At 38.3% G+C, this 72089-nt stretch overlaps 1 long non-coding RNA gene across 1 annotated transcript; it reads right to left on the bottom strand.

Moving 5' to 3' along the window:
- Positions 1–12179: 12179 nt before the first annotated feature.
- LOC143545853 (uncharacterized) lies at positions 12180–71665 on the bottom strand. Its single transcript, XR_013137508.1, has 2 exons — positions 71008–71665; positions 12180–12476 (listed from the first exon to the last, which is right to left on the bottom strand). It is a non-coding gene; the product is annotated as an uncharacterized LOC143545853 (long non-coding RNA).
- Between the last annotated feature and the right edge of the window lie 424 nt (positions 71666–72089).

Genomic DNA, 72089 nt, shown 5'->3' with positions numbered 1-72089 from the left:
TCAACGTTATTACTTTGTTGTGACATTTTTTTTATTTTTGAACGTTTTCTTTTCAACTAAAATTTAAAAAATTTCTTTTCTTAAAACACACACTTTATTTATTTTACAAATATATATATATATATATATATATATATATATATATATATTGTTTTGGACAAAAATCACTCAAGGATAATGTATCCAAATTTTTAAATGTGAGGTATAGTGCTAACACGATAATAGTGAATGTATAATCGAAATATTGTTGAACACAATGATTTGATCACGAGGGAAAAAACCCTTAATTACGATAATCTTACTTCGGTCAAAAACTAGCAAGGTAATCTTTGGTCGAATTGATTCGGTCAAGGATTAACAATGTAATCTTTGGTCGGATGGTACGTGATTATAGTAATCTCCGGCACAAAAAACCCCCGGGTGATGACAAATCGTCAATCACCACTTTATTAATATGAAAAATGAGGATACAAGGTTGGAGATTATGATCAGTGTTTACAATAATTCTAAGTGTGTGTGTGTATTGTCGTCCTCCTTTACGAATGTAGCTGGTGTGTTATATATAGGGTGTGTGCCTTAACTGATCATAACTCAATGGAGTTATTAATAATAAATACAATTAACTAATAATCCCTAAAAATCCGCCATTGCCTTCAGTATAATCATAACAGCCACTTTGACCACGTGCTCCATCACTCAGGCTGCGAAATAGGGGGTAGACCAGGTCTCTTAGCCGTTACATCTGTCAATTATAATGTTATACACATGAAACAACCATTAGTAAATAATAAGTATTGTGGATCCTTGATCCTGACGGGATCTGAAACACACGCTAAGGATAACTGATCCAAAACATATGCCAGGATAACATATCCACAGTGTCAAAAATCTGTGCACTAACATATGTATATATCATAAAATTATATATATTTATTTTTTACAGCATCTATATATATCGTTTATTCGATATGTATATATATACATATATGCACCTATCCTAATTCATAGAACGTGTCAACGTTCTCTAGAACACATATTACACATATTATCAAAGTTACATCAAACACAAACAACTCTCACAACACCACACTCACATCTCTTCATCTCTTCAATCCTTGATAAACTTCTTCACCATTTTTGACATTTTATTACATTTTCTCAGAAGTTTTTCTCCCATTTTCTTCTTCATCTTTCCATCCACTGCTATCTTCTTCCTTAAGTCATCGGTTTCATGCAAGGCTCAGTCCAAATGCTCCTCTTATGATTGAGGTTTCTAGTTTGGGTACCCCAACTTTGGCGGCGGATCGCGATACCCCATCATAACTACATCATAATGGTTCTTCGGGTCTGGGTATGGCGATGAGGTTACATCAGACGGGTAATTGAAGAAAGCTTCGGCCACTTCATGTTGTTCACAGATTCATACACTTTCTCTTTAAGTGATGGGATCATGCCTTGCTATGGTGGGAAACTTGATGATGATTTGTTCTTGAGTTCTTCGAGGTATTGAATATAAGGATCAATAGAGCCATAACTCAAGTTCTTATGGAAAATAGGTTGCACACATCCTTGTACATGCGGGCAATCACAGTCGGATGTTTCCTCCATTGGTGTTGTCACTTCATTAGGGTTTTCTAGGTTTTCTTCCTCAGGGTCCTCTTCAGGTTCTTCTTCTTCAGAATTTTCTTCTGGATCTCCTTCTTCATCGGGGTTCATTTCTTCCATCAATTCGCAGCTTCATGCACCAACGCTGGTATACGAAAGCTTTCATAGGGCATCATTACTCTCATCTTAAGCTGCGGGATGGTCCTTCATAGTTGATGGGGCGAGAGTCTACAGAATCAAAAGCAAAAGTTCCGGTATGCCATCTTCGTTGGTTAGAATGGCATTGCATCCAGTCGGATGAGTAGGACATAGGTTCCTCTTTGACTTGTTTATTGGCGAGGAATTCATATGATGGATGAGGATTTGGCGCTACATATGTTGGGACCTCGGATGGATAGTATGTTCGAACTTCATATGTTTGGTACGTTGGTATATCGGATGGATGGTACATTGGTATGCTCGATGGGTGGTAGCTTGAATGTCTTGGTGCTTGATATTCTCGCCTTGGTTGATCATCGGGTAAGTTGATTGCTCATTGCTCAGTTCCAGGGAAGTGTATCGGTTTGTCTCGGTCGATCTCTACGTCTTGGTTAAAGAATTCCTCATAATAATCTTCACTCATATTATCCTTCGGTAAGGGTTCGGGGATTCCAGCCTTCTTTGCTTCACGGACAAAGCTTTCCATCATTTCTTTGAAAGACATCTAAGTTGGGTTGTTTAGAGTGAGGAGGGAAAGAAAAGGTTACCAGCCTATCTTATCCCTATTCAAATAAAATATATTTCCTATACTTGGATCGAAGCTTAGGTATTATCTTTCAATACCTACTTCGCTAAAATCGATGGCTCTGATACCAACCTGTCACACCCCCATCTTAGGGCTGGGCGTATGACCAACAGTTGGTACCACATTTGTAAATATATCAGAGTTAACGGTTTAAAAGCGGAAGTCTTTAAAACATGTTGATTTAACATATAATATTTACATTAACAAAAGACGGAACAAGTTTCCGTTTAGTGTTTAAGTACGATTACTTGTTATTTACAAAATCACCATTTTATATTTAAAGTTTAACAAAAAGATTCGAGCCATTGGATATTTTGAGCACTTCGGGCTTCCAAGCCCTATTTTTGATTACCTGCAAAATGTTTACAAAATACGTCAGCAACACATGCTGGTGAATATGCTGACGCCAAAATATTTTCTTTTACTTGATTAACAATCGAGACTACGTAGGTCTCGGCCCAACGTGGCGTAGGAATAACCAAACTTTTAAACAACAAAATTATAAACTCAACTCTCTACACTAAATACCCCAGCAAACACCGCAGTGTTCGACTTAGTTAAGTACATTTTCATATACACATGGCCATGCTCCGCGCAGGAAAGCGTAATATGACCAGGTGTGGTGGGATGTGCCCACCGTGTTTACCACATATGTAAGGATCCAGACAAACGTACAAGACAACCTGAGGGCTAGCGCTTATACCTTTGTTTATAATGTTTTATTGACACGTAGTCCCATGTAAACCTTTTCATTTAACACATTTGACTCGTTTTAAAACAAGTTTGTAAAGTTAGGGGCGTATTCACCTTTTTGATTTGGATCAGCTTCAAACACTGTCCGAGTGTCTTTCCCTTGCTATCTCGCACCTATAGTACGAGTATAACTTTTTGTTAGTCGGATATACAATCCGGCTTAAGACCTTTAGTCTTTTATAATATTTACCTCGACTTTAAAACCTTAGTTAAAAAGTATTCTTTATTTCTTTTATAAATTAAAAGTCTTTCTTTAAACCTTACGTTTCTTCTTCTCTAAGAAACGTATTCTTTTCTTTTTTTTATTATCTTAGAATAATTATATTAAACTTAAATAATACTAATAACAAAGAATAATAATCACATTGTATCATATTCGTATTTCTTTCTTTTCTTTGTTATATTTCTTTTATTTTATCGAGGCATCAAGTATTTCCTCAACTTTGGGTTTTAAGCCTTTTCAATATTTTATTATTATTTTATTCGGGCATTACACCTACCTTTGTTGGCTTATAATAACCCTAGACAATCGAGCAGCACTTCGACGTCTTTTACCCTTTCAATGCTTTCTTGATCAACACTCCACCTTGGCACGCAACACGAAACACCACCATTTCTTAAGGCACTCTTTACGAGGCGAGTCGTCGGGACGTCTTGGATGGCTTGATCTTTGATTATAATGTTGTCGGTAGATGGCACGTACTTCAAGGAACGTTGGGTTTTGGGCACGAAAATCGAGGTATATTGGCATGTTTTACGAGGTGATCAAGGGTATGCTTTACTAGGCTTATGAGAGATGTTAGAGAGATGTATATGTGTGAAAATTTGGTGTGCAAATGAAAAATCCCGGAGCTTGCTATTTTTAGACAATTTCAGTGGCCTATCGTGATACGCGATGGCCCTTTGGCTTTCTCGTCACGTATCGCGACGTAGGCCTTCCTCATCATCAATAGGTCTGCCACGTGGTGCCACGTGGCGAACGCAGTGCCACGTGTTGACACATAGCGAAACATCGTGCCACCATTTGACACGTGGCCGTAAGTGTCACAAATGTCAGACCACGTCATCGCGATACGCGATGATGTTGGTTTATCAGCTATCGCGTGTCGCTATGGACCATTTTTCTTGGGTTCATAACCATGCTCATTGCGATACGCAATGGGCTTATCTTCTGCTCCGTCGCGTATCGCGACGAAATAGGGAATCAAAATGTTTCATTTTTTGTCCTTCATCTTTTTGGAACTTTGTATTTTAAACTCAAAATTTTCACGATGTTACAGTTTAAATAAACATATATGTGTATGTGTCACAATCAAATAAATATATATTACATGAATAACTGCATGGTCAATATAAGATGCACAACGCCCCAAGTATGCGTAAAAAACACAAACTCGAAAGAGTAGGAGGAAATAACTGCTGATTTTTTTCTTAAACTGTCAACCTGTAAAAATGTACACATGTCCTAAACGAGATATAATATCCAAAAAGCAATCTCAAAAGGGAACAATCCAAAAAGCAGTCCCAAAATTTATTAGATAAATTTATTAGATAAATTTTGGACGGGTACATACTCTAAAGGGTTATCAAATACAAATGCATACAATATGTATAACTAATACATATATATAAAACGCATGCATATGTATATATATAAGCCTGAATTAAAAAACCAATAATACTAAACCGAACCAAAAAATCCCAAGAAAACCACACTGAATCGCATGACACCGCACACACACCTAATATATATGTATATATACATACACACATATCTAATATATATATATATATAAACACTATAACAACTAAAAAAAATAAATAAAAACACTATTTTTAGATCAAATAAACAATTTATAAATTAAAATAATGAGTAAAAGCTATAAATATTAAGTCAAAATCAAAGTTTTTGGTACCTCATAAATGTGCTTTGGAAGCTTATAAGAGATTTGGATTAGAGTATAATAATGAAAGTTTTTGAAGATGTATTAATTCATATACCTCATAAATGTGAAATGAAGGGTTTTAAGAGATTTAAGAGTATAGTCGTTATTGTACATTGGAGGGGATTTTGAAATTACATGACTGAATGTTTTGAAGGGGTGAATTTAAAAAAAAAACTGCTTCTAACATGTGTCGGCTCTGATTAGAAGCGGTGTAAATAGTAAACCGCTTTTAAACAAATTTTTGAACCACTTCTGAAGAAACACTATTTGACCCCGGCAGATTAAGGATAATCTTAGGGTTAAGTAGATGTTTCCCACGAGGGTTAGGTCCAGCAAAGATGGTTATTCTTCTAATGACCTGCAAAACAGACACCGTGAGCTCGTTACTGAGAAGGGGGGGTACCTCCTTGTGACCACCCTCCGGCGTGAGAATCAAACTAGATTGCTCTGAATATAAGTGTATATTAAGAGAAATAGCTAGATAAGATAATATCAGATGATATGTGATAAGATGTGATGGTATAAGATATAAGATCCTCATACCGTTCCAAGGTGTTGGAGTATTTATAGCCGAAGGTAGGTTTCCAAGCAGGTACAGCCAGCTGTATAATATTCCTTTTCTACAACTGTGGGCTACGCACGTGCCATGCTGGTGGTTGGTGGGTAGGCAGCGGCTGATAGTGACATGGCCGGCTGTGTACTATTCCTTTTCCACCAACTGCAGGCTATGTACGTGCCACGATGAGGGTTGGTGAGTATGCAGCGGCTGATAGTGACATTTTGTACTAGAGCGTGCTCCTCCTCGTACTGTTGTCAGTGAGCTGTCACCCTGTGATTGGTTCATGGGCTGCTTTGGTCAGATCTTGTCTATTTTGTCCATACCTTGGCAGGTATAGTACAAAAGATCCTCCAGAAGCGTACGGACTGGCTCATTTGGGCGGGAGTATTCCCGCCTTGCTCATTCCTTCTTCAGGTGACATTACTGAATTATTGAGAGTTAGTGCCTTGTGCGTGTAGCCTTACTATTAGTGCGGGTAGCCTTCCCTGATGGCTTGTATCCGCAGCTGCGGGAACAGGCGGGGTACTTCACTATTGGGAGGCTTTTCCTGGTGGAACAGCTGGCGTACTGCGCGTAAGGTCTTCATCTCTCTGAGCATGGTGGGTCCTGCGGAACCAGTTGGTCTTTGCGCAGACGTCCCTCTTCAAGGTGAGTCTTGCGGGTCCAACTGGGCTCTGCTGGGACCTACCTCTTCAAGTCCCCCCAGTCCAATGTTCTTCTCATGAATTGTTAATAAGTGAGGTGAACTTTTGGACTTAAGCAAGGGGTTTTGAAAAGGGTTTTTAGTTTTAAGGTTTTCCGTGGGGATTCTTCCCGCGGTTTCCCTAATGTCACGTGCAGAAATTCCCGACTTTTCTGCTTGATCTTTGGGTATGATGCGGGTAGGTGTGTAACCTCCTCGCAAGTCAGGAGCGTTGAGTTTCACTTGTGTAGATTCTCCACGAGGTTTTGGTAGTTTTAGACATAGTGATCAATTATGTTAAACAACCAATTCCATCTTGGAGCTTCAAACAATCTAGTTCTCAACGTTCCCGCTATGCGGGGATGTTATTTCCCTTTCCACAAGCATGGCCTAGAAGATCCTTCTTGGTTTTAATTCCCTGCAAGTGCTAAGTATGTGAAGGGTTTCGCCTTGACACTGTACCCGCACTCGTCTTATAGTTTCTTGACTTCCAAGGTATTCTTGGCTTCAATTCCCTGCAGGTGCTAAGTATGTGAAGGGTTTCGCCTTGACACTGTACCCGCACTTGCCTTACGGTTTCTTGGTTACCAAGGTATTCTTGGCTTCAATTCTCTGCATGTGCTAAGTATGTGAAGGGTTTCGCCTTGACACTGTACCCGCACTTGTCTTACGGTTTCTTGGTTACCAAGGTATTCTTGGCTTCAATTCCCTGCAGGTGCTAAGTATGTGAAGGGTTTCGCCTTGACACTGTACCCGCACTTGTCTTACGGTTTCTTGGTTACCAAGGTAAGGGGGTATATTCCCTATTATTTTTGAATCTTTGTTTCACGCATATTTTAGTTTAACTTAGCAATTTCTTGAGTGTTTTGAATAAGTTAACCTTTCGACGCGTGGTTGTCAATTGGTTAGTGTTCAGCTTCCTCTATCATGATTGTGCGGGTAGGACCGTCACTTTCATTTAGTGGGATGGCCAAACTTCACCTATAACTGACCTGCGTGAAGGTTTTCCTCATCTTTTTAGAAATTTTCTAAGTGTTTTGAATAAGTTAACCTTTCGACGCGTGGTTGTCAATAGGTTAATGTTCAGTTTCCTCTATCATGATTGTGCGGGTAGAACCGTCACTTTCATTTAGTGGGATGACCAAACTTCACCTATAACTGACCTGCGTGAAGGTTTTCCTCATCTTTTCCTTAGAAATTTTTACCGTTTTTTTGTGTTTATGCGGGTTTTGCCGCCTTCCACACGCAACGACTTACTTCTTTCCATATTTATGCGGTGAATACCGGCATATCAGTCTGGAAAGTTCATAGGTATAAATGTAAGACCATCAGCGTCAATGTGATTTGGAGAATCATTTCCATTAGAAGTGGCTCTAGGCCTTTTCTTTACAAGTTGGAATTGATTTACATGCAGCCTGTGTAATTGAGCTCCCTTCCATGTTCTTGGGATGGGGGTGTCATCGAGCCTTTCGAGCCGATATGCACCTGGTTCGGAATCTCGTTGTTTACGCAGTATGTAGTCTCCAACATTGAAGCTGCAGTTTCATCCGTGTTTTCCCCAACTGGGGTTCTACACGCATTAGCCTGCTTAGCGTCCATTACGCCACGATGTGAGTGAGTTTCCCATTTCTGACGAAGGCTTCGACGACGTCCTTCAAGGCTACGCATTCCTCAGTGGTGTGGCCTTTTGTCCTGTGGAAGTCACAGGATTTGCTTTGATCAGCGTTTGGACGCTGTCGGATTATTGGAGCCTCTGGCCATGGGAGCCTCTCGGTGGCAAATATCTCGGTGACGCTTTTGGTGAGTGGTGTCCATCTGGAGTTCCGGTTCGACGACTGCATGTTATCCTTTCCGCCTAACCGAGGGTGCGAGCCGGATGAGGTGCCAAAGTTTACCCTTGACTGCCAAATACCAAGCTTCCTCTTTTTGTTTTGTTGGGCGGTAAGGACGTTGTTTTCTCTTGTTTTTTGAGTGTAGAGGTTTGTACTCTGGGGAAGATCTCTACCCAGTTGCTTTTCCGTTTCCGCGAAGCGTTTAGCTGCTGTCATGATGGCATCCCACGTGGATGGCATGCCATCTTTACCCGTTAAGTTGCGGATGAGCTCTGGGTCTTCCGCGCCCTGGATGAAAGCAGCGCGGACAAGATCTTCGCTAATAGTGCCCAGACTTAGCTTCTTTGAATTGAAGCGCGTGATGAAGTCTAGTAAAGACTCATCTTCCTCTCGGATGCAGTTGAGGATCGTCCATTGCTCTTCGGTACACTTTCTTTGTTGACTGAAGTGTTGGCTGAACTTTTGCTGGAAGTCTGCCCAATCGTAGATGTGGTGGACCGGTAGACGGTCGAACCACGCTCTGGCTGCCCCAACAAGCGTCATTTGGAACATGTAACACCACGTGGATTCCGTCCAATTGCTGACGGTTTCCCCCGCTATGAATCTGTTCAAATGATCGTCTGGGTCAGATATACCATCATATGTGCCTATGTTGGACATTTGTTTGGCACTTTTCGGGGCAATTGCTTCCGCAATATCCCTTGCAAATTTGGACGTTCCCGCATTTGCAACAGTTGGTCTGAAGGTTTTAGAGAAGTCACGTGGGTTTCCACCCGCGTTTTTTGGTTTAAAGGTTTCTCCAAAATTTCTTCTGTGGAAATCTGCTTGTTTACGCTTCCCTTTCGCCGTATGGCGCGGGTTTGCGTCACTGTCAGATTCTTCCCAATCTTTATCATACTCGCACTCATTACTCATGTTGAGCTGTTTTCGAGTGCTTCCGAATTCGTCAGCCTGTTGGAGTGAACGTAAGCGTTCATCCAACTCAGCTTGGAATTCCTTCTGACGTGCTTCCGCCCACGCTTTAACTTGATCAAGTGTTTGGCGGGGGGAGCCTCTTCTGTTGTCTCTCCAACTGGGTATCGGTGAATCCCAGGGGAGGATTATTTACTGCACTTGCCCCGGCTTGGGTAACCAGGGTAGTGTTCGTAAAAATTGTGTACTCGCCGGTGTTCCCCCCAGTAGCTGGGGTTGTGGTTACCGGAGTTTCTTGGTCACTCGTTGGCCTTGGCATCGGAGTAACCTTAACCATCTTTCCAGAGGTTTTGAAAAAACTGAGAAAATTAGTTCTAGATTTTATGCACTTATGGCGCCAATGAAGAAACACTAATTGACCCCGGCAGATTAAGGATAATCTTAGGGTTAAGTAGATGTTTCCCACGAGGGTTAGGTCCGGCAAAGATGGTTATTCTTCTGATGACCTGCAAAACAGACACCGTGAGCTCGTCACTGAGAAGGGGGGGTACCTCCTTGTGACCACCCTCCGGCGTGAGAATCAGACTAGATTGCTCTGAATATAAGTGTATATTAAGAGAAATAGCTAGATAAGATAATATCAGATGATATGTGATAAGATGTGATGGTATAAGATATAAGATCCTCATACCGTTCCAAGGTGTTGGAGTATTTATAGCCGAAGGTAGGTTTCCAAGCAGGTACAGCCAGCTGTATAATATTCATTTTCTACCAACTTTGGGCTACGCACGTGCCATGTTGGTGGTTGGTGGGTAGGCAGCGGCTGATAGTGACATTGGCCGGCTGTGTACTATTCCTTTTCCACCAACTGCAGGCTATGTACGTGCCACGATGAGGGTTGGTGAGTAGGCAGCGGCTGATAGTGACATTTTGTACTAGAGCGTGCTCCTCCTCGTACTGTTGTCAGTGAGCTGTCACCCTGTGATTGGTTCATGGGCTGCTTTGGTCAGATCTTGTCTATTTTGTCCATACCTTGGCAGGTATAGTACAAAAGATCCTCCAGAAGCGTACGGACTGGCTCATTTGGGCGGGAGTATTCCCGCCTTGCTCATTCCTTCTTCAGGTGACATTACTGAATTATTGAGAGTTAGTGCCTTGTGCGTGTAGCCTTACTATTAGTGCGGGTAGCCTTCCCTGATGGCTTGTATCCGCAGCTGCGGGAACAGGCGGGGTACTTCACCATTGGGAGGCTTTTCCTGCGGGAACAGCTGGCGTACTGCGCGTAAGGTCTTCATCTCTCTGAGCATGGTGGGTCCTGCGGAACCAGTTGGTCTTTGCGCAGACGTCCCTCTTCAAGGTGAGTCTTGCGGGTCCAACTGGGCTCTGCTGGGACCTACCTCTTCAACTTCTAATCTACATGTTCTATAGTAGTGTCAAGATCAAAAGGATAGTAGAAACACGAAAGAGTATATAATTGATAGGACCCTAGAAAGCCACGCCCTCACGTGCATGTGGTGTTGATGATGGGAGTGTTGTGACATTTAGGGCATGCGGTATTTAGAGGCGGTTCATAGGCTTCTATTTGGATGATAGGTTCAGAGATCCTGAACTACTTTGCTGATATTCTTCAAGATCATATCCGGTGGTTGGATTAAAATATGTCCAGAGGGTTAGGCCTTAACTAATCACGTGGGATGAAAATAGGTGCATTGTGATTGAATATAAAAGTATAATCGTCCAACCAAAATGTTAAGAAGCAACAAATCAATAAATTAATATAACAAACATAGCAAAAGGACGCCACGGAAGTAATCATGACAAAATCGATTGGTTCTAAAAGCACAACAGATTTATGAATTGTGTATTTAATGGGAGAAGAGGGGAGTCCGAAGAGATGACTAGTGGTGGTGTTACAACAGTGGTCGTGGATCAGCATGCAAGTCAGATATAGAGGCGTACTTGATGTTGGATATGGAAAGGAAGAAAACAAAGGGGGGAACGATTAGAAAGGTCATTATTTTCTTGCATGCATTATATAAAAGTGAGTTTAACGTCTAGATCAAATAACTATTCACAAAAATAACCGTTGCTAAAATGTCCCAAACTGGTATCTCATATATTATAACATAAGATAAAAATTAGATCTTGGCGCCGTAGATTGGATTTCAAATTTTTGTTTCTACAATTCTGGATTTATTTTTGGCATCGAATCACTAAGTTCAGGTTGTTTTTCTCATGCTTCCTACTTTTCATCCGGCTGTTGCCCAGGTTTGAGGCCGGTTCAGTATTCTCTGTCACTGAATGTTTTTTTTTTTGTTTTTTTTTAAATGTTAGATGTGCCAACATACTTTTCCGAATCACATGCATATGCATGACTTTGTTATTTCTTTTAGAAATTATTTTATCCATTATTGGTTTACAAGTTTCTTTTTCTTAAACATAACTTTTATTTAAAAATTTAGTGCCGACATCGTTCATACAGATAGTCGGCGGCTGGAACACGCGATTTGTATTCTGTTTTTTTTGTTTAGATTCGTCACTGATAATTTGATGTATTTGGTCCTAAATTTGCATCGGTTTGTGACCGCGATTCACGGTTTTTTATTGCTTTTATAATGTCGACGCCTAATGTCAGTTTGCGGGCGCAACACGCAAGCTTTGTATTTTTATTATGTTAATTTGTTAGGCGTTGACGAAGTTATTTTTATACCAGCTACACCATCAGCCTGGTGCGTTGCTCTGGGTATATTACCTATAGTATAGTAATAAGACTGAAAATGTAGTATGTGGTGCTTAAGAATTCAAGGGAATTTAGTCGGCAATGTATATTAATGATCCTATCCATTGTTACATAATAAAACAATGCATTTTCAGAATTGTTCAATATATATTAGAAATCTTTTTTTAGTAGGAAAAGGGACTTCATTTTGTTTAATAGCACTGAAAGGTTTTCTGCCACGTCATAGTTGTAATTTTAATTATTTATTTTTTGATGTTTGTTGTTAACTAAAGTTAATTAATGGTGTTACTTAAAAGTTTTATAATCATATTTTCAAGTATGAGCATCAACAACAATCACGTAAATGCAACACTGAATTTTTAGGTCTTTAATTTTCAACTTTTCATGAATAAACAGATTGATGATAGAAGAAAACGTGGATATCTTTGGACACCAGGTGCGCCATATGCCGACTACATTCTAAAATTGTGCCGCGTCTCATGTGACGATTATATATAGTCAAGAAAAACCAATCACACAAGCATCCATAAATTAACTATATGTATAAAACCTAGGACATGATGGTTTTAAACCAGGTAAAGCTTAATTTGTAATTACAGTTAGTTAACTGAACAAACAGCAAAAATCCCTTTTACGGATTGAACGAGAATCTCCCGAGAATACCTTGCTTGTATGGCAAATATGTTTTCTTCTTCATATCATTCGAAACTGCTCGATTCACATTGGCTTCGACATGGATCCGGAGTTTCTAACATCTTGATCGTGCTTTTTGAAATTGGCCGAGTATTTCTTAAGCGGGTCTGCGTCCATTGATCGACCATCCGAAGCACTTCTGAACAGCAGCAGGTCAATAAAGCTCCATTTTCTTGATCCGGTTTCCGATGAAGGTGGCGGCACCACTTGTTTATCGGAGATTCCAAGTGGCGACAACGATCTGGTTCTCCTGCTCCCTGAAGAAGTAGAAAGTAAGTGAGAAAGCAGGTATGGAGGATAGGTAGTTATATGCCTAAACTAATTGGATAGAGGAAGAAGGTGAGATGATTCTTTAAGACAAGTGAAGTTGACTGAAAAATGAAATTTTATTATAGTTATCATCAACGTTTGTTTGTTTGTTGTTGTTTTAATAATATAGTAAGGTCCAGGAAACTGCTTAATCTACAATTGTTTAACTGATTTAGGATTAAATATTATTTGTGATAAAAATAAACATGTTGATGTATTATAATCCATATATAATAATTTTGTGAGCATCTAGAGGAAAAGATTGGCCTTTGAACCCTTCAAACTTAATTCAAGCAAATACAAGTTTAAGTGCTCAACAACTTCATAATTTGTCAGCTTCAATTTTATTATTCACTGGTTATCCATAAAGTATCATTGTATGAAAATATGGCTCAATATATTATTATTCTTTTGTGTTATAGGTAATGTACAGTTTACGAAATTATTCCCTACACTCTATAGCTATGGGTACTCCTTTGCTCTATCGGGGCATTGTTAACTAGTCTTGGACTTTTCTAAGATTGCTTAGAGCATTTTCAGTCCATCCCCTAAATTTACGAGGAGGTTTTATAAATTTTAAGGTGATGTTGTGAGTGGTTGTAAGTAGAATAAAGTTGGTGATTTTTTTGTAAATTTAGAAATAGTTTGTTTACAATCATTTATTTTTTAATATTTGTTGAAATTGGTTGAATAGAAAAGATAAAAACTATGATGATGATGATAATAATAATAATAATAATAAAGTATAAAAATGTTATTTAATTGAAAAAGATAGAGAAATGTAATGTTTTTTTAGTGTAATAATAGAGATGGAGACGAAGGATGGGTTGAGAAAGCTCTTATGTGATTAGTTAACTTTTCGAGTTTCTTTATAAATCTACATACCATTACTGGATCGAAGTTAAGCGTATTCTTCAGTATATCAAAGGTATGGCCTTCTCTGTTTTGATTATTCGCTAGACATCTAGTAGTAATATCTGCACTTTTGCACATGTTTTTCACGCTATTTATCCAAATGAAAGAAAAAAATTTCCACATGTTAGTGTGTTTCTTGGTTCTAGCCTCATTAACTACTTGTTGCTCTAACAAACAACATATGATTTCATGATCTAGTACCAAGTAGTATTTTGCTCTTACTCACACCTACCGATCGAGATTCTTGAATTACTTATCTACCTCATGAGCTACGGATATGTCTTACTTGTCAAACAACATTATATATGATTAACTAAGATATGTTTTTGCAACATAAACCTTCCAGATATCCAAAGTAATGCGAGTCCTAGCTCCGGAGTCGGAATCCATGATGTCGTCAAAGGTCATTTGAGTCACCACCTAAATCCTAAGATTCAAATAACAAAAATAGAGTACCCCATTGTCACATTTGTAATAGCTTTAGACACATGTAACATGATGGTTGGTCTAATTATGAGCCACAAACACAAATAGTAGTTGAACCAAACCATAATAGTGATGGTCATTATACACACTCGTGCTAATGGAACATCTAGTCATGAACCATCATTTAATTCACCATGGTTTGTGTAAAATCCAGAGAATTTTAAGCAAACTTTTAACAATATTAAAAGTTGGAAGGCATAATGGTAATTATGCTAAAGTTAAAGCCCTAAGGTCTAAACTGAATTTATGCAAATTATATATATATATATATATATTACAACTTTGTTAATCAAAACTGTGTTGTTGAGGTTGTACATAATGTTTTAAAGGCTGTGACTATTGCTTTAAAAATTATATGTGCTGCAGTATGTTTTGTACTTATTCTGTTGGCTTACACGTATCTCTCTGCTTTACATGTATATCTATGAAGATAAAAGTTATACGTACTTCTCTGCCACCATTTTCTTCTCTCTTTCCCTCTTGGTTTTCACCTGCTGCAAATCCATCTGCCACCATCGTCATCGTGGGAGCCAAGCCGTCGACGTCACCGCCATCATCACGACCATCTGAAACCCTACATGGTGTGCTGCAGGCTGGGTCCGGCAGTCGGTGTCGTGGCGGTGTTAGGAACCGACCGGAAAAGGGTGTGCGAGGTGGTTGCGCTATTGTTGCCGGGTTTCTGTTTGGAAACCCTAGGTGACGGTGGTTGGTAGCGGTGGTGTTCCGGTGGCCATGAAGCCCCAAATTACAATCAGTGTGTTGTTCCATCTGATTCTAAGTGGCGGATGTGTTTTCATTAACTTACATTATGTTAACAACGAATTATTGTAGCACATGGAATATATTTTAAACAACTTGCGGTGCCTTGCGTATGTGATTTGTGACGTTAGATATGGTGCACATGAGGTGCTCGATGAAATGCGCCTATGTTAGTTTGGGTTTTAGAAAGGCTGTGATGATTTTCTGAGCCTACGTATGGTGCACATAAGATGTTTGACAGAATGCTTTGACGCCTGTGCCACACCTTTTGGGTTTTATGGGCGATGATGATGACCGACTCTTGGCGCGGCGACTGTGGCTCTTGGAAAGAAGAAACTACAATTGCAGCCATGAATATGATTTGTGGCTAGAGTTAGATTGTGGACTTTTGTGAATTTCATGTTTGGCATTATGATAGTGAAAATGGGTATTTAGTTTATCTAATTATGGTGTTCAAGATCATAGAGATTACATTTGATTACCTGTTTCAGTGTGTGGCAGAAAACTGCCATGCTATTTTTTGTACATTCTAAGCGCTTAGTTTTTATTTGTGTCATCAGATTCGTTTATGGTTGTGATAATAATTTTATGGCTGTGATGATGATTCACACTTTGGCGTGGCAACTTATGTTGCAGCCAGTTTGAACCTCAGCCTGTTATGATTACGCCTTATGAGATTCGTTTTATGCCTATGATGATACTTCGGCTTTTGGTGTGGCAACGTACATTTGTTATTGCCTGGATCTGTTTTGTGAACCATAGGTGAAGAGGTAGGTCCCAGCAGAGCCCAGTTGGACCCGCAAGACTCACCTTGAAGAGGGACGTCTGCGCAAAGACCAACTGGTTCCGCAGGACCCACCATGCTCAGAGAGATGAAGACCTTACACGCAGTACGCCAGCTGTTCCCGCAGGAAAAGCCTCCCAATGGTGAAGTACCCCGCCTGTTCCCGAAGCTGCGGATACAAGCCATCAGGGAAGGCTACCCGCACTAATAGCAAGGCTACACGCACAAGGCACTAACTCTCAATAATTCAGTAATGTCACCTGAAGAAGGAATGAGCAAGGCGGGAATACTCCCGCCCAAATGAGCCAGTCCGTACGCTTCTGGAGGATCTTTTGTACTATACCTGCCAAGGTATGGACAAAATAGACAAGATCTGACCAAAGAGCCCATGAACCAATCACAGGGTGACAGCACACTGACAACAGTACGACGAGGAGCACGCTCTAGTACTTAATGTCACTATCAGCCGCTGCCTACTCACCAACCCTTGTCGTGGCACGTACATAGCCTGCAGTTGGTGGAAAAGGAATAGTACACAGCCGGCCATGTCACTATCAGCCGCTGCCTACCCACCAACCACCAGCATGGCACGTGCGTAGCCCACAGTTGGTAGAAAAGGAATATTATACAGCTGGATGTACCTGCTTGGAAACCTACCTTCGGCTATAAATACTCCAACACCTTGGAACGGTAACATATCTTATCTTATACCATCATATATCATCTAGCTATTTCTCTTAATATACACTTATATTCAGAGCAATCTAGTCTGATTCTCACGCCGGAGGGTGGTCACAAGGAGGTACCCCCCCCCCCCCTTCTCAGTGACGAGCTCACGGTGTCTGTTTTGCAGGTCATCAGAAGAATAACCATCTTTGCCGGACCTAACCCTCGTGGAAAACATCTATTTAACCCTAAGATTATCCGTAATCTACCGGGGTCACTTAGTGTTTCTTCATTGGCGCCATCCGTGCATAAAAGCTAGAACTAATTTTCTCAGTTTTTTCAAAACCTATGGAAAGATGGTTAAGGTTACTCCGGTGCCAAGGCCAGCGAGTGACCAAGAAACCCCGGTAACCACAACCCCAGCTACTGGGGGGAACACCGGCGAGTACACAATTTTTACGAACACTACCCCGGTTACCCAAGCCGGGGCAAGTGCAGTAAACAATCCTCCCCTGGGATTCATTAATACCCAGGTGGAAAGACAACAGACGAGGCTCCCCCGCCAAACACTTGATCAAGTTAAAGCGTGGGCGGAAGCACGTCAGAAGGAATTCCAAGCTGAGTTGGATGAACGCTTACGTTCACTCCAACAGGCTGACGAATTCGGAAGCACTCGACAACAGCTCAACATGAGCAAACCCTCGTCATAGGGCGAAAGGGAAGCGCAAGGAAACGGACTTCCAACCGAGAAGGAACTTTGGAGAAACCTTCAAACAAAGGAACGCGGGGGGAAACCCACGTGACTTCTCCAAAACCTTTAGACCAACTGTTGCAAATGCGGGAATGTCCAAGTTTGCAAGGGACATTGCGGAAGCAATCGCCCCGAAGAGTGCCAAGCAGATGTCCAACATCGGCACTTATGATGGTATATCCGACCCAGACGATCACTTGAACAGATTCATAGCGGGGGCAACCTTCAGCAACTGGACGGAACCCACGTGGTGTTATATGTTCCAGATGACGCTGGTTGGAGCGGCCAGGGCGTGGTTTGATCGTTTACCGGTCCACCACATCTATGATTGGGCGGACTTCCAACACAAGTTCAGCCAGCACTTCAGTCAACAGAGGAAATATACTGAAGAGCAGTGGACGATCCTCAACTGCGTTAGAGACGAGGATGAGTCTTTACTAGACTTCATCACTCGCTTCAACTCGAAGAAGCTGAGTCTGGGCACCATAAGTGAAGATCTTGTTCGCGCCGCTTTCATCCAGGGCGCCGAATACCCAGAGCTTATCCGCACGTTGACGGGTAAAGACGGCATGCCATCCACATGGGATGCCATCATGACAGCAGCTAAATGCTTCGCGGAAACGGAAAAGCAACTGGGTAGAGATCTTCCCCAGAGCACAAACCTCTACACCCAGAGGACGAGAGAAAATAACGTCCATACCGCCCGACAAAACAAAAAGAGGAAGCTTGGTATTTGGCAGTCAAGGGTAAACTTTGATACCTCATCCAGCTCTCGCCCTCTCTTAGGCGGAAAGGACAACATGCAGTCTTCGAACCGGAATCCCAGATGGACGCCACTCACCAAAAGCGTCACCGAAATATTCGCCACTGAGAGGCTCCAATAATCCGACAGCGTCACAACGCTGATCAGAGCAAATCCTGTGACTTCCACAGGACAAAAGGCCATACCACGGAGGAATGCGTAGCCTTGAAGGACGTCGTCGAAGCATTTGTCAGAGATGGGAAACTCACACACCTCGTGGCGTAATGGACGCTAAGCAGGCTAATGCGTGTAGAACCCCAGTTGGGGAAAACACGAATGAAACTACAGCTTCAATGTTGGAGACTACATACTGCGTAAACAACGAGATTCCGAACCGGGCGCATACCGGCTCGAAAGGCTCGATGGCACCCCCATCCCAAGAATATAGAATGGAGCTCAATTACACAGGCTGCATGTAGATCAATTCCAAACTTGTAAAGAAAAGGCCTAGAGCCACTTCTAATGGAAATGATTCTCCTTATCACATTGACGCTGATAGTCTTACATTTATACTTATGATCTGACCACACTGATATGCCGGTATTCACCGCATAATAAGTGGGGAAGTAAGTCGTTGCGTGTGGAAGGCGGCAAAACCCGCATAAACACAAAAAACGGCAGAAATTTCTAAGGAAAAGATGAGGAAAACCTTCACGCAGGTCAGTTATAGGTGAAGTTTGGTCATCCCACTAAATGAAAGTGACGGTCCTACCAGCACAATCATGGTAGAGGAAACTGAACATTAACCTATTGACAACCGCGCGTCGAAAGGTTACCTTATTCAAAACACTTAGAAAATTTCTAAAAAGATGAGGAAAACCTTCACGCAGGTCAGTTATAGGTAAAGTTTGGTCATCCCACTAAATGAAAGTGACGGTCCTACCCGCACAATCATGATAGAGGAAACTGAACATTAACCTATTGACAACCGCGCGTCGAAAGGTTAACTTATTCAAAACACTGATATGCCGGTATTCACCGCATAAATAAGTGGGGAAGTAAGTCGTTGCGTGTGGAAGGCGGCAAAACCCGCATAAACACAAAATGGTAAAAATTTCTAAGGAAAAGATGAGGAAAACCTTCACGCAGGTCAGTTATAGGTGAAGTTTGGTCATCCCACTAAATGAAAGTGACGGTCCTACCCGCACAATCATGATAGAGGAAACTGAACACTAACCTATTAACAACCACGCGTCGAAAGGTTAACTTATTCAAAACACTTGGAAAATTGCTAAGTTAAACTAAAGTATGCATGAGTGAACCATATATTGTTTATGAGGCAAAACAAGTGCCAAATTAAACTATAATATGCATGAGCAAGTCATATAACGTTTATAAAGCAAGTCAAAAAGATTCAAAGATTCAAAAGTAAGAGGGAATATACCCCCTTACCTTGGTAACCAAGAAACCGTAAGACAAGTGCGGGTACAGTGTCAAGGCGAAACCCTTCACATACTTAGCACCTGCAGGGAATTGAAGCCAAGAATACCTTGGTAACCAAGAAACCGTAAGACAAGTGCGGGTACAGTGTCAAGGCGAAACCCTTCACATACTTAGCACCTGCAGGGAATTGAAGCCAAGAATACCTTGGAAGTCAAGTAACTATAAGACGAGTGCGGGGTACAGTGTCAAGGCGAAACCCTTCACATACTTAGCACTTGCAAAGAATTAAAACCAAGAAGGATCTTCTGGGCCATGCTTGTGGGAAGGGAAATAACATCCCCGCAGAGCGGGAACGTTGAGAACTAGATTGTTTGAAGCTCCAAGATGGAATTTGTTGTTTAACATAATTGATCACTATGTCTAAAACTACCAAAACCTCGTGGAGAATCTACACAAGTGAAACTCAACGCTCCTGACTTGCGTGGAGGTTACACACCTACCCGCATCATACCCAAATATCAAGCAGAAAAGTCGGGAATTTCTGCACGTGACATTAGGAAAACCGCGGGAAGAATCCCCACGGAGAACCTTAAAACTAAAAACCCTTTTCAAAACCCTTTGCTTAAGTCCAAAAGTTCACCTCACTTATTAACAATTCATGAGAAGAACATTGGACTGGGGGGACTTGAAGAGGTAGGTCCCAGCAGAGCCCAGTTGGACCCGCAAGACTCACCTTGAAGAGGGACGTCTGCGCAAAGACCAACTGGTTCCGCAGGACCCACCATGCTCAGAGAGATGAAGACCTTACGCGCAGTACGCCAGCTGTTCCACCAGGAAAAGCCTCCCAATGGTGAAGTACCCCGCCTGTTCCCGCAGCTGCGGATACAAGCCATCAGGGAAGGCGACCCGCACTAATAGCAAGGCTACACGCACAAGGCACTAACTCTCAATAATTCAGTAATGTCACCTGAAGAAGGAATGAGCAAGGCGGGAATACTCCCGCCCAAATGAGCCAGTCCGTACGCTTCTGGAGGATCTTTTGTACTATACCTGCCAAGGTATGGACAAAATAGACAAGATCTGATCAAAGCAGCCCATGAACCAATCACAGGGTGACAGCTCACTGACAACAGTACGACGAGGAGCACGCTCTAGTACTTAATGTCACTATCAGCCGCTGCCTACTCACCAACCCTTGTCGTGACACGTACATAGCCTGCAGTTGGTGGAAAAGGAATAGTACACAGCCGGCCATGTCACTATCAGCCGCTGCCTACCCACCAACCACCAGCATGGCATGTGCGTAGCCCACAGTTGGTAGAAAAGGAATATTATACAGCTGGCTGTACCTGCTTGGAAACCTACCTTCGGCTATAAATACTCCAACACCTTGGAACGGTAACATATCTTATCTTATACCATCATATATCATCTAGCTATTTCTCTTAATATACACTTATATTCAGAGCAATCTAGTCTGATTCTCACGCCGGAGGGTGGTCACAAGGAGGTACCCCCCCTTTCTCAGTGACGAGCTCACAGTGTCTGTTTTGCAGGTTATCATAAGAATAACCATCTTTGCCGACCTAACCCTCGTGGGAAACATCTATTTAACCCTAAGATTATCCGTAATCTGCCGGGGTCACTTAGTGTTTCTTCAATAGGCAATGGTGATGCATTGACTGTTGCCGGTTTCCATTTGGGAACCCTAGGCGATGACGTGGTAGAGGCTGACGACTTTTGTTGTGGCAAAATTAGGGGATTCTAATTGTTCACTTTGAAGCGATGGTCACTTTTGGTTGTCTCTGGTTGTGCAGAAGTAAGGTGGTGAGTCGGTGATGCGTGTATATTTGAGTTAAGCTTATAATGTTATACTTCTGGCTTTTTAAGTTGGGACAATTTCCATTCATATGTGGATGCTCAACGTGTTAATGTGAAGTTCGTTGGTTGAAACAACTGGACTTACAAGTTTGTTGTCTCACCTGTACATGATTCAATTGTTTTTTCTATTGAGGCGACGGTACAGTGGCATCTGTTTGTTGTTTAGTCGTGAGCTACTAATGTATAATAACGTGTAGTAACAAATGAATCAACTGCATACTAATGTGTTGTAGTGGAATGAGTTGATTTGTGGTGTACATTTGTGGTTATGTGTGAGTCAAAAACTCAAATTTTACCCATGTTAAATGAGTCATGGATGGTTGGACTTCAAGTATTGTGAAAGATTTGACTTTTATAAGTCACTTGTTCAGTTTTGATTTTGTTTGCGACAACATTGTGATATTTGATCGTGGCGTCGCATTCGTTTGTGCTTTGATGAGTACAAACCGAATTTTGAATTAGTATGTCATTTTTCAAACATGTGATGATCAAAATCGATAAGGTTCGCTTAGCTCTCGATCACCATGATCTGAGCTTCACTTATGTTTCAAAACCCCCCGCAACGCGGGGGGTCGAAATCCTAGTTTTAGTTTAAACGGATCGTCTAAATATTTGTGACGTGTCGTATTATGTTTTGATTCAATCTGGTCAAAATAATCAAATTGGTGATTTGGCGGACCGTCTAATCCGCCTACAAATTTGTGACGACACGTCTAAAGGGCGAGTCAACAACCCATTTTTGACAACAAGGCCATAACTTGTCTCATGCCTATAAGTGGTTATCCAACTTGTTTTGGCCTATAAATAGAGAGCATTTCATAGGTTCACTTCATGCACCAATACATCCTTGATCACCTTTAATCACACGCACACATACACGTAAAAAGTTTGTTCTTTGAAGTTCTTGGTGTTCATAAGCTATTTCAACTAGAAGAAAGGTGTGCTAAGCCATAAGGAGGTTTTGATCAGTTTCTAAAATAGTGTTAAAAGCTTTACCAACTTCTAAGTCTCTAGGCATGTAAAAGTAGGCTGTAAGCAAACAGGACGTCTGGCGGACGTCCGATCGTCCTTTCGGCAAGAAGACCTTTTATGTTCATCCGTTTAATAAATGAACCGGACATGGACAAAAAATTTTGTTTGGTAAGCTTAACGGACGAACACGAACAAGGTCCAAGTCCGTTCTATAGTGTTGTGAACGTTTGGTAACGTTTTTCCGATTACGTCTGGTAATGTCCGCCCGATAACGTTCGTCTGTTATTGTAAGTGTTTAGATTTATCCAGTATTTTAATTTAATTGTGAAATTTCTAGTATTATTAATCACACTTTTGTATTGCTAGATATGTATGGTGTCTCTTATAGTGATCCACTTTTTGTTAATATATTAAGTGTTAAGTATATTTGTATTTTATATTGTGTAATTCCAAATTTGTAGATGAAGTTGTTTGGATTTATGTTTGAAATTAATATGTAACCATCTATGTTTATCCATTAGTGTCTGTTTTCCATTAATATTCACATGTTGGTCTGTCCATTAGTATTCGTTTGTCCATTATTGTTCGTTAACGTTCGTTTATTATATTAACGAACAGACATGGACAAACACAATTTCTTAATGGACGGACACGAACATGAATTTTCGTTTGATAGAGTGTTCGTGAACCGTTCGTTTGCCCATCAACGGTTTAGCCGGTGGACACAGAAACGCTCTCGTCGATGGGAAACCTTCCCGCACGGTTCGGAGAGCACTGAATTAGAAAGAGAGGTTCACCACTACATCATTGCATGCAAGGGGAGCTCGCTCGATTCGCAGATTGGTCCGACTCGTAATTCACTTACCATTTTCTATTCTTTGGATGAAATGTCGAGATTCAAGAGAAGATGGATCGGGTCTTCTATTAAGATGGACCTTGAAGCAATCATTGTCAGTTATCCGTGTACACCTTTATGTAAAAGGTAAGGTTTTCATGTTTAAAGTAAGTTTATGTTCATTCCATTAAGTTTAAGTTATAATCTAAGATTTGGATCATCAAACCTTGTTGAAATGATGTCTAATAAGAGCTAAATGTGCGTTATACATGATTTAGGAAGATACATGATTAAAACAATTGTTTTCAAGATGCTTAAACCCATTTTTAATAAAGACACGTTTATGTAGATATTTAAATGGACCGTCTAGTCTGGCGACCCATCTAAAGGCTAAACATCTTATTTTATGTCATCAGTGCCTATGGCTAATGGGAATCCCATTATATCCTTGATGATGCACGATCTATTTTAGAAGTGCATGTCGTATGCTTTTTGTGTCGATTGTCTAACACTAAGCATATTGTGTTTCAGGCCTTGTACACCACACCCTAAAACTTCAAGTACTTAATCATTGCGTGTTCTAACTACTCGGTTTTCATAATCGCTTAAGGTTACAAAAACATCCTTATTCCCGATCATATGTTTACTAAAGCTACTCTCTAAATGCCAACATAGATCATTTGTTGTTTCCTCCATGTTAAATATCATGAATATTGTGTCTTCTTCATCATTGTTTAATGCACCCTGATGCATTAGTATTGTTCGTATGTTTTCCACATCCATTTTCTGCTGACCATATATTGTGGTGTGCCTTAATTTCTGAAAATGATAACAATGAATCTGTGAGAGTTCCTTCCTCGTCCTTTTTCTCTTCCTCTAAATTATTTTAACTTCTATAGTTTCTATTTGTTAATTGATTATTGTAGGACTCTCATGTTGTTTTAATCTAGCTCATAAGATTGTTCATGTATTCCCATAAGTTCTTCAGTGAATAATGTATTCTTGTCCTTGGATTCTTCAATTGCCACAATTATTTATTCAAATTTCCTAGTCAGACTTCAAAGTATCTATTCGATGATTCGTTGTTCTCAGTCTTTTCTTCATCAAAACGTAAATTATTCACAATTTTAGTAGCTCTGTTAAGATAGCCTTCCACATATTCTGTTTCTATAATTTTCAATGCATCAAATTCACATATGAGAGTTTGAATTTTACTGTTTTTACTTGACTTTCCCCTCTCATGCTTTGTCTATAAATTTCCGCGCCTATTTCGTTGTTTTGAAAGTAATTTGTTCAAATGAGGTTTCATTTACATACTGGAATAATATGTGAAGCGCCCTTTCATTGTGCTTGATGTTTTCCTTGTGTTTCGCTTATTAAAGTTGGTGATGCGTCTTGTGATAATTCACGATATCCGTCTTCAATTATCTTCCATAAATCTTGCGATTCAAGTAACACTTTCATTTGAATGTGCCATCGAAAAGAATTTTGCCTCTTCAGTTTTGGAAACTGGGTTTCCTGTTGAAGTCATGATTTGTATAACCATTAACATAAATGTAATGTTTAGTTATACTCCGTAATAAACATGATACAATAACATATTAACATGCATATATTAGATTATAACATGCTACTAGATTTAAATATATTCAGTGGGTCCTGTATGGGTTCACTAGCAGTGATTGGTCAAGTAGGTTGATGATTATAAAAGTGTTTTAACAAAAGTGTTCTTTCATGGTAATGTTCAAGTTTCATGGTCTTCAAAGAAGCAAAATACAATGGCTTTATATATCTAGTACCGAGGCTGAATATGTGGCTATGTGCTCCACTGCCACTACCTACCAAGCTAATTGGTTAAGAAGAATGCTGGTGGATTTGAACCTAAAGCAATTTGAAGCTACTAATTAATTTATATTTGCTACCATTTTCTTGCCTAAAAACCCTATAGCGCATAGCATGTCTAACCATGTGGAGCTAAAGTATCGCCTCATTTGTGATATGGTTAGCCGGTCAAGCTAGTTAGTGAAGAAGTTGCTAACATACTTACAAAACCAGAAAGATAATGGAAACCATATAATATCCCTTGATTACAGGGATATCAATATTCCTCCATCATATTCTTTGCCTTAATTTTAGCACTTAGTTTGTGCATTACCTTTTTGATATTCATTGTATTTAGAGATCATGTAACCCTTTCATTTTAATCAATTCAATATTCACAATTGTCTCTGCTCCTTTGATCCATAATAGAAATTATTAGGATACCAGAGGATTAACAAATATCCCTACACCTAACCGAAACACAACAAAACCTAAAACTCCAAAGCCATGACCGGCGGCACAGACAATGAAGAGAGAAGCAACAATATGTTCATGAATCATGACTCGCCATACTACATTCACCCTTCCGACTATCTGAGACAAATACATGTTAATGACGTGTTGACCGACAGAAACTATATTGATTGGAAGCAAGACATGCAGAATTTTTTGTTTGCCAAGAACAAGATTGGCTTCGTGGATGTCTCGATCCAGAAACCAAAAGAAGGTTCGTCCGACCATATGGCCTGGATGAGGTGTGATGCGATGATAAAAGGCTGGCTAAATGCAGCCATAGAGAAAGAAATCCGAACGAGTGTTAAGTATGCTTCCACTGCTCGTGAGATGTGGGCTGAGATGAAAGAACGGTTCGGAAAAGAAAGTGCTCTTCGAGCATATGAACTAAAATAATCACTGGAAAACATTAAGCAAGACGGATTCTCCATTTCGACCTATTAAACCAAGTTATGCATCCTATGGGACGAGATCCAAACGGTGTTGCCAACTCTAACATGCAGTTGTAATGGTTGCAATTGTAGAATAGGTAAGAAGCTCATCAATACAAAAGATAATGAGAAACTATATGAATTTTCGTTGGGGTTGGATGCTGATTTTGGAACGATTCGAACCCAAATTTTGGCGATGCAGCCGATTCCATCTATGAATGATGCTTTTCATCTAGTCAAGGATGTTGAGACTCACGTTTCCGCAATAAGAGACCAAGCTAACAAACCAGAGTCAAAGGAGGTAAAATCTAACTCTAGTGAATTACTTGAACGATGTACTTTTTGTGGCAAAGATGGCCAGAAGAAGGAAGGGTGTTTCAAAAGAATCGGTTACCCTGATTGGTGGCCCGGAAAATTTAAACAAGAAAAGCCAAAGCCTAAAGCAGCCTGTGTAGAAATGGAAGCAAGCCCGATACCGGGAATGACACTCGCACAATACCAACAGTTTGTGGAATTGTTTAGAAACAAGACTAGTATGAATAATAAAGAAAATGTGCACGAGGCTAATATGGCAGGTACCGTAGGTAAGGAAGGTAAATGGGTCATTGATTCGGGTGCTGCCGAACATATAACTTGTGACGACACCATGCTTAAAAATAAAACTAAAAGAAAATATGAACCATCCGTTACTATACCGAATGGTGACTCTATAGTAAAGAAGTTCTTTATGTTCCAAATTTCAAATGTAACTTATTATCTGTTAGTAGACTTTAACAAGATTTACAATGTGCCATAACATTTTTCCCCGAATTTTGTGTTATGCAGGGCTTACACTCAAGGATATTTATTGGAGTGGATGATTGCAAAGATGGTCTTTACAAGGTGGGAATGATGGGGGACAAGAGACAAGCTATGATGACTACTCTTAGCACATGGCATAAAAGATTGGGTCACCCGTCAATTTCCAAAACTCCTCATATTGGTTTTCTTCATAATACTCCTTTCAATAATAAAGATTTTTGTGATTCTTGTTTTAAAGAAAAAGTTACAAGGTTGCCTTTCCCTACTAGTTCCACAAAAACATTTGTTTGCTTTCACCCAATTCATTGTGATGTGTGGGGTAAATATCGAACGCCCTCATTCAAACGTGCAAACTATATTTTGACTATTGTGGATGACTTGAGTCGTGCCATGTGGGTGTTCCTTCTCAAATACAAACATGAAGCAAGCACGTGCATTATGAATTTCCACAAAATGATACAAATACAATTCGAGAAAAATATTAAGAGGGTGCGATGTGATAAGGAAGGGGAGTTCACATCCAATCAAATGCTTGATTTCTATGCTAAAGAGGGTATTGTTCTAGAAACTACTTGCCCTCACACACCACAACAACATGGTGTAGTTAAAAGTAAGCACTGGCATTTGTTGGAAACAACACATGCCTTGAGGTTTGAAGCAAACTTACTAACAAAGTTTTGGGGAGAATGCGTCCTAACAGCGAAACACGTGTTAAACCGAAAGCCTACAGAAATAATTGGAAACAAGACACCCTATGAGGTCTTGTATGACCAGAAACCCGACTACTAACACATAAGGGTTTTTGGTTGTCTTGCCTATTATAAGAGCACCGAAACAAAAGGGGGTTAATTTGAAATGAGAGGGAGACCGGGAATATTTTTGGGGCTACCCTCAAGGGACGAAAGGCTACAAAATCTATGATACAAGACATCACAAAATTATAGTGTCAAGGAACGTTAAATTCATCGAACATATTTTCCCATTTGATAAACACGAGTTTGAGCAAGAAGTTGTTTTTGTATTTCCACGAAAATGGGTAAACAATGAGGAAGTAGGTGGTAACCAAGATAATCTCCAATCCATTTGTGAAGATATCGAAGAAAACCCAAAATTTACTAAGTCCACTTCAGAAAATACCCACTACAACCAACTCTTTCCCACTACAACCGACCCATCAGCCCAACCCACTGAAAATATACAAGTTACCAAACACACACCAACCATCAAGCCCATTTTTGAAGCTGCCCAAATACCCCAGCCCATTCTTGAAGACCCAACCCAAACTTCTGAACCCACCTTAGAAACCTTTTAGAACATTGATCCTGTACCACAAGACCATGATTGTGGACCTAGCAATCAAAACATAACTAATGAAATAAGGGCCAATTCATAACAATTGGACAACATCAAAGAAAAAAGAAGCAGGTTCAAACCAATACATTTTGATGACTTTGATGTCGAACTCCCACCGTCTATAGACCATTGTAACATTCGTTACTTTTCAAACCCGAAAACCCGAACCATTTTAAATTTTCGATTTGTTCTATTTATATATATATATATATATTTCAATTTCGTTTATGTATTTTTATATTGAATTCGTTAAACCGACCCGTTTCGTTGTTTCAATGTATCCGTAATATCATTCGATGATTTAATAATAATTACGTTATATCGTCATTATTAACTCATGATCTATTTCGTATTATTCATTAACGTGTAACATCCTAAAATTTTTATATTGATAAATAAAAGAAAGTTATGTTTAGTAATTTCACGTTTTAGTTATTTAATGTCGAGTAAGGAACGGGTCTTGGGCTTAGTTATTTTATGAACTCGGCCTGTCTAAACCCGTAGGAAGCCAACCCGAGCCTAACCAAACCCGTAGTATATAAACGAAAGTTCTTGACACTTCCACCATTTTCACCATCTTCCTTCACTTACACCCACCCAAACACTCTCATTTCTAGAGAGAGAAGCTAGAGAGAGAAAGTTCTCAAATCACAAATCCGAGTCCACAATCTTGTTCCTAATCGTTTTTGGTAAGTCCCTCTCGAAAATCATCCGTTTTCATAACCATTTCCGACCTCAAATCGAGCAAAAACTCCCATTTTCGTAACTTGAGTTTTCGGGTCAAAAACCGCCTTGTTTTGGTGTCAAAATGCAAGCTTTTGTGTTTAAAAGTACTAGGAATCGATAGCCCTTTCAATCCCGAGCATTTCCATGTCAAAAACTTCGATTTTGGGTCAAAAATCTGGAAAATCTGGAAAACCCGTGGGTTTCTCCGTCGCCCAGCTTGAAGGAGTCGAATCAGACTCATTCGATCGAACCAGTCGATCGAATCAGTCCATTCGATCGAATGCGTAGATCGAACAAGTCCAGTCGACCGAATAGGGAAGCAACCGAATGGTCTCCAACTCATTCGATCGAATGAGTTTTGTATTCGATCGAATGAGTGTTGTATTCGATCGAACGTGTTCCTGTTTGATCGAACGTGTTGTATTCGATCGAACGTGTTCCTGTTTGATCGAACGTGTTCCTATTCGATCGAACGTGTTCCTATTCGATCGAACGTGTCCCTATTCGACCGAATCAAGCCAGAACCAAGCTGTTTCCAAGTTCGCCTAAGGTTTAACTTCGCCTGAAGTGAAGTTCGTTTATAAAATAAATTAAAAACCTAATGGAAAATGTGTTAAGGCAGTTATCGAAAATAAAATTTTTCCAAGCTGACCTGGCAGCTTAACCCCAGCCAGGGGCTCTGCCCCTTGGACCCCGCTAGGGGCTGCCGCCCCTAGAACCCCGCTACCAGGGGCGCTGCCCCCGGACCCCCGTTCGTTGTGGGTCATATAAAGATAGAAACGCAACATAAGTAGTAGTAGCTAATTGATACGTGTAAATATTATACAGTTAGCCGTGCGCAGCTCAAGAGGGGAATAACTATTAACGGAGAGCGTAACAGTATTCAGGTGAGTTTCTAGCCCCATTTATGTGTTATGTTTTCGGGGCTGTGTGCATACTCGATGTGTTGTTAATACATTTATCCTAAGTGATAAGTGTATGCCATATGTGATATATGTGATGGATATGAATGGTTGCTTGTCGGTACGCGAACGATCTTCGGATATTGCGCGTACTGTCAGGTCAAAAATAAAGGTACGAATATTATACATCGAAGATGCATGAACATTACAAATGAATACTTGTCGGGGCGTGAACGATCTTCGGATATTGCACGTATCGACAAGAGGTATGGTTGTTAAATGAATGATGTAAAGAACGCCTAGGGTGTTCTTATGCTATGATGTAATTATTGTATATGTGAAGTAGGTGTATGCAGGTACACGAATGGTATGTGAGTTCTACGTTCGACATAGTAAGTTAGGATGGCAAATCCCTCTAGCTTTTGTCGGACATAGACTCGGCTGGTGATGGCGTAGTTAAGGACTGCGGGCCTTATACGTAAAGTAGATGATAGATGTAAACGTAGTTAAGGACTGCGGGCCTTATACGTAAAGTAGATGATAGACGTAAACGTAGATAGGGACGGTGGGCCTTATACGTGTTACAGATAATAGACGACAACGTAGTTAAGGACTGCGGACCTCATACGTATTATAGATAGGCATCAGCATAGGAAAGGACTGTGGACCTTATACGTGCTGTAGTTGTATTGTGGTAGCATAGGGGAGGACTGCGGACCTCGTACGTGCTATGGTTTAGGTTGCAACATAGGGGAGGACTGTGAACCTTGTACGTGTTGTGAATGTAGGATGGTATAGGGAAGGACTGCGGACCTTGCACGTACCATAAAGGGTGAACATAGGTAAGGACCGCGGACCTTTTACGTGTTCACGACCTTGAGTACAGGTATAGACGGCGGACTATGAACGTACTCTCGGTAGACTGAGGTTAGTGGTTATAAATATGTGTGTATGTATGGTAGTAAGTGTGTATGTAGAACAGAAGGGTAACTAGTGAAGTATGGATATGTATCTACGGATATGTATGTATGTGTATGTATTGTATGGCGTTCGATTAACTAGAACTCACTCAGCGTAGCTGACTTTTAGTATGCACGCAGGTGAGCTGATTACAGAGTTAGCATGAGGATGACACACGGCATGGATTGAACGGCTGGCATCTGAAGAAAGAAGTAAAGATGTTTTAAATATAAAGTTTTGTGTTATGGTATCAAAGAAAAGGTTTAACGTTTTGTAACAAATGATTGATGTTTTATATTCCGCGAAAAGTTTTAATAAACTCTGATTGAAGAACTGTGTTTATGAGTAAATCCGACGCTAAAGTAGGGCTACCGGGTTCGGGGCCTTACAAGTTGGTATCAGAGCATAAGTTCGAGAGATTTAAGCATCCTACATGCTTAGACTCGAACAGAGAATGAGATTTAAAATGAGAAAGAAAGAAGATGCCAGTTCAAGAATGCCATGTGTCGCTCAAGCAAGATCAGTAAAGGTAAAGTGTATGATTAAATGATATATGTTAATGAGAAAGAAAAGATACGTGAACGGCAGGGATAGGAATAATTGATTGTTTGACTTGACTAACTGCTTAAGTAGAACCAGCACAAATAGACTCATAAAGGGAAGTGTATAGGACACGGAAGGTAACGTGATCAGCTAATCACAACTGGCCACTGTTATTACCTGTTAGCCTTACTATCCTTGTACTAAATAGTTCCTTGAGTGATGATGTTTGTGTTTTTCCCTTTTAGAATACGGATGGCTGGAGCTGGAGAATTTGTGGGAACTGGGGGTCGCACAGGACGTCGTGGCAGGCCTCGTCTTGTCCGGCAACCCTCGGTAGAAGAAGCTTCCCACACCGAAGATGAAGGAAGCGCAGCTGGAGGAGACCAGAACAACAATGAAGAAGTTCAACTTAGCCCTGCAGTTCAAGCAGCCATTGTTCAAGCTGTAGTTGCTGCTGTGAAGAACCTGAATCCCGAAGGATCTGCTGGAAGCCGTGAGCGAACTGCTGAAGGGGCAGGGGGTGATGGTAAGGAGGTTGGGGAAGGAGAAAGAGGGGCCTCGAGCGAGGATAAGTCTGTGAAAGTCGATGATAGGAGAAGAGGACAAGGTGGGTGCAGCTATAAGTCCTTCAAAGGATGCGACCCGCCGAAGCTGACTGGGTTGGGAGACGCAATCGCTACTCTCCAATGGATAACCACTATGGACAAGGTTATCCGCATTAGCGAATGCCGTCCCGACCAAGCTGTGGGTTATGCTACTCAGTCATTTGTGGAAGAAGCTATGTATTGGTGGGAAAGTGTGGAGCAGAGAAAGACTAGGGATGAGATCAAGGCGTTGAGATGGGACGATCTGAAAGAGTTGGTGATGAAGAAGTTCTGTGCAGATGCAGAGGTTGAAAGGACGGAGATGAAGTTCCTGAATTTGAAGGCCGGTATGATGACGCATCGTGAGTATACTACTGAATTCAGCCGACTATCTAGATTGGTGCCTGATATGGTTGACACTGAGGTCAAAAGAATCAAATGTTATGTGAGGGGATTGCCACAAAAAGTCCGCATGTTGGTCAGGGCAAATAAACCTGCTACTTTTGACTCTGCTGTTGAACTTGCAGAAGTGGTTTATGCTGACCTGGCTGAGGACGATGTGGTGGTGGGGGAAAAGAAGGAGAAGAAATGGGCTACCTCTGCTAAGCGGTCTGGCGAGATGGTGACAACAACTGATGAGAGGAAGGCCAAGGTTGGGAACAAGGATGCATGTAAGACGTGTGGGCAAGTACACCTGGGAGAATGCAAGACTGGGACAGACAGGTGCTATCGGTGTGGAAAGAGTGGGCATTATTCTCGAGAATGCCCTGATCGTCCAAAGTGCTTCAAATGCGGAAAAGCTGACCACATGGCTAGGGATTGCAAGGAATCAGGGGCGGTAGGTGCGAAAGGATGAAGACTTTGGGAAACTGCAGAGAGGAACACCTGATGAAGGAATAATTGCTCATGCAATGGTTTTATTAAATTACATTTGCTTAAGAACTTGTTTTGTGTTAAGGTCTAAAACTTATGTTTATCTGTGGCGTGTAATTATTTTGAGTTTGGTTAAGAATGATTATTATGTTATGGTGAAATGTTGTTTTAGACAATAATGTTAAAAGTACTAATCGAAACCCTTAGAAGGATGAGATGAGTCTTGGTGCATCGAGGGTCTCATGGACAAGCTACCTTAAATAGCTAAAACACATGACCACCATTCGATGGCTGTAAAGTCGGAAGTAGGAAGGGTAACTCAGAAAGCGAAGGCATTTCTATAAAACGTGTAAATGTAAGAAGTTTTCCTTTTATAGGGAATAAGTTAGGTTTCGGGGACGAAACCTCTTTAAGGAGGGAAGACTTGTAACATCCTAAAATTTTTATATTGATAAATAAAAGAAAGTTATGTTTAGTAATTTCACGTTTTAGTTATTTAATGTCGAGTAAGGAACGGGTCTTGGGCTTAGTTATTTTATGAACTCGGCCTGTCTAAACCCGTAGGAAGCCAACCCGAGCCTAACCAAACCCGTAGTATATAAACGAAAGTTCTTGACACTTCCACCATTTTCACCATCTTCCTTCACTTACACCCACCCAAACACTCTCATTTCTAGAGAGAGAAGCTAGAGAGAGAAAGTTCTCAAATCACAAATCCGAGTCCACAATCTTGTTCCTAATCGTTTTTGGTAAGTCCCTCTCGAAAATCATCCGTTTTCATAACCATTTCCGACCTCAAATCGAGCAAAAACTCCCATTTTCGTAACTTGAGTTTTCGGGTCAAAAACCGCCTTGTTTTGGTGTCAAAATGCAAGCTTTTGTGTTTAAAAGTACTAGGAATCGATAGCCCTTTCAATCCCGAGCATTTCCATGTCAAAAACTTCGATTTTGGGTCAAAAATCTGGAAAATCTGGAAAACCCGTGGGTTTCTCCGTCGCCCAGCTTGAAGGAGTCGAATCAGACTCATTCGATCGAACCAGTCGATCGAATCAGTCCATTCGATCGAATGCGTAGATCGAACAAGTCCAGTCGACCGAATAGGGAAGCAACCGAATGGTCTCCAACTCATTCGATCGAATGAGTTTTGTATTCGATCGAATGAGTGTTGTATTCGATCGAACGTGTTCCTGTTTGATCGAACGTGTTGTATTCGATCGAACGTGTTCCTGTTTGATCGAACGTGTTCCTATTCGATCGAACGTGTTCCTATTCGATCGAACGTGTCCCTATTCGACCGAATCAAGCCAGAACCAAGCTGTTTCCAAGTTCGCCTAAGGTTTAACTTCGCCTGAAGTGAAGTTCGTTTATAAAATAAATTAAAAACCTAATGGAAAATGTGTTAAGGCAGTTATCGAAAATAAAATTTTTCCAAGCTGACCTGGCAGCTTAACCCCAGCCAGGGGCTCTGCCCCTTGGACCCCGCTAGGGGCTGCCGCCCCTAGAACCCCGCTACCAGGGGCGCTGCCCCCGGACCCCCGTTCGTTGTGGGTCATATAAAGATAGAAACGCAACATAAGTAGTAGTAGCTAATTGATACGTGTAAATATTATACAGTTAGCCGTGCGCAGCTCAAGAGGGGAATAACTATTAACGGAGAGCGTAACAGTATTCAGGTGAGTTTCTAGCCCCATTTATGTGTTATGTTTTCGGGGCTGTGTGCATACTCGATGTGTTGTTAATACATTTATCCTAAGTGATAAGTGTATGCCATATGTGATATATGTGATGGATATGAATGGTTGCTTGTCGGTACGCGAACGATCTTCGGATATTGCGCGTACTGTCAGGTCAAAAATAAAGGTACGAATATTATACATCGAAGATGCATGAACATTACAAATGAATACTTGTCGGGGCGTGAACGATCTTCGGATATTGCACGTATCGACAAGAGGTATGGTTGTTAAATGAATGATGTAAAGAACGCCTAGGGTGTTCTTATGCTATGATGTAATTATTGTATATGTGAAGTAGGTGTATGCAGGTACACGAATGGTATGTGAGTTCTACGTTCGACATAGTAAGTTAGGATGGCAAATCCCTCTAGCTTTTGTCGGACATAGACTCGGCTGGTGATGGCGTAGTTAAGGACTGCGGGCCTTATACGTAAAGTAGATGATAGATGTAAACGTAGTTAAGGACTGCGGGCCTTATACGTAAAGTAGATGATAGACGTAAACGTAGATAGGGACGGTGGGCCTTATACGTGTTACAGATAATAGACGACAACGTAGTTAAGGACTGCGGACCTCATACGTATTATAGATAGGCATCAGCATAGGAAAGGACTGTGGACCTTATACGTGCTGTAGTTGTATTGTGGTAGCATAGGGGAGGACTGCGGACCTCGTACGTGCTATGGTTTAGGTTGCAACATAGGGGAGGACTGTGAACCTTGTACGTGTTGTGAATGTAGGATGGTATAGGGAAGGACTGCGGACCTTGCACGTACCATAAAGGGTGAACATAGGTAAGGACCGCGGACCTTTTACGTGTTCACGACCTTGAGTACAGGTATAGACGGCGGACTATGAACGTACTCTCGGTAGACTGAGGTTAGTGGTTATAAATATGTGTGTATGTATGGTAGTAAGTGTGTATGTAGAACAGAAGGGTAACTAGTGAAGTATGGATATGTATCTACGGATATGTATGTATGTGTATGTATTGTATGGCGTTCGATTAACTAGAACTCACTCAGCGTAGCTGACTTTTAGTATGCACGCAGGTGAGCTGATTACAGAGTTAGCATGAGGATGACACACGGCATGGATTGAACGGCTGGCATCTGAAGAAAGAAGTAAAGATGTTTTAAATATAAAGTTTTGTGTTATGGTATCAAAGAAAAGGTTTAACGTTTTGTAACAAATGATTGATGTTTTATATTCCGCGAAAAGTTTTAATAAACTCTGATTGAAGAACTGTGTTTATGAGTAAATCCGACGCTAAAGTAGGGCTACCGGGTTCGGGGCCTTACAAGTTCTGATACCAACTTGTAAGGCCCCGAACCCGGTAGCCCTACTTTAGCGTCGGATTTACTCATAAACACAGTTCTTCAATCAGAGTTTATTAAAACTTTTCGCGGAATATAAAACATCAATCATTTGTTACAAAACGTTAAACCTTTTCTTTGATACCATAACACAAAACTTTATATTTAAAACATCTTTACTTCTTTCTTCAGATGCCAGCCGTTCAATCCATGCCGTGTGTCATCCTCATGCTAACTCTGTAATCAGCTCACCTGCGTGCATACTAAAAGTCAGCTACGCTGAGTGAGTTCTAGTTAATCGAACGCCATACAATACATACACATACATACATATCCGTAGATACATATCCATACTTCACTAGTTACCCTTCTGTTCTACATACACACTTACTACCATACATACACACATATTTATAACCACTAACCTCAGTCTACCGAGAGTACGTTCATAGTCCGCCGTCTATACCTGTACTCAAGGTCGTGAACACGTAAAAGGTCCGCGGTCCTTACCTATGTTCACCCTTTATGGTACGTGCAAGGTCCGCAGTCCTTCCCTATACCATCCTACATTCACAACACGTACAAGGTTCACAGTCCTCCCCTATGTTGCAACCTAAACCATAGCACGTACGAGGTCCGCAGTCCTCCCCTATGCTACCACAATACAACTACAGCACGTATAAGGTCCACAGTCCTTTCCTATGCTGATGCCTATCTATAATACGTATGAGGTCCGCAGTCCTTAACTACGTTGTCGTCTATTATCTGTAACACGTATAAGGCCCACCGTCCCTATCTACGTTTACGTCTATCATCTACTTTACGTATAAGGCCCGCAGTCCTTAACTACGTTTACATCTATCATCTACTTTACGTATAAGGCCCGCAGTCCTTAACTACGCCATCACCAGCCGAGTCTATGTCCGACAAAAGCTAGAGGGATTTGCCATCCTAACTTACTATGTCGAACGTAGAACTCACATACCATTCGTGTACCTGCATACACCTACTTCACATATACAATAATTACATCATAGCATAAGAACACCCTAGGCGTTCTTTACATCATTCATTTAACAACCATACCTCTTGTCGATACGTGCAATATCCGAAGATCGTTCACGCCCCGACAAGTATTCATTTGTAATGTTCATGCATCTTCGATGTATAATATTCGTACCTTTATTTTTGACCTGACAGTACGCGCAATATCCGAAGATCGTTCGCGTACCGACAAGCAACCATTCATATCCATCACATATATCACATATGGCATACACTTATCACTTAGGATAAATGTATTAACAACACATCGAGTATGCACACAGCCCCGAAAACATAACACATAAATGGGGCTAGAAACTCACCTGAATACTGTTACGCTCTCCGTTAATAGTTATTCCCCTCTTGAGCTGCGCACGGCTAACTGTATAATATTTACACGTATCAATTAGCTACTACTACTTATGTTGCGTTTCTATCTTTATATGACCCACAACGAACGGGGGTCCGGGGGCAGCGCCCCTGGTAGCGGGGTTCTAGGGGCGGCAGCCCCTAGCGGGGTCCAAGGGGCAGAGCCCCTGGCTGGGGTTAAGCTGCCAGGTCAGCTTGGAAAAATTTTATTTTCGATAACTGCCTTAACACATTTTCCATTAGGTTTTTAATTTATTTTATAAACGAACTTCACTTCAGGCGAAGTTAAACCTTAGGCGAACTTGGAAACAGCTTGGTTCTGGCTTGATTCGGTCGAATAGGGACACGTTCGATCGAATAGGAACACGTTCGATCGAATAGGAACACGTTCGATCAAACAGGAACACGTTCGATCGAATACAACACGTTCGATCAAACAGGAACACGTTCGATCGAATACAACACTCATTCGATCGAATACAAAACTCATTCGATCGAATGAGTTGGAGACCATTCGGTTGCTTCCCTATTCGGTCGACTGGACTTGTTCGATCTACGCATTCGATCGAATGGACTGATTCGATCGACTGGTTCGATCGAATGAGTCTGATTCGACTCCTTCAAGCTGGGCGACGGAGAAACCCACGGGTTTTCCAGATTTTCCAGATTTTTGACCCAAAATCGAAGTTTTTGACATGGAAATGCTCGGGATTGAAAGGGCTATCGATTCCTAGTACTTTTAAACACAAAAGCTTGCATTTTGACACCAAAACAAGGCGGTTTTTGACCCGAAAACTCAAGTTACGAAAATGGGAGTTTTTGCTCGATTTGAGGTCGGAAATGGTTATGAAAACGGATGATTTTCGAGAGGGACTTACCAAAAACGATTAGGAACAAGATTGTGGACTCGGATTTGTGATTTGAGAACTTTCTCTCTCTAGCTTCTCTCTCTAGAAATGAGAGTGTTTGGGTGGGTGTAAGTGAAGGAAGATGGTGAAAATGGTGGAAGTGTCAAGAACTTTCGTTTATATACTACGGGTTTGGTTAGGCTCGGGTTGGCTTCCTACGGGTTTAGACAGGCCGAGTTCATAAAATAACTAAGCCCAAGACCCGTTCCTTACTCGACATTAAATAACTAAAACGTGAAATTACTAAACATAACTTTCTTTTATTTATCAATATAAAAATTTTAGGATGTTACATAACGAAATTTCAAGTTCTAGCATGTTATTTAAACGAATCTCCGAGTCTTAAAAGTTTATAAAATAAATAAGATTCAAACTATCCGAGTATAATACGAACATATTTCCAAATCATTAACTTTTTAATTCATTTATATAACATTTAGGAGTACAAGGTCCAAAATGTAAATTTATATTAATTCTATTTAAAAGGTTTGAGAAGTCTAGGGGCTATAATGTAAATTAATTTATAATAATAACAATTTTATAAAAACCCAGCCAGCCCCTTGTTCCCGTTCGTTTTTTCAGCCAGAAGGTCCGGCGACCGGATTCCGGCGCCGCGACCTATGAAACAACGCAAAATGGTTCATTTCAATCCGTTTTTAATACCAAACGACATCTCCACTAACGCTAAGCATTTATGCGCGATCAATTTCACCATTAACGCGCTAATTAACTTAATTAATCTCTAACCCGTCATCAATATTAATCAAATCATAATAACACGATTCAAACGCTAATTGATTCACTTGAGACTATCAATAGAACCTAATCCAACATCCGAAATTGCGACAAGCCTCGTTTTAATCTAAAACACTCTCAGTAATCCCGTAACTGTTCATCAAGGACTCGATTTTGGCCACCTTTGTTCATCGTCGATTTCCATCACTATCAGGTAATTGATACATGCTTTTGAATCGTTTTTATCCTATTAACCAAACCCCTATCAAATATTGAACAAACAAAGAACGGATTAAAGGAATTGAAATCCTAGGGTTTTGATGAGGAAGATGAACCTATAACTTGTTTTATATATCTTTTTGTTTCTGAGATCTTAACAAACAAACGATCTGGTCCAACTGGTTAGTTCATTTGAGTCTGGGCAGAAGGACCCGGGTTCAAACCCGGGTTGGGTTCAAACCCGGGTCAGCCCGTTTTGTTTTTCAATTTCCTTTTTAATCATTTCTTTTATATAAATAGCCAAATAAAATTTATAAAAGTTATATAAATCAAATAAAATTATTTAAGATAGATAAAATTAGTTTTATCATTCTTTCAACTAAAACCGGCTTTCGTTTCCGTTAAGCTTTCGTTAGAAACCCGATTAATATCTATAACTATTATTTCGTTAAACTTTATATTACACTAACACTAATATTTTCAAAGCTAAATTCCGTTAAGATCATAACTTCATAAACTTTATAGATTTCGAACCCGTCAAGTTCGTTTAAAACAAGCTTAATTTATATATATGTATACTTTAAAACTTGTTAACATATTTGTTATTAAAAATAAGATATACCGTTAAACTCAAATTTTCCATACACATTATAATATTCAAAATTTATAATAATCTTGTAATGTAAACTAATATTAAATTAATAATTTAATAATTAATTTGTTAAAACTCGTTAACGTATAAAATAATATTATAATATCCAACTCCATAATAAAATGTACATTCAAGACCTCTAAATCCCGACAACCCGATTTACCTACTTTTATAAGACGTTAAATTGCTTCGGTTTCATTTATGCACTTTCGGTTGTATTTCAAGTTTGTCTTCAACTTCAAGGTGAGTTTCTCATACCCCCTTTTTACTCTTTTACTACTTTTGGGGTTAGCGTATATATCATATCCAAATTTCAATTCATTTATTCATTATTTACAAACTACAATTCGCTACATTGACTTGTGTGTTTACTTGTTACTTGCTCAAAGTTACTTGCACATGGATTACTTAAATATAGTATGATCATACGCCCCCCTTTGCGCTCAATACATTTGTTGTTATGAGTGGAAAAGGGCCTCATTATCCGAGTACGTTGGTGCACAATCCCAACTGGGAAGGACCTTACTTGCGCTAATCTGAGTACGCTGGTGCACAATTCCAGTTGGAAAGGACCTTACTTGCTCATTTACACTTGTTCATGAATTGTAGATTTTTATGTACTTATATCAAAACTTGTGTGAACTCACCAACTATTCATTTAGTTGACATTATTTTATATATATGCTACAGGTACATTATTTGAAGTTGAAACAAGAAGAAGATATTAGAACTTAGGGTATTTCAATAAATGGAAAGTTGTTAAAAATGTTTCTTATATTTTTTTCATGTATTTCATGTTACAAACTTGTGTACTTGATGTTTAAATTAATAATGATAAAATTGTCACTTAATAGTGTCACATGTGTTTTGAGCAATCTGTACGTCAAACGCAGGCGTTTCCGCTTTAGCTGGGGTGTTACAACCATCGACAACCCACTCCAGATCAAGCATCCTCAACGATACATCCTTTAGCACATTTTATTTCTTATAAAAGGTTTACTAACAAGCATAAAGTTTTTTTACCGGCTATTACTTCCGGTAATTAGCCAAAACACTATAAGCAAGTGATTCAAGACACACTATGGATAGAAGCCATGAAAAGAGTGTCACACTCCGAAAATATTAACTTAAAACAGCGGAAGACTAACTTAAGTCATTCGGGTTATGACAGATGTTGATAGCCAATAACAATAGAATAAGAAATAAAAGGTTACCTTTTATTTATAATAAAATATTTAATAAAATATCAGAGTTTTATACACGTGCTACCGCACGGTTTATTAAAATCCCATTTTCTACTTTATTCAAACACAAACCGCCCTCCTTTTCCATGCCTCCTCGAAACCTTCGCTTACCTGAAAGGCATATTAAAATAAACGTCAACACGAATGCTGGTGAGTTCTCTTTATTAAAAATAACACACGCGCACACACACACACACACACACACACACATATATATATATATAATTGATTTCTTTCGAGAACCACTTTGAGTTTTAAGAACTCGAAAGAACTCAACGTAACAATTTTTTTTCGAATTTTTTTTACACATGTGTAATACATAAGTGTAAGTGATGTACAAAAAATTACGGTATTTTTATTACACACCGAATCGACTTTTTACACATGTGTAACTAATGTTTAAACTTGTATAATTATCAAAAATACTTATTCTCTCTCGAGCTTCATTTTTTAATTAAATTTAATCTCAGCCACATATTTCATATCATTTAATTAAATGTGTGGTTCAAAATTGAGTTCTTAAAGTTCTTAAAACTCACCATGGTTCTCAAAGTCACCAAATTTTTATTAACAAAACGTGAATAAGACCCACTATATATATATAAGTACATATATTATAATATAATGAAAATAGTGCAAACGAAATGTTCATATAATTCGTCATGAAAAATTCTAATGAATGACAATATATCAAGTAACATAATAACAATTTCACATCATATATAATTCCATACCATGTTTCAACAACCATACTTTTATTCATAATCTATTACCATAAGCAACAGTGGTGGCCTTTCCTATGGTTCTTATAACATGGTAATAATAATATTTTCCAACAATCGAACTTACCACAAAAACAAAGCATTTTACCCTTTAAACAAATCGTGTTGTTATAGACTAGCAAGGAATACAACAAGTGTATGACAATCAAAAGTGATAACTCGATACATACAATACTCAAAATATTCCCATTTTTAACTCAACGCGAGTGGAAATGGGGGGCGTCACCCTGATTGTTGGCTTATCCCACTTTTTAAACAATTATTTAACCAATTGTTGACTCATCCCACTTTTTAAATGGTTTGTAAAATAAAATGATTTTATAAAACTTCAATACAAATATCAATATAAAGAATATGCTTTCCCCCCAAAACACAATAAAAATCGATTCAAAAACGATGGGTCGATAGAGAAACTCACGGTTTGTAGCCTTTCGTTCTAAAATCTCGTGCCCAATATTAGTACACGTTTTGTTAATAAAATAATAAAAATTTGGTTTTAGTTTATAAAATCCTTTTAGTTTATTAATCCTAATCTAGTGTCCACATAAGCACATAAGCAAATAAGTTCATATTAAGTTAACGAATACACATAGTTTGGTTTTTACGTTAACTATTATTTAAATAACTAAATTAATTAATATATAATTAAAATATATAAATATAATAACATATTTTAAGTTTCAGTTGCTGAAAAGTTTTAAGAAAATATTAATATTTTACTTTTCATGATTCTTGTCGGTTTTATGTTTAAAAACGAAACGTTTGGTTTTCGTATAAATTGTAAATTTTAAATCATGAAAAAATATTTGTTAGATATATATTAGTCAAGTTTTATAAGTTACCTTGAAAAATATGTTGTTTACATTTTCGTTAATATTTTCTTAAAATAACAACTTTTTAACGTTTTCTTGTCGGTTTTCGCGACACGAACCGTTTAGGACTAAGTTTTATCATCTTGTCCTTTTCCCATATATTAACATATTTTATATATGAGTATTTTACAACTTTAGAGGCTGTTCTAAACAGTCCCTAATAGCTATGTCCGTTTCGTTAAAAAAAGCCAATTTTTCGACCGTTAACGTTACCGAAAAGCCAAATAAGTTGAATAAGCCTACACTAATAATCTTATGAACTAATCACACATATAATAACACATAATTCACCATAAATTCCAGTTTTGATCATATAAATTCCCAAGACACATTTAAACAAGTTTTAAGCTTTTAGTTCGTATTCTAAGTTTGTTAACAATGTTACTAATCAAGTTTGTTATTCTTAATGAAAAATTATTATTATGTAACCTAAGATTCTAGATTTCTAACTTATTTTATGAGTTCACAATAAGTTGAAAAATTACTTTTCAATAAAGTTATTCTTATTCTATTTTGGAAGAATCTAAGTTCATGATTCAAATGTCTTTTTCAAAGAATCAAGTATTAGCTTTTAGATGATTCTATTCTTTACTATAATCAATCGATTTTGATCATTCTTATCATCATCAATCTTTAACAAATCACTCAAATCACAAGATCATGTATTCTTAAGAATTTTCTACATGTTAATCTAACAAAATTTCCTATTCTAGTAACTTTTAATATTTGATAATTCTAGCTAATTCAATCTTTCAAATTTGATTAAATATAAGTCTAAGTTCAATTCATTCAATTAGTTTGATAGGGTTTCATGCATCCTAAGTGTTCTATTCCAACTTTTTTCTTTCAGTTTACCATTCAACAAAGTTTCCATTTCAAGTAAGTTGTTGTCCATTTAACCAATGTGTTAACTATTACATGCTTCTAATCATAAACCCTATCTTAGTTCAAATATGTAATTCATCACACATTGAACACATTCATCTAAAGTATTCACATTATAATCAACAATTTAACCTTTCATTAATTAAAGTTTCCCTATTTAGCAACTTTAACAATCTTCAAGAACTAACTAAGGGTTTACGTGAGTTTACTAGCATATATCCTATTTCATTCTCAATTTTATCATTCCATAACACTTTTTGATTCACCAATCCATCCAAAATCCCTTAATTAATCCCCTATCCAAAAATACCCAATTTTTCATGTCACACCCAGACCAAAGGCGGAACATGCCGGGGTGCAACGTGATTGGACAAATACACAAGACACTATTTAAAGTGACAATATTTATTCAACTAATTTTATTTCATAATCCAATAATCAACACATCTCGTTCACACGAACAAATTGAATACAAGTAACAATTATATTATTCGTTTTACTAATACCGTAATAGTCTTGGTAACGTTTTCATCAAGTCCTCGAGTCAACAAAAGTCAAACCTGTAACATTTCATAAAATAAAGTTTGTCAACACAAAGGTTGGTGAGCAATTCATAAGTTTGAGCATATAAGTATATAGTAATAAAGAGCCACAAAACTTGCATACAAAACAATAAATAAAAGCTATAAATTTGGATAAAATAGTTATCGCTAACAAGTTAGCGACACCCAACTATAAGGGGTTGCCAAATAGTTTAGGATTTTATAGACAGTTGCTAAACACATTAGCACCACCTAGCTACAAGGGGTTGCCAAGTAGTTTAGGATTTAATAGTTATCGTTAATTGCATTACGTTAACGACACCTTGCCATTAGGGGTTGCCAAATGGTCTAGGATTTATAGTTCCACCATCCAAAAGCAATAAACACGTAAGCAAATAAGCATGTAAGCATAGAACACCAAATCAAGCAATTATTTAGGTAAAGTATACAATCACGTTTGTGGGTTTAAGATTCAAGTAAATAAAGCATTTGATTTGAATAAGTATGAAATGCCACCCAAAACGAAAGATGGAAAAAGGGGTATGAAAGTATTCACCTCAATTGACGAATCGGGAAATAATAAATGATCGACATATAAAAAGCTTGTGAACGAAACGAACGAATCCGACTTGAAACGATAAACACCTTAGCTAAAATAAATAATGTAATATATATTAATGAACTTGAAACCATAATGAAACTATATTGGAAATATTGAATGAGAAGGTTCGGTTGTTAATCGGGTTACCGGTTAGTTTATTAATGATTAGGGACTCGTACTTAATTGATAATTAAAATGAAACAATATTATTTTATTGGACTTTTAAAAAACTAAACCAATATTAAATATAAGCAAGACGGGTTTAAAAACAAGGGTTCGGTTTTATAAGAATGAATTGATAATAAAGCTTATAATATTATTATTATTAATGATAATGATAGTAATGACAATAATACTTCTAAAAAGATACGTTATATACATATATATAAAAATATATAAGATAATGTTGATAATAATAATAACAATAATTATTATTAATAATACTAATAATAATAGTTAAAGAATAAAATCTAGGTATAAATTTTAAGTGTTGTTGATAAAATAGTAATAATGATAATAATAAGTAATGTTGATAGTAAATAATGATATCATACCCGATGTTGGTTCGAGTTCTAAACGAGTTCACAAAATAACTATATTAATATTATTACTAGTAATTAATGATAAAATATGATTTTAATAGATAATAATAATATGACCTTTAATAATATTATTAACAACTTTAATATTTATAATAATAATGATAATAACAATAACAATAACATTAGCAATAATACTAATACTACTACTAATAATAATAATAGTAATAATTGTTATAAATAAAGAGTTTTATATATTTAAATAGTTTTATACTAATTATACGATTTTTAACCATGATAATACAAAATTGATTTATGAGGAGACTCGAACCCAAGACCTCTAGTCTAACAACCAACGTACAAACTAACCGAGCCAAGATAACCATTACCCGATCGTTTATCTTTTCCCAAATCAAAACAACTCTATACGAGAACTAACAATATCAAAACCCAAATTATATACCTTTTTCGTGTTCACGAGTCGTGGCTCGATATCGGGAATGAACCGAGTCGAAATCCACCGGAGATGAGAGAGAGACGGAGAGAGATGACGAGAAGGAGAGAGAGAGGAGACGGGGAGAGGGAAAGCCGAAGGGAGAGAGAGAGCTGTGAGGGGGAGAGGGGCAGAGAGTACACGGCGGCCGGAAAAACGCGGGTAAAGGGGCTGCCGGGAGTGCGCAAGAGGAAGAGAGAGCGGCTGTGTTGTGTGTGTGTGTGAGGACTCGCCGGAGGTGGCCGGGATCTCGAATGACGGCGGCGGCGCTCGGAGAAGAGGGAAGGAAGAAGATGGTGTGGGTGGGAGGTGAGTTCGGTGGTGACTGCGGGTGATGGTGGTCGCCGGAATGTCACCGGACGCCGGAAATCGGCGCTGGAAAACGCCAAGAGAGAAAGAGGGCGGCAGTGGGTTGGTTTGTGATGTTTAGGTTTAGGGTTTTTAGTTTAGGTGTATATATATGTAATGCATATTTTCAAAACAAGCCCTCCAAGTTTCAATCGTTGTTTAACACGAGTTTAAAGGTTTCCAAAGTTTATAACGAGTTTACGAAAATCCGTTTGAACCTCTTATGTTTTTCTTAACAACCCTATATTATGACAAACGTCGATTTATTTAAGATTTAGGTCTATAATAATATTATATAATAATTAAATAAGGTTACAAAAATGTTGAATCGGTTTTACATAAATAAAAGTTTACAAAACTAATATAACTCGAGATTCAAATTTGACGAATGTCACAGTATCCCCAACTTTTGAAAATTTCGTTCCGAAATTAAATTAAACTTAAAGAAAAGTAATTATTAACGAATGTTGCGTTTAGTAAGATAATAGCATGAACAAATTTTAAGCAAAAGAATAACACCAAGTCCTAGCATGACTCAAAAAACGCTACAAATGAGAAACATGATAAAGGCACTTATATATAGGATGTACCAGCGGCGTATCCACCATGCTTTTATCATAACTCACGTTTCTACCGTCTTTATGCTATCATCCTCGGACCTGAGTTATCGCACACAAGTGTACTTACTTTGGCTTTCATACGGGGATTTCAATAATTAAGTGTGCACCCAAAATTATTTAGATTGTCGTATGGTCCACATGGTTCGTCCATTGTGTGGTTTAAGAGACATATTTATTTTGAAATATTTAACATAGATGTGTAAATAAATTTGTTGAATTTTACCAATATTGACAAAACAGTACTAGCGGTTGAAAATTTTCGGGATTGATTTTTTTTTTAATAAGTAGGAAGATGGGATACATAAATGAAACAATTAAAACCTTAAAGTATAACCAAGGTGAAAATAACAATTCGGCTTAAATTAAGTAAGGACGATCGAATAATATAAAATTTTAGGGTAAACAATATGAAACGAGATTTGAAGTCAAACGTCATCAAGATAATTGTCAAGTCTATACATCGAGGCATTAAATAACACCGATAATTGAAATCCGATAAGTGAAAACGAGAATCCAAAGTGTGAAAATGAGAAATCCGATAGGTGTAAATGAGAAACCAAAAGTGAGTACATGAGGTAGGGGTAAACAACGTTACAACTATCAATAATGTCGTACAATGAGTTCCAAATGTGTACAAACTTGAGGTTATAAGAAATTGAGAATACGATTTCGTGAAATCACGAGGATGAGGTGAGTTTCTTTGGGGTGACGCATACGTGCATCAATATAAATAAAATAGTATTGATTTACAACCAAAACAATCAATGAAATGTGATAAAACGTGAATACGGCCACTATTGTGAAACCATTTATATAATCGTCATTATAATAACGGTTTCTAATAGCGCCAAAACTTGTAGACAGCCACACATAGGCCGTTAATAGATTAGATGAAATGATATAGAATAATGTATAGAATCGTGTTTACATAAATGCTCAAACATAAATAACATAGTCATGAAAATATAGTTTAAAAGATAAACGAGATTTTTGGCGAAGTTAAGGTTTTGAAAGTATTGCACAAATTGTTATTGAATAGTTAGCATTTGGTCACGAAAATCAAAACACAAAAATGAAATCTCATGTGCATAATATTATCATCGAAACATATCATCAAATGAAAATAAAATCGCATTAAATGTGAGACTCGAATTTAATGTTGAATTATGTAAATCGCGTAGCGTATAATAGAATAAAATTTAAAATGAGGTCTTAAGTAAGGCTGTTTTATTGCTTCTAAGAAATGTACATAATAACAAAGCATCGCGGTAACGCATTGCTAGAGAAGATATTTAAATCATTATTGAATGTAAATCTTGTAAGCCAAATTGTTAAAGGAAATTGCATACATAAAGCGGTTGTGATGAAAAATATTTATAAAATAATGCTTGCGATAATAAGAAGTAATAGTTTGCGTAAATCGTTATTGAGCACAAATTTGTGTAACAATATAAAATATTTATAAATGCGTCCCAAGATTTGCAAAGCCATGGTCATTGAGTTTATGCAATATGAGAAAAGTTGTAATTTATTATTAAATAAATTTCCGATTCAACATTCAAAATGAAACCTCGATTTATAAAGTTATTAAGAGATTTATCACCTTAGGTGACAATATTTAAAATCTTGAAATCATACTCATAATCGTTTAACAACCTTTGAAAAGAATTCCTCATAATCAAATTTTGTTGTCATGGCGATACCATATATATGTATATATATTTTTTAAAAAAATGCTTCATAAAATACGAGCATGGCACGTAAACCATTATTATCATTTTCATATAATTTAAAAGTGATTATTTGAACACATGAGGCCATTATAAATACATTAGTTGTATATATATAATAAATAAATTTAGGGAAAAGCGAAGCTTGCATGCGTAGGGGGGATCTTAGGCTTCATACGGTGAATGGGTTGGAAATTTTGTAGTAAGTGAGGGTGTTTAGGTCGGCTTGGGTAGTTGAGTTTTCTTGAGTTGAATCGATGGGGTTTGTTGAGTTTAGGTCTTTTGAGTGGGTTAGGTTTGGATGATTTGTGTGAGTAGTGGTTGGGCTAATAGGTGAGGTTTGGCTTATTTGAGCTCGGGTTAAGTTGATAAGTTGAATAATTTGATATTGACTAGTTTGGGTTGAGACTCAGTTTATACATGTATTTGGTAAGGAGTGTTTGGGTTTGCTATATTGATATCGAACTCTATGGTTAAATTGGAATGGTGTGGCGATATAGTTTGGTGAATCGACATAGCATGGGTCGAAAGATTTGAGTCATAGTTGGGTAAGCTTTGGTTATCGTATGTTCAAGGTATTTTGTGGGTGTGTTTGTCGGTGTCCTTGAAGTATTTGGATAGTGAGTTTGATAGGTTTTCGTGGCGTAGAAGTGTCGGTAGTTAGGGTCTTTTGTTGGGTTATTTTTTTTGTATATCTTGGACTTGCATGGGGTTTGGGTAGATGAGGGTATACTTTTCGATGTTTAGGTTTTGTTCATATTGAGGAAAGATTTGAGTGTGCAGGAAAACTTTTGAAGTGTAAGGATGGTTCGATTTAAGGCAGTAGTTTGAGATGGGATACGGGTGTTTGGAAACTTGTGGTTGCGTTTAGGGAAATTTTGACTAATAGTAGGTATTAAATTGAAAATATCATAATTTATAAATAATGTTTGAAATGTCCATGAAAATTTTGATAATTAAAATTACATGTTAATATATATATGAATATATATTTTATCTAAAAAATATTTTGAGATCCGAGCGTGTGAATCATACAAAAAAAAATTATAAAGATTAAATAAATTTATTTATTTAGTGCTTATGAGGAAATTTAAAATACGTAAATTGAATGTTAAAATTTGTTATGAGGTTTCAATATTAAATGATGAACGTCGTCTTTGGGAAAACAAAGTTGCGAAATGAAATTTTTTATCAAGTTCGTTATTTAATCTCGTATAACAAAAATATCATGGTAAGTTAAATGACCGACATTGTAAATCGAGAAATCATAAGTAAAGGATTTTGATCTTTAAAGTAAAATTTCTATGAAGTTTTGCATGAGAGTTTCAAGAAGATTACAAACTATAAGTTTGTGACTTTCTTGAAAGATCATGGCAAAACTATCATAAGAATTTTAAAACGTGTAAAATCGTATGATGTAAAATTTTTTTTTATTTTGCGAAAATTTATGACGAACCAAATATTGCATTATGAAAGTTGTTATGAAAATAAATTTGGGTAGTGAAGATTTTACCACGTGTATTATATAATATAGGATAATTAAAAAAATGTCGTGAGAAGTTTAAACAATTAAAATTTTAAAATGATCTTCCGAAATAAACGGAATAGTTATAAAAATAAAAGAATTTTATAAACTTTTTGTATCAGGACTTTAAAGACAATTTAAAGTTTATACAAAAGAAAATTTACTTGAAAAGTTGAGGTGAAATTTATTATACAACCTTCTTAATATGATGAAATTTATATAATAAGATTTTTGTTTGTAAATCATCTTAATGAAAATAAATGGCATATTAAAAATTATTATGAATAGATCCAACTCATATATACATATATTTATATACTTATTTTCCTTTTTATAACGAAGAGATTTTAATGAAAGAAATTGCAATAAAAATTCTTGTGAAATCAAAATGGAAAAATTGGTGTAAAACTTTACCATATAAAATCGAGATATAAAAGAGTTATTAACAATAATAAAAAATATAACATTTATAAATGAAGACTTATGATAAGAATTTATAACAAAATAAAGGAAAAATGTTTTAAATTCTTGAAACGTAATAATAATGTTTTAAGATTTAAAGGCGGAAAATCGTGCATGAACAACCATGACTTGATATTCCGACACTAAAAACCTTTATTACATAAATACCATGTTGGAGTCTAAACATGTGCACGTGCCACCGCGACTTTTTCAAGTTTTAGACTCAAATAACAATGATAACACAATAAATCGAGATACAACGTCATGCCAAAACACTAGTCCACGAAATCACCGTAGTCCTATTGTTTTAACACCAAAAATTAGGATGGCGAGCGGAACGCTCACATTCGACTACTTAAAGTGGTCATCTCATATGAGACAATCTTTAAGGAGATTTGAAACAACGGGATCCAAGTTAAGCTCTTGATCCATAAAACACAATAAAAACTAACGTTTTTGCGTTTTAAGGTAAGGATACCTTGGAGTACTATGAAAATGTGTGTATGTATATATTTATGATTTGATAAAATAAATAAGTATATAAATAAAAAAGTGCATTGAACAATCAAGTAGGGTAAACACGTATAGGCAACACGTATAAGGACACTAAAGTAAAGACTATACTAGGTCGTCACGTCTAACCACCTATCTTATAGTCTTGTGGCTCTGATACCAATCTGTCACACCCCGACCAAAGGCGGAACATGCCGGGGTGCAACGTGATTGGACAAATACACAAGACACTATTTAAAGTGACAATATTTACTCAACTCATTTTATTTCATAATCCAGTAATCAACACATCTCGTTCACACGAACAAATTGAATACAAGTAACAATTATATTATTCGTTTTACTAATACCCTAATAGTCTTGGTAACGTTTTCATCAAGTCCTCGAGTCAACAAAAGTCAAACCTGTAACATTTCATAAAATAAAGTTTGTCAACACAAAGGTTGGTGAGCAATTCATAAATTTGAGCATATAAGCATATAAAAAACCACAAAACTTGTATACAAAACAATAAATAAAAGCTATAAATTTGGATAAAATAGTTATCGCTAACAAGTTAGCGACACCCAACTATAAGGGGTTGCCAAATAGTTTAGGATTTTATAGACAGTTGCTAAACACATTAGCACCACCTAGCTACAAGGGGTTGCCAAGTAGTCTAGGATTTAATAGTTATCGTTAATTGCATTACGTTAACGACACCTTGCCATTAGGGGTTGCCAAATGGTCTAGGATTTATAGTTCCACCATCCAAAAGCAATAAACACGTAAGCAAATAAGCATGTAAGCATAGAACACCAAATCAAGCAATTATTTAGGTAAAGTATACAATCACGTTTGTGGGTTTAAGATTCAAGTAAATAAAGCATTTGATTTGAATAAGTATGAAATGCCACCCAAAACGAAAGATGGAAAAAGGGGTATGAAAGTACTCACCTCGATTGACGAATCGGGAAATAATAAATGATCGACATATAAAAAGCTTGTGAACGAAACGAACGAATCCGACTTGAAACGATAAACACCTTAGGTAAAATAAATAATATAATATATATTAATGAACTTGAAACCATAATGAAACTATATTGGAAATATTGAATGAGAAGGTTCGGTTGTTAATCGGGTTACCGGTTAGTTTGTTAATGATTAGGGACTCGTACTTAATTGATAATTAAAATGAAACAATATTATTTTATTGGACTTTTAAATAACTAAACCAATATTAAATATAAGCAAGACGGGTTTAAATACAAGGGTTCGATTTTTATAAGAATGAATTGATAATAAAGCTTATAATATTATTATTATTAATGATAATGATAGTAATGATAATAATACTTCTAAAAAGATACGTTATATATATATATGCATATATATATATATATATATATATATATATATATATATATATATATATATATATATATATATAAGATAATGTTGATAATAATAATAATAATAATAACAATTATTATTAATATTATTATTAATAGTACTAATATCGTATAATAATTATAACAATAATTATTATTAATAATACTAATAATAATAGTTAAAGAATAAAATCTAGGTATAAATTTTAAGTGTTGTTGATAAAATAGTAATAATAAAAATAAGTAATGTTGATAGTAAATAATGATATCATACCCGATGTTGGTTCGAGTTCACAAAATAACTATATTAATATTATTACTAGTAATTAATGATAAAATATGATTTTAATAGATAATAATAATATGACCTTTAATAATATTATTAACAACTTTAATATTTATAATAATAATGATAATAACAATAACAATAACATTAGCAATAATACTAATACTACTACTAATAATAATAATAGTAATAATTGTTATAAATAATGAGTTTATATATTTAAATAGTTTTATATTAATTATACGATTTTTAACCTTGATAATACAAAATCGATTTAGGAGGAGACTCGAACCCGAGACCTCTAGTCTAACAACCAACGTACAAACTAACCGAGCCAAGATAACCATTACCCGATCGTTTATCTTTTCCCAAATCAAAACAACTCTATATGAGAACTAACAATATCAAAACCCAAATTATATACCTTTTTCGTGTTCACGAGTCGTGGCTCGATATCGGGAATGAACCGAGTCGAAATCCACCGGAGATGAGAGAGAGACGGAGAGAGATGACGAGAAGGAGAGAGAGAGGAGACGGGGAGAGGGAAAGCCGAAGGGAGAGAGAGAGCCGTGAGGGGGAGAGGGGCAGAGAGTACACGGCGGCCAGAAAAACGCGGGGAAAGGGGCTGCCGGGAGTGCGCGAGAGGAAGAGAGAGCGGCTATGTTGTGTGTGTGTGTGAGGGCTCGCCGGAGGTGGCCGGGATCTCGAATGACGGCGGTGGCGCTCTAGAAGAGGGAAGGAAGAAGATGGTGTGGGTGGGAGGTGAGTTCGGTGGTGGCTGCGGGTGATGGTGGTCGCCGGAATGTCACCGGACACCGGAAAACGCCAAGAGAGAAAGAGGGCGGCTGTGGGTTGGTTTGTGATGTTTAGGTTTAGGGTTTTTAGTTTAGGTGTATATATATGTAATGCATATTTTCAAAACAAGCCCTCCAAGTTTCAATCGTTGTTTAACACGAGTTTAAAGGTTTCCAAAGTTTGTAACGAGTTTACGAAAATCCGGTTGAACCTCTTATGTTTTTCTTAACAACCCTATATTATGAAAAACGTCGATTTATTTAAGATTTAGGTCTATAATAATATTATATAATAATTAAATAAGGTTACAAAAATGTTGAATCGGTTTTACATAAATAAAAGTTTACAAAACTAATATAACTCGAGATTCAAATTTGACGAATGTCACATTTCACTTATGAACAAGTTCTTGTTTTGTTCATCTCTAGCAACAATTTTTCAATACTTTAAGTCCTTACTAACAAACTAGTGATCAATAATCAGTCCAAATTTCACTCTAACAACAAACCCTAACATTAAGTTCATTAAAGTTTTTATCAAATAATCAAAAGATCAACAACACCTAAAATCAAACTTAGCAATCATGTGTGATCCTTAAGATGAACATATGCATATGTAAGTGTAACGATTCCGGCAAATCCAGGTATACCCTAGCCGGAATATACTATTTACGTGTTATTTAATATTGATTATATGAATTATAGCACGTTGATACGAATATATATGGTTCACAGTATGAATCATACTCAATTATATAGTGAATCGTATTGGAATTACAATTAATCAATGATCGGTTATTGAAACCCGAACGAATCGGGAATTTCATCATAGACGAAGTATATAATGTTTAGTGATTTTTACGAAGTATTAATGCTTCGGGATAGGTGAATTATAGCACAGAAAAAGGATTTCGATTTAATGGTACGTCGGTACGCTAAACGAAACCTTTAACACCAAACCAAGCAAGAGACGATCAATCAAGCCGAAAAAGATGCGTAATTATTAATAATATGATGTTTTAATGACATGGGTTAAGTTTTTAAAGTTTTTAAATCAGTTTTATGTAAATTTTATTTTAACCCGAAAAACGACCATTTTAGGCTCGTTTTAAGCCGAATTACGAGTTTAAACGAGAAACGAACTGAACCAGATTATCCACAACATTATCCGGATTGTGTAATCCAAATGTGTGGCTAATATTGAACTTGTGGGGCCCTCCCACCCCACCTCTTTGGCCGGCCATGTATACACACACACAATTCCATTCTTTTCTTTTTTTTACAACACATTTCACTCATAAACTCTCTCAAATCTCTAACTCTTTCAAGTTTTCTTCCAAGATCATCATATTTTAACCAAGATTTTGAAGGTATAAGCATGTTACAATACATAATCTTTGGTGTTAATTACTTAGTTTTGAGTTGTTTTTGCAAGAACAAAAGGTTCCAAGTGAAATATGGGTGAAAACCCGAGATGGAACCGGTTCTCGTATGATCAAGGGATGTATACAAGTTATACAAAGGATCTTGATCCAAGTAATGAGTTAAAAGTGTTTAGAATAAAATTTTACGGTTAAAATCTTGTTAAAATGGATTTCCAAGTGAAAGATGGGTGAAAACCCGAGATGAAACCGACTCTTGCATGATCAAGAGATGTATACATGTTATACAAGGGATCTTGGTCCAAGAAATGAGTAAAAAGAGTCGAGAACGGATTTTTACGGTTAAAACCTTTGTTTTTACTTAAAAACCGACACTATGAAAGAAATGGTTTGATTGTTGGTATAGTTTGCTTGGTATAGTGTTATTGTGCTTGTAAGTGTTGTATCTAGCGGCTAGCAAAGGCTAGAAACCAAGATCTTTGCGATCTAAAGCTAGAAAACACAAGATAGTTCGGTTTTCGTGTGTATATGAGATTTGGACAGATTTTCGTGTGCTTAGATTCGGGTCACGAAATTTCACAGAGATGATCTACACATGAAAATAAGAGATCTGTGAATTTTTGGTAATTTTTGGATAAAAGATGAATATTTGGTGAATTTAATGCTCGGTTTTGGCCAAAAATAGTGAAAAATAGCTAAACATGATGAAAAATTCTGGAAAATTTAAGATAAGCTTTTTATAACATATAAAAGTCACCCACAAAATTTGAGCTCAGTTGGAAAAGTCTAAGTAGGCTTTTCGGTGAAACGAGTTCTAGGGCTTTCTAGCTCGGTTTTGGGTGAAAATGGCTTGAAAAATGAGTTTTAAATTCTGGAAAAATTCCAGGGAGTTATGAGGATGGCAAGGATCATCCCAGAAAAATTTGGGATTTTTCTAAAGTGTTTTGGTATTTTTGACATATTTAGTGTATTAAAAAGGTTTAAAAATAGATAAATAAATGAAAATATAAGAAAATAAATCTGGAAAATTTTTATAAAATGTCTTACTGTCAAAATAAGTTTTGTGCAAAATTTCAAGACCCGAGACTAAACGGGTAATTATTTGTGCTAAAATGAACATAAAAACAAATATTTAAAGCTTAAAACGTGTAAACCGGCAAAACTCACATAAGCGAGCTGACTGGCATATAAAAACCTAAAAATGGACTATTTTCATAAATCTAAGTAAATTAAGTAAAAATAAATCATCCGAAAATAATTCGGATGATTTGGGTAATTTTACCCGATTTTACTGTTTCCGGCACCTAAATGACGGAAACGGGCCCCGCGGCCAAACGGGGTGTCAAACCGAGCTCTAACTTCATCACTTTAACTAAAATAACAGTCCAACACCATTTTTGGGTTAAGTGTGAATAAACTCATTTTTGAAACTAAAAACGGATGACCGTGCTAGGCACGCAAATCAAGGAAAACATAAAAATGATAATTTTGACCGTCCGACTCTAAGTAATGGCACAATCTGAGTCCTTAGGAGTGTCACGGGGTTAACATTGTCCCCGGATCGAGTACAGTACTGGGTTAACAATGTCCCCAGATGTACCGATTAATACGGATTTAGTTTATGGGAATTATATAGTAACGACTAGATATTATATTACAGATCCAGGCACGTAGCTGTTCATTGTATTACCCACAGACTCACAAAAAGGTGAGTTTTCACGAGCCCCTTTTTATGAACTGTTTTAAATATTTTCCCGGGGCGGAAAGCATGATTGTGTTAAATTATCTAAGTACATACCGATCGTATGGAAACACTTGTATATTTTTATATATATGTATGGTATGATGCATAGAATAGAAAATTTGTTTATCGGGTGGAATTGTTCTGGGGTAACTTAGTTCCCAGAGGGTTATTGGATATATTTCTGGGTTAACAGTGTTCCCAGAGGGTATTGGATATGTTTCTGGGTTAACAGTGTCCCCAGAGGTTATTGGATATGGTTCTGGGTTAACAGTGTCCCCAGAGGGTATTTGTTATGCGCTGGGTTAACAGTGTCCCCAGGGGTTATTTGATATGTACTGGGTTAACAGTGTCCCCAGGGGTTATTGGATATGTTCTGGGTTAACAATGTCCCCAGGGGTCATTTAATGTGTTTTTGGGTTAACAGAGTTTTCATTAACGGGCTTAGCATAATTTCATCATTAACATATGATTTTTATACTGATCTATGGTTTATTTAAATTAGTGAAACTCACCAACTATTCGTAGTTGACCCGTTTTCTTTACATGCTTTCTAGGTATGCCCAGGTTGGAATGATTGATATGTGCTTAACTATCTGTGCTACCTGTTGGAAGCTTGCTGCTCTGTATTTTGTAACGAATATATATTAATGTCTTATTGGTAATATATGTGTGTAACACCTAGACAGTAACGCAACTCGCAACAATGTAATATGTTATAAATTAATGTAGTGGTATTTTCTTTATAAGCAATGCTGTTGATATCAGATGTGTCTGTTGCATCCCGTGTACGTTTCCGCTGCGGTTACGGGGTGTACAGAACTTGGTATCAGAGCCATTGGTTATAAAGAATTAGGATGTCTGAAAAAGATACCTAAAATATAACCAGTAGCTCAAGTATTATAGGATCTGAATATCAACTAATAATATATTGTGACGAGATCGGGATGAACTTGGTTGGACAAGTGGGTTATTATGGTCCGGAACATAATAACAGACTTGTCTGCACGAGGGAATTCAGGGGAAGTCACGGGGGACTTAAATAGGTAAAAATGGCAAGAACACCTAGTGTGTCGACGGAAGAGGACCCGGAAGAGGTCAGTTCCGGGGCCTTTGGAAGCCCAAGTTTAGCACCCAGCTCCGAGCCTTCAGAGGCTAGTCATAGTGCCTCTAGACAGACCACCCCAGCTAGGAGTGCTAGTTTACCCTCCCCTGCTAGGGTTACCAGGTCTCCTACCCCGCCCGCACCACAGACCGCCCCGATTCCCCCCAGACACGGTCCCCGCCTCACGGCGCGGATCAGTGCCCCGTATGTCCCGCCCACCGTTACCCCACCCAGATCCACATACCACAGGGGCGAGTCTTCCCGCCCCCAGCCCGAGCCTGCGACCCTACCTGTGTGGGGTCTTCCGAGGCAGGAACGGGACTTGGCGGCTTGGCTACGTGTTCTCACCGAACAGGTGAACGAGCACTCTGCCGCCCTGGTCGTGGGGGTACAGAGGCGGGCGTACCTCGGGGACAGCATACTGGACCACCAGTATGCTATTAACCAGTTAAAGAGGGAGTGCTCATACTCCCACTGGTTGATCGGCCAGATGGAAACCCGAATCCGGGTTATGGTGGCGGTGTTGGTGGTGCTGGTGGCGGTGTTGGTGGGGTTGGTTTACCACCATGTGTAGATGTGTTAGATGGTAGAATCTTGAACCGCTTTTTGATACTCCATGTGAGCAGTTAGTGGTGATGCTAACATGGAGTGAATCTTGTTTAGTTATGATACAACCACTGGCCCATAGGGGGTCTCTTGTAGGGCATATCATTATCGATACTTTTGGGTATCATTCAAGCACTGACCCATTGCGGGTTATGTCGAGGATGATACCAACATAGGCCCTTTGTTTTAAAACTTAGTTATGTAATGATGACTGGGAAGTATGTAAACGGATGTTTGTGAAATATGTACTAATGTTTATTAATGTATGGAATGTGTTTTGTGTTTCATAATTTGGAATGGTATTAATTATATGTGTTTTCTTGATGTTGTGTAGAATGGCACCGAAACGATCAACGAAAATATCGGAAGTAGATGTGAGCCGTTTGATTGCTCAACAGTTGGAGGCGGCGATACCGGATATAGTATCGCGCATCGCCGCCAGTATTAATAATTCGTCTAATCCAACCCCTCCGAGCAATCAAACGCCCATAAATAATGGCGGGAAACATAATGCTAATCCTCCACCTACCGATAACACGATTCCGAGTAATGACGCACCGCCAACGGTGGTCGCTACCGACAGTAATGGCCCTATACCTACTGTAGAGACCAACCGCACTGGACCATCCAGGGGTTGTTCAATCAAGGACTTTATGTTATGCAAGCCTTTAGAGTTTAACGGGTCGGAAGGACCGAATGGGTTAGTGAAATGGTTAGAGAAAATAGAGTCAGTGGTGAATATCAGCAACTGTCCCGAGGATTGTGTCGTTAAGTACGCCACCTGTACGTTCACAGACCATGCCTTGACATGGTGGAACACCATAGTACAGACTCGAGGTCAGGCGGCGACAAACCGCATGACTGGACAGAGCTTAAGGATCTTGTTTTGAAACATTTCTGCCCAAAGAATGAATTGCAGAAACTGGAACATGAGTTGTGGAACCTAGAGATGCATGGGGCGGACCACTTGGGATATACCAACCGGTTTAATGAACTGTCACGATTAGTGCCGTGGTTGGTCACCCCAGAGTCAAAGAGGGTGGAACGTTATATTTGGGGACTTACTCCAGTAGTGAGGAGTATAGTTAACGCGGGAGGGCACCAGACGTATGAGGGTGCAGTGACACAGGCTGGTATTGTCACGTATGATTTCTTAAGGAGCGGATCGATAAAGGCGACAGGAGAGTCGGCTAGGGGAAAGCGAGGTACGTATGACAATAGGATCCGAGAGAAACAGCAAGGTAAGCGTGCTAGACCCACTGCCCAGAACTACGCCATGACTAGTTCGGGCGGAAGGCATGAACCGCAGAGGGGAACGTTTCCTAAATGTGGGAAATGTGGTTACCACCATGGTGGCGTGTGCAAAGAGGTGGTGTGCCACCGGTGTGGCAGGATTGGGCACTACGCACCCAGTTGTAGGACAAACTTGAACAACCTGAACCGTCAACCGCAACCTATCCGTGCGCAATCATTTAGGAACCAACCAACCCAACAGCAAAACCCACAAGGAAACCAATTGGTGACCACCAGCCGTGCTTGCTACGAATGCGGTAGCACAGATCACTTCAAGAAAAACTGTCCGAAGCTGAATCAAGGAAGAAATGGGAGGCAACCCGCGGGTCAGGCATCGTCGTCCAACCCGGCGAGAAGCCGAGCTTTCGTGATAGGGGCGAGCGAAGCACGTCAGGACCCCAGCATAGTGACAGGTACATTCCTTGTTTCTGACCATTACGCTTCTGTATTATTTGATACGGGTGCTGATAGAAGTTTCGTCTCCGTTAAATTCCTGTCATTAGCAAACATGCCGGTTAGTGAATCCATAGAACCCTATACCGTAGAAGTTGCTAACGGTAAGACCATGATAGTCAATCAAATTGTTCGGAATTGTCCTTTCATTCTAAACGAACAATCCTTCCTGATTGACTTGTTACCAGTAGAACTGGGTAGTTTTGATGTGATAGTGGGAATGGATTGGTTAGCACGCAACAAGGTAGAAATAAATTGTGAAAAGAAACTCGTCAAAATCCGGGTGTCGGATGACGAAGAAGTATTAGTGCAGGGTGATAAATCGGGCAATATGATGCCATTTATATCTCACCTCAAGGCACTAAAATATATGCGTCAGGGATGTGTGGCGTATCTAGCGAGCCTGACGGCCACTGATTCTGAGGAAAAACGAGTGGACGATATTCCGTGGTACGCGAATTTCCACAAGTTTTCCCAGAAGAACTTCCTGGATTACCGCCAACCCGACAAGTCGAATTCAGAATCGACTTATTACCTCAAGCCGGCCCTGTTGCTAAGGCCCCTTACAGACTTGCACAGTCCGAGATGCAAGAACTATCCAACCAGTTGCAGGAATTGTTGGATAAGGGGTTTATACGTCCCAGTTATTCCCCGTGGGGTGCACCTGTACTATTTGTGAAAAAGAAGGACGGAAGCCTTCGAATGTGCATTGACTGCAGGGAATTGAACAAATTAACCATCAAAAATAGGTATCCTCTTCCCCGAATCGATGATTTGTTCGACCAACTACAAGGTGCGAGCTATTTCTCAAAAATTGATCTTAGATCGGGATACCACCAAGTTAGAATTCAAGAGGAGGATATCCCAAAAACCGCGTTTCGGACTCGCTACGGCCACTACGAATTTTTAGTTATGCCTTTTGGGCTAACAAATGCGCCAGCGGTGTTCATGGATCTCATGAACCGAGTCTGTAAACCCTACCTCGACAAATTCGTCATTGTATTTATTGACGATATTTTGATATATTCAAAAAGTAAAGAAGAACATGAGCGACATTTGAGGTTAATTTTGGAGCTTTTGGATCAGGAGAAGTTGTATGCAAAATTCTCCAAGTGTAACTTCTGGTTACAAGAGGTGCAATTCCTCGGTCACGTTATAAACCACCAAGGAATACACGTTGATCCGAGTAAAGTTGAAGCAATTAAGGATTGGCAAGCGCCTAAATCTCCGAAGGAAATCCGCCAATTCTTAGGCTTAGCTGGATACTATCGTCGATTTATAGAGAACTTTTCCAGCATCGCCCAACCTTTAACCCTCCTGACTCAAAAGGATCGGAAATATGAATGGGGTGAAGAGCAGGAAACGGCGTTTCAAACGCTAAAGCAAAGGTTGTGTCAAGCGCCAATCTTAAGTCTCCCCGACGGAGACGATGGATTTGTTGTATATTGTGACGCATCCCGTAAAGGGTTAGGATGCGTGTTAATGCAAAATAAAAAGGTCATAGCCTATGCGTCTCGACAGTTGAAAGTTCATGAGAAAAACTACACTACTCATGACTTGGAACTGGGAGCAGTCATCTTTGCACTTAAAATCTGGAGACACTACCTCTACGGTACAAAGTGCACCATCTTCACTGATCATAAAAGTTTGCAGCACATATTCGATCAGAAAGAACTGAATATGAGACAACGAAGGTGGGTCGAGTTACTAAATGACTATGACTGTGACATCCGATATCACCCCGGCAAGGCTAACGTTGTAGCCGATGCCTTGAGTAGGAAAGATCGAGTTAAGCCACTACGCGTGCGAGCGTTGGGAATGGTAGTCCAATCAAGCCTTTCGGATTTGATTCGAGTCGCTCAACGCGAGGCGTTGAAAGAGGACCAATTGGATAAAGAAGGACTTTACGGGAATGAGAAGAATTTCGAACAGCGTGTGGACGAAATTCTCTATTTCAAAAATCGGATTTGGATTCCGACCCTCCATGACCTTCGTGAATTAATCATGGACGAAGCGCATAAATCGAAATACTCCATACATCCGGGATCGGATAAAATGTACCAGGATGTGAAAGAATTTTACTGGTGGCCAGGTATGAAAAAGGATATAGCCACATACGTCGGCAAGTGTACGACGTGTGCGAGGGTTAAGGCGGAGCACCAGAAACCTTCGGGAATGTTACAACAACCGGAGATTCCCGAATGGAAATGGGAGCAAATCACAATGGATTTCGTGACACTCCTCCCTAAGACATCCCGGGGAAATGATGCAATTTGGGTAATCGTGGATAGATTAACCAAATTGGCACATTTTATTCCGATTAGAAACAATTATAACACCGAGAGACTTGCGCAAATTTATATAAAAGAAATAGTGTCTCGTCATGGCATCCCCATCTCGATCATCTCCGATAGGGATAGCCATTTCACCTCCAAACTTTGGCAAGCTGTTCAAGAAGCATTAGGAACACGTATTGACCTAAGCACGGCTTACCACCCTCAGACCGATGGTCAGTCTGAGAGGACCATTCAAACTTTGGAGGATTTGCTTCGTGCCTGCGTACTGGACTTTAAGGGAAATTGGGATCAACATCTTCCACTCGTTGAATTTTCCTATAATAACAGTTACCATAGCAGTATAAAGGCAGCACCTTATGAAGCATTGTATGGACGGAAGTGCCGATCACCACTTTGCTGGTCTGAAGTGGGTGACTCGCAGGTCATTAGATCGGATCTGGTCCAGGAGACGACCAGCAAGATTCTTGAAATTAAGAACAACTTGAAAGCCGCGCGGGATCGGCAGAAGAGTTATGCCGATACCCGTCGAAAACCGTTGTCATTTGAGAAGGGTGAAAAGGTATATTTGAAAGTATCACCCTGGAAAGGAGTGGTCAGATTTGGAAAGGCGGGGAAGTTGGCCCCTAGATACATTGGACCATTCAACATCACTGCAAAGATCGGTCCGGTAGCTTACCGACTAGAACTGCCTGAGGAACTAAGTGCAGTTCATAATGTGTTTCATGTGTCAAATTTGAAAAGATGTCTGGCGGATGAGACATCGGTGTTACCCTTAGAGGGTGTTCAAATAAGTGATAGGCTCAACATTGTAGAGGAGCCCATAGAAATAGTAGACGGGAAAATCAAGCAACTTAGACACAATAAGATCTCGTTGGTCAAAGTTAGATGGAATTCGCAACGAGGCCCAGAATTTACTTGGGAACGAAAGGATGAATTTCGGAAGAAATACCCCCACCTATTTCCTCAAAAGGAAGTAGTTGACGCGTAAAATTTCGAGGACGAAATTTTTATAACGGGGGGAGAATGTAACGATTCCGGCAAATCCAGGTATACCCCTAGCCGGAATATACTATTTACGTGTTATTTAATATTGATTATATGAATTATAGCACGTTGATACGAATATATATGGTTCACAGTATGAATCATACTCAATTATATAGTGAATCGTATTGGAATTACAATTAATCAATGATCGGTTATTGAAACCCGAACGAATCGGGAATTTCATCATAGACGAAGTATATAATGTTTAGTGATGTATACGAAGTATTAATGCTTCGGGATAGGTGAATTATAGCACAGAAAAAGGATTTCGATTTAATGGTACGTCGGACGCTAAACGAAACCTTTAACACCAAACCAAGCAAGAGGACGATCAATCAAGCCGAAAAAGATGCGTAATTATTAATAATATGATGTTTTAATGACATGGGTTAAGTTTTTAAAGTTTTTAAATCAGTTTTATGTAAATTTTATTTTAACCCGAAAAACGACCATTTTAGGCTCGTTTTAAAGCCGAATTACGAGTTAAACGAGACACGAACTGAACCAGATTATCCACAACATTACCGGATTGTGTAATCCAAATGTGTGGCTAATATTGAACTTGTGGGGCCCTCCCACCCCACCTCTTTGGCCGGCCATGTATACACACACACAATTCCATTCTTTTCTTTTTTTTACAACACATTTCACTCATAAACTCTCTCAAATCTCTAACTCTTTCAAGTTTTCTTCCAAGATCATCATATTTTAACCAAGATTTTGAAGGTATAAGCATGTTACAATACATAATCTTTGGTGTTAATTACTTAGTTTTGAGTTGTTTTTGCAAGAACAAAAGGTTCCAAGTGAAATATGGGTGAAAACCCGAGATGGAACCGGTTCTCGTATGATCAAGGGATGTATACAAGTTATACAAAGGATCTTGATCCAAGTAATGAGTTAAAAGTGTTTAGAATAAAATTTTACGGTTAAAATCTTGTTAAAATGGATTTCCAAGTGAAAGATGGGTGAAAACCCGAGATGAAACCGACTCTTGCATGATCAAGAGATGTATACATGTTATACAAGGGATCTTGGTCCAAGAAATGAGTAAAAAGAGTCGAGAACGGATTTTTACGGTTAAAACCTTTGTTTTTACTTAAAAACCGACACTATGAAAGAAATGGTTTGATTGTTGGTATAGTTTGCTTGGTATAGTGTTATTGTGCTTGTAAGTGTTGTATCTAGCGGCTAGCAAAGGCTAGAAACCAAGATCTTTGCGATCTAAAGCTAGAAAACACAAGATAGTTCGGTTTTCGTGTGTATATGAGATTTGGACAGATTTTCGTGTGCTTAGATTCGGGTCACGAAATTTCACAGAGATGATCTACACATGAAAATAAGAGATCTGTGAATTTTTGGTAATTTTTGGATAAAAGATGAATATTTGGTGAATTTAATGCTCGGTTTTGGCCAAAAATAGTGAAAAATAGCTAAACATGATGAAAAATTCTGGAAAATTTAAGATAAGCTTTTTATAACATATAAAAGTCACCCACAAAATTTGAGCTCAGTTGGAAAAGTCTAAGTAGGCTTTTCGGTGAAACGAGTTCTAGGGCTTTCTAGCTCGGTTTTGGGTGAAAATGGCTTGAAAAATGAGTTTTAAATTCTGGAAAAATTCCAGGGAGTTATGAGGATGGCAAGGATCATCCCAGAAAAATTTGGGATTTTTCTAAAGTGTTTTGGTATTTTTGACATATTTAGTGTATTAAAAAGGTTTAAAAATAGATAAATAAATGAAAATATAAGAAAATAAATCTGGAAAATTTTTATAAAATGTCTTACTGTCAAAATAAGTTTTGTGCAAAATTTCAAGACCCGAGACTAAACGGGTAATTATTTGTGCTAAAATGAACATAAAAACAAATATTTAAAGCTTAAAACGTGTAAACCGGCAAAACTCACATAAGCGAGCTGACTGGCATATAAAAACCTAAAAATGGACTATTTTCATAAATCTAAGTAAATTAAGTAAAAATAAATCATCCGAAAATAATTCGGATGATTTGGGTAATTTTACCCGATTTTACTGTTTCCGGCACCTAAATGACGGAAACGGGCCCCGCGGCCAAACGGGGTGTCAAACCGAGCTCTAACTTCATCACTTTAACTAAAATAACAGTCCAACACCATTTTTGGGTTAAGTGTGAATAAACTCATTTTTGAAACTAAAAACGGATGACCGTGCTAGGCACGCAAATCAAGGAAAACATAAAAATGATAATTTTGACCGTCCGACTCTAAGTAATGGCACAATCTGAGTCCTTAGGAGTGTCACGGGGTTAACATTGTCCCCGGATCGAGTACAGTACTGGGTTAACAATGTCCCCAGATGTACCGATTAATACGGATTTAGTTTATGGGAATTATATAGTAACGACTAGATATTATATTACAGATCCAGGCACGTAGCTGTTCATTGTATTACCCACAGACTCACAAAAAGGTGAGTTTTCACGAGCCCCTTTTTATGAACTGTTTTAAATATTTTCCCGGGGCGGAAAGCATGATTGTGTTAAATTATCTAAGTACATACCGATCGTATGGAAACACTTGTATATTTTTATATATATGTATGGTATGATGCATAGAATAGAAAATTTGTTTATCGGGTGGAATTGTTCTGGGGTAACTTAGTTCCCAGAGGGTTATTGGATATATTTCTGGGTTAACAGTGTTCCCAGAGGGTATTGGATATGTTTCTGGGTTAACAGTGTCCCCAGAGGTTATTGGATATGGTTCTGGGTTAACAGTGTCCCCAGAGGGTATTTGTTATGCGCTGGGTTAACAGTGTCCCCAGGGGTTATTTGATATGTACTGGGTTAACAGTGTCCCCAGGGGTTATTGGATATGTTCTGGGTTAACAATGTCCCCAGGGGTCATTTAATGTGTTTTTGGGTTAACAGAGTTTTCATTAACGGGCTTAGCATAATTTCATCATTAACATATGATTTTTATACTGATCTATGGTTTATTTAAATTAGTGAAACTCACCAACTATTCGTAGTTGACCCGTTTTCTTTACATGCTTTCTAGGTATGCCCAGGTTGGAATGATTGATATGTGCTTAACTATCTGTGCTACCTGTTGGAAGCTTGCTGCTCTGTATTTTGTAACGAATATATATTAATGTCTTATTGGTAATATATGTGTGTAACACCTAGACAGTAACGCAACTCGCAACAATGTAATATGTTATAAATTAATGTAGTGGTATTTTCTTTATAAGCAATGCTGTTGATATCAGATGTGTCTGTTGCATCCCGTGTACGTTTCCGCTGCGGTTACGGGGTGTTACAGTAAGTGAGTTTGATCTTCCCTCTTACACATACATATATACATACGGTCCACACATACATACACACATTATCCATATATTCAACTTTCAAGCTTCAATCAAACTCAATAACAACTAATCTAATGCTTTTAATCCTAGTAATCAACCTTAATCAAAAACTTACTTGTTCTTGGAGATTTGAAAGATGAAAATGGTGATGTTATGAGTGTGTGAATGGTGCTCTTTCTTCCTATGCCCTTCCTAGTATCTTAATCTTCTTATTCTTGATTTAAATCTTCATGTTTCTTGATTGCATGTGTGTGTTTATGATTTAAGATTTGAATTGGTGTGTGTGAGGAGAGTGTGTGTTGTGTGTGCCGTGTAAATAGAGAGAAAGAGTAGGAAGTAGCGTGGTGAGTGGGTGAGTAGGGTGAAAGGTGGATGGGTGGAGTATGTTACAACACATGGATCTTCTAGAAGTAGCAATCATTATTTAGGTGGACAAAGGAGGTGGGGTGTGAGGTGTTATAGAAACCGGCCAGGGGGCGTAAGGTGAGGGGTTGGGTTATTTTATAAACAATTTTGGTTAATCGTTTAACGTATTGCGTGATTTAAATATCCAAACGGATCCCGTTATTAATAATTTTTGTCAGACATTAAACGAAATCAAATTCCTGACAGTATGGACTATAAAAACTTATTTTTTGAAAATAGTTTGTGTCGGGTTCTTTCCGGGTCCTGTACTGGCTCGTGCTTACTTATTTTCCAGTTTTCACGATTCGGGCTTCCTAAATTATATTTATACATTGTCTCGCATGTTTTATCATATATTTTGAATTTTTGAGTTTAATTTATTATCTTAATGATTTATTTACTTTTTGGCTCACTGCCCGAGCTTTTTGCACGTTTTACTCGTTTCGTGTCGGAATTTGGACTTTTTGTTGACTTTGCAAGATATAGAACTTTAATAAAGAAAGGTTTTATTAATAAATAGATATTAGGATGATAAACATGATTACACTAGTGAAAATTTTTGCCAGGTGTTACAAAGGGAAATCCAAGCACTTGAAGAAAACAACACTTGGGTCTTAAATAAGTTACCAGACGAGAAACGGGCAATTGATTCAAAGTGGGTTTACAAAATTAAATATAAACCAAATGGAGACGTCGAAAGGTATAAGGCTCGGCTAGTGGCAGAGGGTTTTAGACAAATGGAAAGAGTGGATTTTCACAAGACTTTTGCTCCTGTAGCAAAGTTAGTGATCGTTCGAACTCTCCTAACCGTAGCTATTAAACAAAGTTGGCATATTCATCGGCTCGATGTGAACAACGCTTTCCTGCATGGGGTTCTTCATGAAGATGTTTACATGAAGATACCTAAAGGCTTCGCTAAAGCTGGAGATGACCGAGTTTGTAAACTGAAGAAATTACTATATGGCCTTAAACAAGCATCGATCGAATTGGTATCAAAAGTTCACTAACTCATTTCTAGGTATTTGGTTCAAGCAAACAGGGGTCGGGCCGATCACTCTCTATTTGTTTTTAAAAACCTTGGTATTTTTTATTGCCACGTTAATCTATGTTGATGATGTTATTATTGTTGGGAACGACTTGGGAAAAATACAAGCAATCAAAGTCTTTCTCAACAGCAAGTTCGCATTAAAGATCTCGGTGTCTTGAAATATTTCCTTGGGATCGAAGTGGATCGAACCAAAGAAGGAATGGTGCTTAGTCAACACAAGTATACACTTGATATCCTAGAAGAGACAGGTATGACAGGGTGTCGGCCAAGCCCATTTCCAATGGAACAAAATTTAAAGTTGAACACATGTGATGAGGAACCACGAGTCGATGCTCATCAGTATCAAAGATTAATCGGTAAACTTATCTACCTACAAGCCATAAGACCCGACATCGCTTATTGTGTCAAAGTGCTATGCCAATTCATTAGTGACCCAAGACACAATCATTTGGAACCAGCTCACCGCGTTCTTCGATATCTAAAGGAGACTCCTGAAAAAGGAATTCCGATTGCCAAGGAAGGTGGGCTTAACCTTACAACTTATTGTGACTCTGATTGGCTGGGTTGTCCTTTCACATGAAAATCTAGGACTGGCTATTTGTTGCTTTTGGGTGGAGTACCGGTCTTTTGGCGGTCCAAGAAACAAGTCGTCGTTTCACGTTCATGGGCTGAAGCGAATACCGGGCAATGGCACACGCGGTTAGTGAAACTTTATGGATGCAATGGCTCCTTACTATACTTGAAGCTCAACCTACTGGACCAACTTTGTTATTCTGCGATAATCAAGCAGCCCGTCACATCGCCAACAATCTTGTTTTCCACGAAAGAACTAAACACGTCGAGATAGACTGTTATTTTGTTCGAGAAAGGGTTTGAAAAGAGATATATCCAATGAATATTGACACTAAAACTCAAATTACCGACATTCTAACAAAACCGTTGGGAACACAACAATTCCATGCACTACTCGACAAATTGAGCATTCAAGATCTTCATGCTCCAATATAAGAGGGAGTAATGGAAACCGTATAATATCCCTTGAATACAGGGATATCAATATTTCTCCATCATATTTTTTGCTTGATTTTAACACTTAATTTGTGCATTACTTTTGATATTCGTTGTATTTAGAGACCATGTAACCCTTTCACTTTAATCAATTCAATATTCACAATTGTCTCTGCTCCTTTTATCCATAATAGAAATTATTAAAAGACTTGATCTATCTCAAAAAAAGTTTGCATAATGTGATACATGCTCGATCAGAGTCATGGAGTTTAAATCACGGGGCCAGGTTGTTGCGATCATTCAAACTAGTAGGTCATGATGCTCGGAAAGAGATGGGTAAATTTGAAGTTTAAATTTTAAATTTCACTAGTTCTTTAATCGCCCATATTACTAGTTATTTAAGTTCATTTTATTATCTATTTATTGTTCTCTTTTTAATTAGTTGTATTCATGCGATGATTATTCCATTGTGTTCTTTAATTTGATGAGTTGTGAGTTCTTTTATCATCATCATTATACTAGTTTGATCCTCTCGTGTTACGGGAGTTTATTCAAGTTTTTATTTTAATCATTTTGCTATTTTATGATGATTTATTTTATTTTTTAACGTAGTTTAGTTTTAATTTAATACATATATATTAGTTTGTTATTTTTTAGATTTTTAACGAACAAACATAAACGGACACGAGCATGTTGATTTTTTAAATGAACAAACATGAATACAGATATTTGTCTAATGAAAAAGGGGATGTTAATGTAGTTGACAATGGTGGGTAGTATCGGAAGTTAACCGGCGATGAAGATGATAGACCAGCAACAAAGAACATGTAAAGGAGATAAAATAAATTAGGGTTTAATGATAGTGTTTACTAATAAATGATATCTTATAACCCAATTGAGGGCTATTAGGGTTTGGTAAGACCCATAACCCGTGTAAATTATTCTTTGATGATTAAGGGGTTATTTTACAAATAAATGATATGTTATAACCCGTTTAGGAGTTATCCGGGTTTGGTGAGACCCATGACCCACAAATGATTTATTGTTTGATTATGAAAGAGTTTCATAAATATATGAGATGTTATAACCCATTTAAAGACTATCCGGGTTTGGTAAGACCCATACCCGTGAATTCGGGTCAAATGCATGAGAAGCCTCCATTTATAAATCAAGCAATCTGGTGGCTCTAGAGAATGGGGGGGAACAACATGAGAGTGACACATAGGATTTCATAGCAGACAATTATATAGATAGTTAGATATAAATAATAATTATGTAAATAAAATTATTACATATAATATAAACAAGAACTTTGGTACCGCAAGTGGCCTATTGGGCCATTTAGCGGCATCGTATTGTTCGATAAATGTTGTTTTTTAGTTCAGTTACCATAATAAACGTAATAGAAACTGATCAAATGTTAATATTTTTTTAGTTCCAATACCATGACAAACCTGAAAGAAACCGACCGAGTTCGCGTAGACTCGTGTCCTTATTTAAAGCCAATTACCGAGAACGCTCGGGTTTTAACAAGGCGCAACTTTACCAACCGACCCCCACCCCAAAAAAAAAATGGTTGTTGCTTCACCTCATATTTTTAGTTCCGGTACCGTGATGTACGTAATCAAAACCAACCGAATTCGTGGCAATGCCCGGGACCACAACGCTTAGGTTTTACCCACGCCCGGGTTTGCTAACCAAATAAACATTGTCTTAAATATTTTGTTTTCTTATATGTTAATTTGACGAATTAATTTTTTGGAATTTAACGCTCAAATTTTATCAATGACGTGTATATCGTAATGAATGTAGTCAATACTGATCGAATTTGTATCGACTTATTGTCGTAACGCTCGGGAACACCAACGCCCGTGTTTCAACGTTTGGATTTTGTGAGTTGCTAGTTCAATATTCATTATTCCTATAAACAAAAAAAAAAAAAAAAAACTTAATATACATATAAAAAACATATAACTTGATACTATTTGGTATCTCTCAGGTGTTATACCTTGGAAACCGGTGTTCAAACAAATTAACATAACTTATCATCACATGAACCAACTAGAGTGCAACAACAGTATCTACTATATAGAAATCTTCTTATTGATTGAAAGAGAATCTTCCCAGAATACCTTGCTTGTATGGCAAGTATGTCTTCTTCTTCATATCAATCGAAACCGCCCGATTCACACTGTAATGAAGCTCATGAGCTGATAGCCGTCGCCTCGACATGGAACCCGAGTTTCTAACATCTTGATCATGTTTCCTGAAATTCGCCGAGTATTTCTTAAGCGGGTCTGAGTCCATTGCTCGGCCATCTGAAGAACTTCTGAACAACAAAAGATCAATAAAGCTCCATTTTCTTGAAGCAGTTTCTGACGAAGACGGCGCCATTGGTGGTGGCAGTGATCTTGTTCTTCTACTTGTGCTTGATTGTAACCCTCTTTCTCTTCCTCTTTCTCTCGTAATCTTCGTTTCTTGTTGCTTTGGATCAGCGGTTCTGATTACTCCTCCGCACAATACATCTTCCGCGGGGACAGAACCGCTGTCCAACTGACAACTCACATCAAATGAGAAGTCATCAGCGGTGGTTCTGCCAACCACTTTTGGAACCCCGGGTCTCTCCTCCCATGCAAAGGGAACAGCGGCCAGAGAACGTGCGCGGCCGTCAAGGTGTTCAGACTCCGGCCATCCGTTGGGGCTTAACCGACTACCGGGGTAATGAAAGCCGCCGTGCGGTGAAGAATTAGAGTTGAAATTTATGGCGGGGGCGACGTCCATAATGGCATGAATTCGATCTATAGTATATATGTTATTGATCGATGGAGTTATGAATTTGGGTTAATGGTTTATATGCAAGATCGAGGCCGGGTTTGGATTAAGGAAGGAGATGAGAAGGTTCATGGAGATAGATTATTGTAAGCTCCAGAAACACTATTATTGTTTGATTGATTTGGAATAGAGAAATGTAAACAAAGAACCATGTGGTGTATTTAAGTTCTAAAAAAATAACATGTTTTTACATGTAAGGTACGAGGAATTTTCTGAAATACAACTTGCATAACTTTGTAAGACTTTTCACTTAGGAATCAATATTTTCATAATTCAAATAATTTGGACAAAGTGGATTACGGCTAAAAATAATTAAAAGAATCTATCAAGCACTTAATCTAATTTATTATTATCCAACTAAAACATGTCGTGCACAAATAGA

Source organism: Bidens hawaiensis, unplaced genomic scaffold, assembly GCF_021521415.1.
Source record: "Bidens hawaiensis isolate Kalapana, Puna unplaced genomic scaffold, B.hawaiensis_p1.1 tig00014093_1, whole genome shotgun sequence".
Lineage (NCBI taxonomy): Eukaryota > Viridiplantae > Streptophyta > Magnoliopsida > Asterales > Asteraceae > Bidens > Bidens hawaiensis.
This window is presented reverse-complemented; position numbering and strand designations above follow the sequence as displayed.